We start from the raw sequence: 72089 nt of genomic DNA, 5'->3' as shown, positions 1-72089 counted from the left end.
GGTGTGGGGGAATCTGATGTACTGGTGTAGTTTGCTCAGCATGGCGTTGATAAATACATTGAAAAATCTGGAGAGGGTACTCTGTGAGACCCCTCCAGCTGCTGCTATGACCCCTTGATAGCTCCCTGAGGTGAGTAGGTGGAGGGAGCATAATACCCGCACATGAGTGGGTATGCTGTGAGTCCTTAGTGTTCTGCGCTGCAGTGTGGGTTGTAGCTCAGCTATCAGATCAAGTATCATGGCTGAGTTCAACCTATACCTCTGATATATTTCCTCCTCTGTCAGGTTAAAAAGTGTAATGCGCACTCTGAAAATGTGCTCCTGTCTCCTCCTCCCTCTCCTCAAATTGCCAAGATCCTCATCCTCCTCGCCATGACATAGAGTGCAGTCATTGTGGAAAAGAGTCTGAGGCATTCTGGGCCTCTTTATATAGGTTGCACCTGGTTACCACCTGGTTTCACTTAGTGGTATTTTGCATGTGCAAAATGCCATTCTGCGAAAAATCGCAATTTGTGATTTTTTGATGCATCTCTTTGCGACTTGGATTTTGCGACTCGCAATTTGCGCATCGCAATTTCCTACTGGAAATACCGAATCGCAAAATGCGATTCGCAAAACCAGGTCACAATGCAAAAAATCTCTATTTTTGCAATTTCTTATTTGTGGTCTGTGAATGCCTTTCATGCATCGCAGACCACGTTTTTGCACTCGCAAACGGCCGATTTTTGCAATTCACACCGTTTGTGAGTGCAAAAAAGTTTCATACACTTGGCCCATAGCCTTATAGCCCACTGCAGAGGTTATTGAAGGCCCTGAATCAGATTGTGAGGTCCTATAACGAGATAGAGGTACTATAGCAAACAGTATAGCCCAAAGCAGAAGGGCCAAAAGGCTATGGAAACATTCAACCCTCTGAAGGTAGAATGTTCTAAATTGAAAAGGAGAAGCAGAAAACAAACATTGGAATATTAGAGTAGAAGATTTATACTGGACATTATTTGCCCTGAGCCTCTTCTTTGTCTTCAATGGATCTACCAATATTCCAATGTCCTTATGCCAATTGCTGTTTCAGAGTCAGGCAATGAACGATGGAATTCAGCAAGATTACTCCCTCAAACAATCAAAAACATTATTGCCTCAGACTCTAGTTTGACACATTATGCGTCCATTGAAATATTGAACACAAGTGATATAACTAACAATGTCTTGGTTACAGACTTTACACTCCCTGATGTGAAATTTCCCTCAAATGAAACTTTATCATGGGACATTAAATGTGAGGAATTACCAAATACCCCAAATAGTAATCCAGTATGAGTAACGGGAACCTCAGCTACCTTTGGAAGTTAAACTCAGCTTTGCTGTTATTTAATGAAAATGTTTCCTTTAACCAATTGGGAGAAAAGCACAGCAATCTAAGCCTTTGTATGTTATTAACAGGGTTGTTAAGCCCATAGTTGGATCTGTTGTTGTCTTATGGGCGCCTGTATCACCGCAGATGGGTCTTACGATTCCCATTTACAAAAAAACAGAGCCGGGCTGCAATGTGAACTTGAGGTGGGTTCCCATAAAACAGAGATTGGAGTCCAATGTGAGGATTCAACCACCCTTATCATCTAGGTCTTAACAAAATTCAATAAAATGTTTTAAAGATAATTCAGAAAGTTGACAGGAGGTACTAGCTATTCTTTAAAAATATCTGAGAACAAACCAAATACGTTTGGAAGGGCTGATATTCACCCAGTGTTGTTTTGAAGGAGAATATCCAATAAATCTGAGATAAGTTTATATTTAATAAAAATATGTAGATGGACAAAATCATAAAATTCAATTGCACTGCATCATTAAGAGTCACAGACTTATCTAAATGTTCACCTAAATGGCCATGAAGGAAAGTGTAAGTAATTTGGTTACTAGTTGAGGGGGATACATGGGAGGTTCTACATCAAGGAAGCACTGCACAGCATCGGTTCTGAATAGCTGCAGGGTCTTCCATTAGGGATGCATCACAGAGGAGCAGTTTTGATGCCATACTGAGAGGTGAAACATCACACTGCTTACGTTCTGCTTCAGGCCCACTTTCAAGGGTTCAGGACTGTGTGGCGCCACTTGGGGGAGTCAAGACTCACAGCAGACAGAGTCCAGGAGCTGTGTTCAATGGCATTGGAGCCTTTTCTGTCCCTGAGGCTCTAATCAGGAGGCCAGCCAACTAGCCCTTGGAGTCATTATGGTGGCCCTGGGTTCAGCAGGGCAACAGTTGAGCAATCCAAGTTTTTAAATGAACTCCATTATACCCTATCAACTATTAAGGTTGTATGCTAGGAGTAACTTAAATGTATTAAAAAGGAAGATTTAGGCCTGGCAAAAGGTTTATTTTGTCAGTTTGAAGTTGCAGTTTAAACTGCACACATAGGCCACAATGGCAGGACTGAGACATGTTTAAAAGCTACTTAAGTGGGTGGCACTATCAGTGATGCAGGTCCACTAGTAACATTTTCTCTACAGGCCCAGACTACATGTAGTACCATTTTACTATGGATTTACACATAAATTCAATGGGCCAAATGAGTGTAAGACAATTTCACCATGTTTTAAAGGTGAGAGCACACACACTTTAGCACTGGTTAGCAGCTAAAAAATCCAGAGAGCCCTAAGGTCAACGAAAAACAAGGTATATGAAATGGAACAGTAAGGCAAAATGTTTTGTGGAGGATCACACTAAGGCTGACAGATCTAACAGCACCAAAGGTAATACAAAGGTTTCTTTGCCTTTCTAGATATTTTTGAAGGTGGTCCTAGATTGTAAAGCCAGGCACAAAGAGGGTTGTAGGTTTTGCAGTCATCAGAGGTGAGTATCTCAGTTCTGGAGCATTCTTTTTCTGGAGGCTCCATGTCATCCATTCGTCGACAGCCTGGGGGCAATTGAAACATTTTGATACGTGTCATCATAATATTCATATGCAATTATTTTATTTATAAAAAAATTTCAAGCAATTGAATGACATGTTTAATTTTAAAACTATATTTTTACATTTTTGTTTTTTACACTTTTGCCATTAAAAAATAAATAATAATAATAATAATCTTGGCAAGGCCAGTCATACTGGCTTTGCCAATGCTTGTTATTGGAGGATTGTGAGAACTTTCTAAGTCTGACTAGACACTGCATTATATATTTTTACAGTGGCCTAGGGTACACATATTTGATGATGCACATCTACTATTAATAAAAAAAACGGCTTCAAACTATGTTTTGCTTTGTGTGTTGTGTTCTGTGGTGCAAATAATTAATTTCACTGAAAGGCCAAGGAATTTGCAAATATATAGTGGCACTGCAGAGCAGACAAACACTGATTCTGAAAAGTATCTCAACTCCCCAAGTTAAGAACAGTCTCTGACAACAGCGTAAACATTTCTAGCTATTTTCATTTTGAAGATGATGTATGGTGTAAAGTCATTGTATGGTTGTTGTAATATTAAACACTTACTGATAGCGTCATCCAGTTTTACCGCTGTGGACCTTGTTTAAATTATATATTATTTGAGCTATGAGTTTAAACATATACATGTGGTTTACAAAGTACCAATCTCTAAATGACAACTCAGGGATATTACTTTCTGAAAGGAATATCTGCTTTACGTCTCTGTAGTAAATCCTAGTTTGTTTTAATGGGATACAGGAGTTAGCTTAGCCTTTGGCTTGCAGACTCGTGCCCCCGTCGCCTAGTGACTTTTACCCTACTTAGCTTGCTCTGTTTCAGTGCATTTATTTAATTAAATCTTTTAAGATGGCAGCCTTGTTTTTAGTTAGGCCCGTGTTTTAGTTTGCGTTATTAATGCCACCGCACTAAGGTGTCGATATCAAGCGACAAAGATAAACAAACTGTAAGTGTTCACATTAGGTACTTTCCCTCTTCATGCTTTTGAGGAAATTGTTTATTTAAATTACCATCCCAAGCATGTCTTGTAGTCTATTGTTTGGGAACAGACCTACTTCAGGGGTCCAAGCAGATCTGTATAAATACTCCTCACTTAAACAGATAGTCAGAGGGATTCTGACCAGATGCCATAGCTGACATTGATGCTGCATGTCGCCTTGATGCTGACCCAGTTTTCGTGTCCTTACGGATTCCGAGCTAGAGACCTCATTCCAAGGTATTGAGGGGTGGAGGGCTCGTCTCATGGACATGGCATTGGCAGATTGGGTTTATCATACCTAGCTCTCTTTTAGGTTAGAGGTTAGGTTCATTATGCTAGGGTACTAGGACACATTTCACATCTCATGTCACTACATGTTATTGCAAGATGGTGGGGTTCTTTGTATTAATGTCTCTTGTCTTTACCATTATGCAACTTATCGCAGATTGCAGTTTTGCTAAAATAAAACCTATTGAAACTTTACTGCATGTTCTTCATTGCCTGTGTTTGAGTTCATGTGACAAAGGGGTAACTACAACACTCCCTGTGATGTCACACTCTTGAGTCCATGCATAAAGGCTGCCACAAATCACCTTTTACTGTTTGCGTTTTTGGTGAGGTGCTGCTTGTGAGCCGTGAGGGTTGAGGACGACAGTCACGATTTGTTGTAGGATTGGCATAGTCGCCTACAAACATAAGTACTGTCATACTTAAAGCAGCAGTCTTGCCTAGAGCAAGAGTCAAACTACAACATCTTTAGACAAATATGTGGATTTCAAATTGAATGTATTGTAGAATCCCAGAGGTGTGCATAACTATATATTGATTACTGACAAGGGTGTTTAACACTCCTCAGTTGTGTGGGATTTTGGGTAATACATAAAAGAAATAGCAGAAGAGGTTTCTTGTTTTCTTCAGCGTGCCCAATTTTCATTTTTATTTGGTGAGTTAACAATCATATGTATTTCCATTTGCAGTGTGCACTGTAAAATAAATGTGTTTGCTAATATTAAAGAAATGTTCAGCTCCTAATGGACACTGCCGGTTAGGTTTTCTATTGCTATCCTGACACTTTGCTCCTAATGCAATTAGCACTATGTGGTATAAGTAGGATATTCTTTCTTGTACATCTGGGCAAACAGGTACACCTGGGCCTCCTTCTCCGGACTGAAGACTGCCAACACCTACCATCCCAAATCAGTCACCAGCAACATCACCTTTTAATTATTAGGGCAACTGAGCCGCGGCATGAAAATGGCACACTTCGTTAAACAGTAGCATGATCATGCAACCACCATGATGTAAATGTATGTGGTCCATCTAACGGCACTCAATGACAGCTTGGAGGAACACAGGGTTGACAGCAACCCCAAGGGCCTCCTGCCTCTTTTGATTCACCTCCCCTTCCCCCTACACAGCAGTGCATCGTACATTGCAGTTAGAGTTTTATTTCAAGAATTTCCTTGCGCAGGTGACATTTGTAAAACCTAAAATTTGCCCTTCACCAAAGTGAAACAGTGCTCCCAGACAAAGCAGTGACTTAAGGGGATCTCTTGATGCTAGAAACGAAAATCAAAATACCTAGGAATCTCCTTTTGGTGGATTGTGCTTTTAAAACGTAGGTAGGCTAATCAAAGAGATTACAGAGGTGTCACTGGATGAAAGCATGATATAACCCCTGTTTTAACTTCTGGGATACAGGGACTTCATATGTTTTTTCAACCTGGCATTGCAGAAGCAAGTGAGCAGTAAGGAAACTATAGGGACTCACAGAGGAGTCGGCAGAGGATCACGGAAGATAAGAGCTTTTGGGATGCAAGGCTATCCCACCACCACCCTGCCTCACCAAATGTCCTTTTTGGAATGTGGTTGTGAGCACTGCCCTCCTAATCTAACATGATGGGAATTTGGTGAGCAGCTACCGAGTACAGGGAGTCTTGACAACCAAAGATCGAAATCATCACCTGTGCCACAGTCTTGTAACTGATGGCTTGAAGGCAGATACAGGGCCTGTGTTTGAGGGAGGATTTCGCCCCTTTTCCAAAGTCTCATTCAAGCTTATTGGGTCATGGAAGATGGCAGGGCCTTTACTTTTTCCGTTCCATATACTAATAGCACTCCCTTTATGTAATACACTTGTTTTGTACGGTGCCCAGTATTGTTTATTCACAGCATTTTCTATTTTTATATTAAATACCTTATTGATAAAAATATACTATTTAACTGGGCTCTAACATTGTAATTAATGTGGTCACTTTGTCTGCCCTCCTTCTTTCAGCTTACACTGTATAGAAAGTTCCACAAAACTCGGTCAAACTAGACATAAAAAATAATTGCATCCTTCTCTTCCCATCCAACATTCACTCTCTCCATATCTCTTTCACTACCCTATTTTCTTCCTCACATCTCTTTCTGTACTGTTCTACAGCTACATCTCCCCTCAAATCCCTCTATACTTTTTCCTTTCACCACTTTACCCCTCTTTTTCGAACTTGCCTTCTCCTCTCTCTTTCTCTCTCTCTCTCTATTCCACACAGTCATGCACACATGGTCTTGCTCAGTCCCATTGCACTGCGTCTCACTTCCCTCTTATCCAGGCATACCCAGGAATGTTGGAGTTCACACTCTGCTCCAAGGAATGTGGAACAGTGGAAAGGGAAAGCAAGGCAAACAAAATAAGGAAAATAACTATCATATGGAATAGAATTATTCCTCTGAGTGTTTTGATTTTCACTTTTGCAGCAAGAGTGCCAGAAAGGAGACAAGCTCATTTAGGATTGCAAACCTCTAGGAAGTATACCACAACTTCAACCCTCTATTAATATGCTTCATTCTAATCTTCTGTGTCTCTTCATTAAATGTCTACTAAGTCACCCTTACCAAGTCTTTCCAGGAAAGAAAGATGAAAATGCTTTTTAGGCCATGTATTCCAAGTAAAGCGATGTCACAACAAAAATAGATTAAAACATGGAGGTGGGCAACTAATCAAAACATTAGCTATTCAATTAATAAACACCATCAACAATGACTAGCTTGTTGGGGAGGTTATAACTACCTATCAGACTTAAACTCCCTGCATAGACTATTGGTACTGGGAGGTATTATTTTCCATCCAGATGTCTCTACAAGTGATTATCATGTAACATAACATTTTACCTCACACATTTCTACGTCTAATCACCAAAGCAATTCGTTTGACAGTTTTTATCTCTGAGGTTCTCTTTTAGGTGCAGAGAGACCAGAAGCCTCTTTTGTGGCCTGAGATGAGGTTTTTGTCTATGAAGAGCTTTCATGGAAATACATGAATATAGATTACGGATCAAGTGGTTATAATTGTTAAAAAGGGGATAGATTTTGCCCTTTGATGAGTTCAAGAAACACTTACCCATCTCTCACCGAATTGCTAACTGACCACTTCCATAGCTGTTCCCTTAAATTTAGGAAGCGGTTTCTATAAATACTCTCCATGAGTGGTCATTGAGGCATGAAGAGAGACAGTGAGTGAGTAGGCCAGTGAATGCTCCTCCACCATGGTACAGAGCGTTGAACCACCCACAACAGCAGCTGCAAGACTTGAAAAATAAAACAGGAAAACATTATGTTTATTATCATTTTATTTTTCAGAAGGGTAGGGCCATGGGTGATGACAGGCAAGAGGGGGAGTGGTGTACACTGTTGTCTGTGCACATTTGGGTTTGGCCAGCTATCTCAGGACGGTCAAACCGACATGCACCCTGAGCTTCCTCCAACCTGAGCTGCGATGCCTGGTTGGAGGAAGCAGGTACAGGCTCCCAGTCTGACTGGGAGCACTAATCGAGGGCACTCAGACCAATCCTGGTGCTGCTCTCATGAGAGCAGCATTAGGATTGGCTGCAGGGCAGTCAGGGAGCCTGTGCCTGCAGTGAGTGGAGCCAAAAGAGTGGCAATGCAGCGGACGACATGTAAGTTTGCTTTTTTTTGTATTTGCATTTTGGTGATGTTTTTGTTTTGTGACTCTCCTGCCCCACCACTTTGCCCCAACACTAGCTGTGACTGGAGCACAAATCATAGACAATCGTATGCATCCACATGTCTGAGCTGTATCTTAGGGGGATGGGAGAGGATGTTCATTATATTCATTACAAGGCATCTTTACTGCTATTATGATTACCATTCTGCAATCCGAAGTACTTACAGAAATTAACTGTGACTCATCTGACATGAAGCTGTTCATGTAAGACTAAAGGGCACAGCTGTAATGGCAGTCAAAGTTTTCTGCACATGCCATATCTCCCCACACCTCCAAGCTACCTTTGAAGGGCACTTTTCTTTCCTTCTAGAGTACTTCAAGGTTGTCTGCAATACTTTTGTTGGCTCGATCCTGAAATATATCTGTGTAAAGGTGTGAAATACCCATAAATATCAGGGTGGAGGGGGGGGGAGGGGAGAGAGAGAGAGAGAGAGAGAACTTTACAGGTAACCAGACTGCTTCTCTCCAGTGCTTAGTTAAAGCCAGTGTTGCAGGTGGGCCCCACCAGCATTCATTTTGGGGGCTGTTACTTACTTTCCCTCAATAAATGTTGATCCACAGTAAGAGTGAGAAAAGCACAGAAAACGGGAAAGAAGGAGAAAGAACTAGGTGGGACAAATGAAAAAAGGAAAAAGAAGGAATGAAAAAGAATCTATAAGAGTGTGCTAAAAGGACAAGGAATATCTGTTTGTGTATTTAAGTGGTATGAGGTGGGATCGATTACGCAGCCTCAGTATTCAAAACCCCGACCTTTGACAGCTCGGGACACCTGCTTCTGAGCAAAACTTCGGCCAAGCACTTATTCTTTTACAAATTAAGCACTGCTTCCATCTGATCATTAGGGAGTAACTGTCTACTCCAAAATTGCAGGTGAGAAAAGTCATTTTTTAGCGTGGAAAAATAGACATCCCTTTACAATGAAAGTACTCTACATGGGCCACATGGTGAATTCATTGACAGAACTCTCCTTTTGTTTGGTCAGAAAGGATAAACATTAGCTGTTTATCTCAGCAGAATCAGGAAGAGTCATTAAAATGATCAAAGCAGTACTTTACAAAATGTTAAGGCCTTATCTGTTAATGAATTGAAACATCACAGTTCATACTAATGCTGCATATTACACACTTTTTGCAAGGTTTTTCTCTTTATTGTAAAGTCCTCCGCAGCCTGGGCACCAGCCAATGACTACCCCACACATGGAGCGTAGAAATGCACACCTATATTGCTGTAACTGGGAACTCAACATTCTAAACTTACCTACATTGCATTCTCCTCTAATACTTTCGCCACAGCTCCATTGAGCCTATCAGGAGCCAAAAAGGTTCTGTTATTTTCACCTTGCCAGACACTACATCTACCCTTCTGTTATATGAAAACTTACATTTCTTTTATTTTACAAAATATTAAAAAATACTTTATTAGATTGATTTCAACAATCATAAAAGAAAAGAATACATACTAATGACATTTATCAACGATCAAAGAGAATAAAGGAAACACAGAATAAATGAAGCCATACAAAAAGAGAAAAATAAAAGCCATATAGCAGATTACATAGAAAAAATCTAACGAATTCTCGTAAGAAGCAGTAAAATCATTAAAACAGTGTGTTTAAAACAGAAGCTATACTTCTAAAACTTAAAAGACCTCACTGGTTTATCTAATAGTGTGATCTGGCCTTGATCACTGCACATAAATATAAAGCTAATCCATTACAGATCATAATTGATGGAAGGGATAAGAGATAAGTAAAAGCTGGGCGACATTGTTTAAAGTGTATTGATTTTAAAAATGGGATCACAAACACTTTCCTCAGATCTGAATAAAACTTACAAAAAAAAAGTGTGTGCATTGTACTCTGATCAGGCACTGAATCACAGGGACATTTTTCCAGGGCTAAAGTCCAGACATTAATTAGTGGAAAGCTAACAAGATGAGGAAAAATCTCTAGTCTTAGACGCGTAAGGACGAACCGATGTCTTGGGTTCAATACATTTCTTAAATATGGTTCCATGCCATCAACAGGTTCCTCCTTACGCTAGATTTCTTTACCTCAATAACCCATCTCAGGTCAGCCAAATAAGTAAGGCAGAGGTTTTTCAAGTCTTTCCTAGAAATTGTTTCCATTTTGTCTGGAGTAAAATATAGCTCAGAATGGCCCAGTCTGTAAGAAAGTACTTTATGTAATTCAGCCATGGGATTTTCAATGAGTGAGTTAATCCTAATGCATCTTCTCTAATGGCCCTGTTCAGCCTACAGAGTCAGAAGTCCATATTTTATGCCATAATAAGATTGGTTGAATGCAAATTAAGTCTGTTAGGTATATTACCCCCATTTCTGTATGGCATACCAATGTTGAGGTAGATTTTGAAACACTCAAAATAGCCTTTAGGAAGTCGTTTTCAGCTAACTGTAAAATATTACAATTTCCATATCCCCAGAGTCCTGCCCCATTCAATGGAACAGAAACACATTTTGCGTTATACAATGTTATCATGTCCTTAGGGGTCGCTCTACCAACCTTTTTGGAAAAATTCTTTATAGCCATGATAGTTTTTGTAAATAACAGTTTCCTCGATTTTATGGCTTGTGACTATGTTCCTTTATTATCAAACACGATGCCTAAGTATGAGAAGGTTCTTGTCTCATCTAGTTTCGCACCTTTTAACATGATCTGGGGTTTCTTTGTAATATTTCTGCCACATGTCATGAAGAAGGTTTTAGAATGATTAATTCTAAGGCCTAAGGCTTCCATATAGTTATCAAAGGTTGTTAGTAACCGCTGCAAAGCTGCTGGAGTGCGAGCCATCAGAACAGCGTTGTCCGCGTACAGAAGAGCTGGAATCTTTTGGGAACCAACTTGTGGGAGGTCATTGCAGACATCAGATAAGACCCCCTCTAGTTTGTTAATGTATAAAGCAAACAGTAAGGGAGCTAGAATGCAGCCTTGATGTACCCCCCACTCGATAGGAAAGGCTGAGGTACATTCCCCCTAAGGCCCATAACGCACCCTGGCATTAGCTCCGGCATATAGTTTCCTAATAAAGTGAACTATGGTTGTATCTACCCCCATGTCCAATAAGATAGGCCACAATTTGCTGTGAACCACACAGTTAAATGCTGAAGTCAAGTCGACAAACACGAGGTATAAGGCCCCTGCCCTGGCCTTCGTATATTCACCAAGTATAATGTCTAAATTCAGAGCCTGCTCCATGGTCCCTATCCCATCCCTAAAGCCATATTGCAAGTCCGAAAGAATGTTATTATCTTCCTTCCAATCTCGTAGCCTATTTAAGACAATGCGTCCAGCAATCTTAGCAATAGTATCGAGCAGAGAAATTGGACGATAGCATGCAGGGTTTTGACGATCTCCCTTTTTAAAGATTGGAACAATAATGGACTCAGCCCAGGTCGGGATAAAAGCTGTGGCACAACAGGCGCCAAAAACCTGTGTCAATAATGGGCCCCATAGTGAAACATTGGACTTATAAATATCAATTGGGACTCTGTCTGGGCCTGGTGCTTTCCTACTTTTACTACCGTTTATAGCATCAATGACCTAATTTTAGCTAAATGGTGGAGTAATGGGATAAAAGTCTAGTCTAGGGGAATTTGATTCCAAGGCCAGTTTTTTTGAGGAGTATATGATGGAAAAATAAGAAACCCAATCCTCTTCCGTGATGGCTATTTCAATTGTAGGTGACGTTCCATCACATAAGAGAGGAAAATTCACAATTTTCCAGAATTTGACATTGTCATTCAGGAGACTTGCGTCATGGAGGGAATGCCATGCCTCGTTTTTTGAATTCTGTTTCCTTTTTTTTATAGCTTTTTTATACTCCTTCCTTCGTAGACTTATTCCATGTTTGTCAGGATTTTGTCTCTGTAAATACTGTTTTAGATTCTTATGGGCCTGTGTACATTCGCTGTTAAACCATCCTTTATCTACCTGTGATCTAGGTTTGCCAAAACTAACTGTTAGAGACTGTTTTAATATATATACATTGACATTAAGGGCCTCGTTACAAGTTTGGCAAAATTCGCGGGGAGGATGTCACCACCATGCCCCCCAAGTACATTACAAAGTTCCTGCTGGGATGACCGGCTGGTACATTGTATTGCGCTGTTCCCGATGGACTGACCGGCCAGAACAGTGCTGTGGTATTGGTCTCGGCTCCCTTACCGTAGCACACCAGCACCTTAGGAGTGTGCACTGTCTGCAAAGCAGACAGAGCACATTCCAATGGTGCTTGGAAGGCGGGTCTCGGCACTGCTGATGCGATAGGCATGAACTGTGCATGAGCCCCAATGGGTCATTAGGACTGTCTTTTCACCAGCCTTTCCTTAGTGGGGTGACCACAAAGGAAAGGCTGGTGGAAAGTTGAGTTGTAATCAGCATGACAGCACTGTATTCAGTGCTGCCGTGGCTGAGTACAATTCATTCCACTGTCAGCCTGTCAGAAACTATGTTCCTGGCAGTGACAGCAGTCCCCCTGGGTTGTAATGTGGCAGTCAGACCGCCTGAAGTGCGGCGGTACGACGGTCACCGCGAGTGTGGCCGTTCTCAGACAGCCACTCTCGTAATGGGACATAATTTCTCTTGAATCAATCTTTTTTGCTCTTTCACCCCTTTGTTGCCAGGCCTTTCCCCCCTCAGGTGCCGAGCCTTTTTTGGCTATTTGGGGTAGTTCAGTCTTAAGCCCTCATAACCTTTTGTCCACATAAGCTCCCCATGCCAAATTTGCATCCATTTTTTCCAATATCCTAGGGATTCTAGCGGCACCCAGTGATTGTGGGTTCCCCTGGAGGAGACCAAGAAATTAGCAAAATACAGCTATTTTTTTTTTTTTTTTTAAATGGGAAAAAAGTTCTGCAGAAGAAAGCATGTGTTTTTTCCTTGAAAATGACGTCAACAAAGGGTTTGCGGTGCTAAAATCACAATTTTCCCAGCTTTCAGGAACAGGCAGACTTGAATCACAAAACTATATTTTTCAACACAATTATGTAATTTTACTGGGACGTACCCCATTTTTTCTATTTTGTGTGCTTTCAGCCTCCTTCTAGTTAGTGATAGAAATGAGTGTAAAACCAATGATGGATCCCAGACAGCTAAACATTTGTGAAATGTAGACAAAATTCTGAATTCAGCAAGGGGTCGTTTGTGTAGATCCTTCAAGGTTTTCCTACAGAAAGCAACAGTTGAAATAAAACAATATTGAAATTGAAGTAAAAAAAGAGCCATTTCTGTCCATGCTTTCTTCTATAACTTTTTTCACCTATAGAAGATTTTTTAAAGCAATATACGGTTACATCTGCTGGACTCTTCTGGTTGCGGGAATATATAGGGCTTGTAGGTTTATCAAGAACCCTAGGTATCCAGAGCCAATAAATGAGCTGCACCTTGCAATGGGTTTTCATTGCACAGCGGGTATGCAGCAATTCATTTGGTGAAATATAAAGACTGAAAAATATGTATCAAAGAAACCTTTGTATTTCCAAAAAGGGCACGAGATAAGGTATTGAGAAGCAGTGGTTATTTGCACATCTCTATATTCTGGGGTCCCCATACTAGCATGTGAATTACAGGGCATTTTTTAAATAGACTTCTTTTTTACACACAGTCTTACTTTACGATAATGTAGAGAAAGACAAGGGACAATAACACTTGTTCTTCTATTCTGTGTTGCCCCACAGTGCATAGTGACCGCAACAGGAAACGCAACAGGACAGGAAATGCAACATAGACAAATCACAATTTTCCAAAGAAAACTGACCTGTTTTTTGCAAAGTGCCTAGCTGTGGATTTTGGCCTCTAGCTCAGCCGGCACCTGGGGAAACCTAGCAAACATATACATTTGTGAAAACTAGACACCTAGGATGATTCAGAATAGGGTGACTTGTGAGGCTCTCACCAGCTTCTGCTACCCAGAATCCTTTGCAAACCTAAAAATCAGGCAAAAAAACACTTTTTCCTCACATTTCGGTGATAGAAAGTTCTGCAGTCTGAGAGGAGCCACACATTTCCTTCCAACCAGCATTTCCCCAAGTCTCCCAATAAAAATAGTATCTTACTTATGTTGGTAGGCCTAGTCCCCGCTACGGAAACACCCCAAACAGCAACATGGACACATCAAATTGTTACATTAAAAACTGACATGTGTTTTGGAAAGTGCCTAGCTGTGGATTTTTGTCTCTAGCTCAGCCTGCACCTAGGAAAACCTACCAAAACTGTGCAACTGTGCATTTTTGAAAACTAGACACCTAGGGGAACTAAGGATGGGGTAACTTGTGGTCCTCTCACCAGGTTCTGTTACCCACAATCATTTCAAACCTCAAAATTGAGCAAAAAAAACACTTTTTCCTCTTATTTCGGTGATAGAAAGTTCTGGAATCTGAGAGGAGCCACAAATTTCCTTCCAACCAGCATTCTCCCAAGTCTCCCGATAAATTTAGTACCTCACTTGTGTGGGTAGGCTTAGTGCCCGTGGCAGGAAATACCCCAAAACACAACATGGACACATCAAATATTTCTAATGAAAACTTGCTTGTTTTTTGCAAAGGGCCTTGCTGTGGATTTTGGCCTCTAGCTCATCCGGCACCTAGGAAAACCAAGCAAACCTGGACATTTCTGAAAACTAGACACCTAGGGCAACTCAGGATGGGGTAATCTGTGGCACTCTCGCCAGGTTCTGTTACCCAGAATCCTTAGCAAACCTAAAAATTTGGCAAGAAAACACTTTTTTTCTCAAATTTCGGTGCTGCTAAATTCTGTAATCTGATGGGATCCACAAACGTCCTTCTACCCAGCATTCTCCCTTATCTCCCTATAAAAATGGTACCTCACTTGTGTGGGTTGGCCTGGTGTCTGCGACATGAAATGCCCTAAAACACTATGTGGACACATCAAAATTATCAATTACAAAACAACCATTGTTTGCAGGGAGGGCCTTTGGTCCTAGAATCAGCAGCCATTTATGGAAACCTACCAAACCCAGACATTTCTGAAAACTAGACACCCGTGGGAGTCTAGGGAGGTGTGACTTGCATGGGTCCCCCAGTGTTTTCTCACCCAGAATCCTCAGCAAACCCCAAATTTAGCAAACATAAATCTCATTTTGCACACGTTCATGTGTGTGATCACCGCCCCGGCACAAATTTCCTACCACCCAATGTTCCCCTCTGTCTCCAGATAAAAATGATACCTCACTTGTGTAGGTGGGCCAAGTGTCTGTGACAGGGAAGAGCCAAAAACAAGTTGAAATTGAGGGAAACCAAAACGAGTCAAAGATGGCAGTTAGAAAAAAACATTTTTAGGCTGACAAGTGGGACAGAATTTTTATCTGTATAGATGCAGCAATACTGGGTGGTAGGAATTTTGTGGAGTCCTGCAGATTCCAGAAGGTTCCATCACAAAAATGTGTGATTTCGAGCAAAGTTGGAGGTTCTCAGGGCGTAGTGGGTCAGAAAATGGTGAGGAGTGCATATGAAGCACACCACCCTTGACTCACCTAGATGTGTCTAGGTCTCGTAGATTTTTCTACATGGCAGCATCCCAAAGTCCAAAAAGTGCAGCCTTCATCATTCCAAGTAGGACCATTTTGAGAGTTGGCCAAACTCTCATGTCCCAAATGTATAACCAAAACCCAAAATAATAAAATATACTCTTGCTTGCCATTGGGATAAGATCCACCCAACAATTATTTTTATTTAATTCCCTGGCATCTAGTAGGCTTTCCGTAGTAGGGTAATTGCCCTATCTGCACACCGGTGGGCAGAACAACTTTGTCCCCATTTATTTGGGGTGTGGGTATGGCCATACCCCCACACTCTTTTTTCGAAAAACATCTTCCCTTGTGTCTAGCAGGTTTACAAAAATAGGCCAATCTGACCCCAAAAGGGGCACAAAATGGCCTACAGTAATGTGCCCACATGGGGAGCGACCCTTGCCCATGGGGCTGACCCCCTCAAACAAAACACACACACACTCCAATCCCTGGTACCTAAGTGGTTTCTGCCCCCGTTGGGGTCAGATTGGCCTAATAAAAGTAGGGCGATCTGCCCCCAAGGTGGGCAGAAATGGCCTAAAATAAAATTGCCCCCAGGAGAATGGCCCTTGCCCAAGGGGTTGCTCTACTTACTTGAAATTGGCGCAAACAAAATCACTGGTGTCTAGTGGTTTAGATTGGCCTAAGAAAAATAGGGCGATCTGTTCACAAGGTGGGAAGAAATGGCCTAAAATAAAATTGCTCCCCAGGGGAGCGACCCTTGCCTAAGGGGTTGCTCCCCATCTGTAAAACATTACAAAAAAAATAAAAACCTGGGTGCCTAGTGGTTTCTGCCCCCCTTGGGGAGAGATCGGCCTAATTAAAATATGCCGATCTGCCCCCAAGTGGGGCAGAAATTGCCTAAATAAAATTTTCTCCCAGGGGGAGCAACTGTTGCCTAAGGGGTCGCTCCCCTTGCGTGAAATTGTCACGAAAAAAAAATCATCTGATGTCACTGGGTGGGGTTGGGGGAAGTCGGGGGAAGTCAGGGGTGTGAGGGGAAGCAATTCCCCTTCCATCCCTGCCCAGTGGAGGGGGGTGGGAGGCCCACGGGGAGCGCTAGCACTCCCTCCGTGGGCTGGGTCGACGACGTACCAGTTACGTCATCGGCAACCGAGCGGTGTAGCCGAGGAAGTAACCGTTATGTCCTCAGCACCCAAGAGGTTAATTGTTGGACCTGATCTAGCTACCGGAAACTAGAAACTCACCACCAATGCCCAGGATCTGCATCAAAGGTGTAGGGGCAACAGCAGTCATGGAGGTTTCAGAATCACTCTCTCCTTCAAAAGTTGAATTGGGTGAATGATGACTTATATACCAGAAGTGAGAAGAGTCTCTAGTAATAGACATCCCAGGGCGTTGGAAAGTCACCAGAGTTCCTTTAGTAGACACTTCTTGAAAGCATTCAGCATCAAAGTGAGCATCAGATTTTATTCTCCACATCTGTTTTGCAAGCACTCAATCTCCTCTCTTATAGACATTATTCTTGGCATTTTGTATTTTGTCAGTGTAGGCTTTCATCTTTTGTTTTTGAACCAAGTCTTTCTCATGAGTTGTGTTATCATTTTTTGCTTTCTGATTGGTCCATTGAGGTAACTTGTTCTCCTTGCTCTCCTGAAAATCAATGTCACAGTACTTTCACCTGTGGCGAGTGAGGTGTTTACCGATAAGCTCATAGTGTTGAATATGACACAACTTTCTACTTCAGCTTCTCAAGAGTAGCAGATTGTACTGCTTTCTTTAGCGTACTCATAAAACGATCAACCAGGCCATTAGCTTGCAGCAAATGAGTTGTGCTTCTCTGATACTTTATGTTCAGAAACTCTATGAAATCTTTGAATTCTTAACTGCTAAAAGGTGGTTCATTGTCAGACTTTACTATGGCAGGAATGCCCCATACCGCAAAGGTGCAGTCTAGTCTTTCAATGACTCGTACTTGAGTCATAAAAGAGACATCTCCAGTCAGTGGGAATCTTGAGTATTCATCCACAATCACCAATAGGTGTTTTCCAGTGCCAAGGGTACCATAAAAATCAATGTGTATTCTCTCCCAATCATGCTTCTGGAGCTCAGACATATTCAAAGAGTGTTGTGTAAACTTCATAGAAAGATAGTTGCAGAGATGAAAGGCTTTATGAAACCTCAAATGATGTCTTGGAGAAGCTCAGCAGCCGATGACACCAAAACTCAGTCTTTTGTATTGAAACCGATCAACATATGTAGAGAAGGTTGTAATGTACCTACAATTGTCTTCAAATTTCAATTGATGATAACCATAATTTAAATCAGACGAGAGAAGATCTTTGAACTATTTAGCTGTGTTATCATGTCAACAATGTGTGGACCTGAATGTCGTTCTCGTTAAATTGCCTTGTTTGCCTGACATATGTCAATGCATATGCAATGCAGCTCCTTCACTGTCCTTTTTGGGTACTATGACTATGGGAGACAACTATGGTGTGTCGACCAGTTGAACGCTCAATAACATCATGCTTAAACAGCGATTCAAGTTCCTTTTAAATAGCTTCTTGTAAATGAAAAGCAATTTGTCTGTGTTTCTGAGCAACAGGATGGACATCCTCAATCTTTACTTTCATAGTCCTTAGCTTTCCGAAACCATGAAACAACTGAGAAAATTGACTTACTATGCTGTGATAAGTAATCATGTTGTAATTCACTGTAATGAGTCCCATGTCAGCAGCAGTGCTGAAACGGAGTAGATAGACCATGTGCCTTGAAGCACATGGATGTGTGCTTACACCTTCATTTTCTTGTGTTTCATTGTCACAACAAATGAACCTCTACTTTTTATGGACATCGATGCAGCCCATGTGTACACTTTGGTTTTTGATGGCGTAAGTCGTGGTAAGGGTGATAGTTCATTTTATTTCTTCTTAGGCATAATGTTTATCGATGCACCGTTGTCGCTAATTAAAGGTATTGAACAACCATTTATTTTCAGTACAATCTCTGGACAATGTTTGAATGATTTTAGTGCTTTATCAGATCAACTTTTCTTTGACTGATATTTCACTTGACATGCGGCCAAACCAACAAGTGCATGTTTTTCTGAGATAAACATCGACATGGCAGAATCATCTTTCTCACTTTCAGTTGATATCAATGCATTGATGATGATTTACATGAAGATCAACTTAGTTCAGTGTCAATTTGCCTCAACTGATGTCGCTGCTTGGACTTGTGGGTACGTGTCAAACATTGTTTCTGGAACATTCTGGTGGCTAATTTGTCTTTGCGCTGTCCAATGGCGGGACATTTACTTTCGTATGGGAACAAAACAATCCATATCTAAAACACAACTTCTCTTTGCTTGTAGACATCACTTTTTGTTCTTCAGTCTTGGAGTTTGGTTTACTTTTCACACTCATGACGGATTAAGTATGGGCACCTCCAGCCTCTATGTCAGCAGCTTGTCTTTCAGCATGATGTTCAGCTCTGGCAGCCAGTAACACCTGCGGCAGACTAAGAGTTTCTCTCAGCGTGCCCACTCCAGTCGGCGCAGCATTAAGGAAAGTGTTGGACTGTGGAGGGGTAAAATGTACTATTCCCATTCCAGTCAGTACAACAGTAGGGAAAGGTTTAGACTCAGGAGCTGTAACATTTATTATTCCCACTCCTGTTGGTGTAAAAGTAGGGAAAGTGTTGGACTCAGGAGGGGTAAATTTTAATATTCCCACTCCAGTCGGTGCAAGATTAAGGAAAGTGTTAGACTGCGGAGGGGTAAAATTTACTATTCCCACTCTAGGTGGTGCAACAGTAAAGTAATTGTTGGACTCAGGAGGGGGAAAATGTACAATTACCACTCCAGTCTGTGCAACAGTAGGGAAAGTACTTCAGTTCAAGCACATACCTTATTTTGATAAAAGTATTATTTTCAAAAAATTATAAAACTATTAACATAAAATGAAATGTATACATTAAAAAACAATTAGACAAATAATTATCATTTTTTAATAATATAAGAAAAATGTGATTTAATATTTATTTCATTAAATTCCCACACTATAGTACCACCTTAAACATATATCTACATTTAAAACATATTATAGTTACATGATTTACATAATTATTTAACAATTAATTAATTATAAATAAATAATGTATAATTAATCAATTATTACTTAATTAACTTCTTATCCTATACCTCTATAAACCAGCACCTAAAATGCAAATCAAAACATTACAATAATTACACAATTTACATAATTACTTAAGAGTAGATTAATCAACAATTTATAAATAATTAAGAATTTGTTATTTATCATTTAACTTCCCACACTACACACCTACAAGCCCAACAGCCCACACCTAAAATATAACCTAAACAATATTATTTGCACAAGTTGCATACTTAATAATCAAATAAATAATTGATATTATTTAAGAACATATAAATTAATTACACTCAATTAACTTCCCACGCTATACCTCTAGAAACCTCACAACCCACTATGACTATTAGCTACTATTTTACAATTAAATTAAAATATAAATAAATAAAAATTATAAGCAATGTTTAAAAACATTAACAACAATTGTACAAACAATATGAAACAAAGACAGATTTAAACATTAAGGGGCATATTTATACTCTGTTTGCGCCGAATGTGCATCAAAAAGTTTGACACACAATTGGCCCAAACCGTGCACCATTTTTAAACTTTGACACCCGAGGCCGCGTACGCCAAAATTCCGCCGTGTGCGTCATTTTCTGGATGCGGGAAACCGCCTTGCATTAATGACATGCTAGGTAAGTCCAAAAAATGACTTAAACTCCTGTGCGCCTTATTTATGCTACCACGCAAAAATGACGCACGGCAGGGAGGCAGAGTAGGAAAAAGACACACAGATTTGCTTAAAAATATAACACCTGGGTCAGGGCAGGCATTAAAATGGGGCAAACACACCTGTACTTAATTAAAACACACAGAAGCAACAGCAGAGCACCAAAAGGAACACCTGGAGGTGCTTTTCATCCAGCATGCACGCCGACGCAGAGCACAGGACCAACAACAGCAGCTTCCACAACACCAGCAGGAACCCCAAAGGCAACGCAGAAGGCAGGAGAGGATATTCTGCACCAGGACAACCCTTCTGGGACTCCGCCAACAAGACATCATTCAAAGGTACAGGCTCAGCTGGCAAGCCATTCAGCAGCTGCTGCGTAACATTGAGCCACAGTTGGCACCCAGCTTGCAGACACCCCACACCATTTACCAGAAACCAAGCTGCTAGCTGTACTACACATGTTGGCAAGTGGCTCCTTTCAAACCACTGGTGCCCTGGTTGCCGGGATCTGACAGCCATCATTCTCCGCCTTCCTACCGAAGGTACTGGATGCTATCATCTCCCTCACACCCCGGCACATCAGCTTCCCCAACACACAGCAGAAGCAGCAAGAGACTAAATAGGGGTTTTACCAAATTAACGGCTTTCCACACGCCCTTGGTGCCATTGACTGCACACCTAGGGACAAATGACAGTTCCAAATAACAACTGATGCCACTCCAGAGCAACAAGGGGAACATTTAAAACAACACATTGACAAAGACATGGCCCCAACTGGCAGCACAATTTGGAAGATTAATCTTTCAATATCATATCAATAACACTCAATCAAACACCATTCCAAACAATACGTACTGTGAAAGGGGTGTGTAATGTGTTTTGCTGCGGGTTAAACACCGTGACACACATAGCATGATGATGACTACAATGAAGGTCACATGCAATCATTGAGGATGTACCAATGTCTCACATCACTCCTGCTCTCACATTGCCCACTACCAATGAGCAAGTGGACTGTGCGAAGAACACATCTTCATGGGACAATATTGAAAGTGCACATTCCTACACATACGCATTGCGACAAATTAACACACACAGAACAGATGTACAGGCATACGGACCATCTGAAACTCAAAATGACAACCTCACAACCAAGTTAGCCATCTGAACAAGAACATGTTCAGTAGTATAGGTACACGTTAGAACCTGAGTTGACTTGGCAAGGCCAGAGAAATAGGTCTGCAGTGAACTTGTCACACATGTGAAAACAGTGCATAGTCAATTGTTAACACGCCAGTGCTGACAACGTACGGAGATGTGTTGCACATTGTCACCTTGCCAAATCTAAGGGTCTCACTGATGGTTAAATAATTCTATTGCATATGTGTAGGAAAGTACCATCTTGCCTGGCATGTTACCCCCATTTTTCACTGTATAAATGTTGTTTTAGTTGTATGTGTTACTGGGACCCTGCAAGCCACATAAGTGTGCCCTGAATGTGTTACCTGTGTTATGACTAACTGTCTCACTGAGGCTCTGCTATCCAGAACCTCAGTGGTTATGCTCTCTCATTTCTTTCAAATTGTCACTAACAGGCTAGTGACCAATTCCACCAATTTACATTGGCATACTGGAACACCCTTATAATTCCCTAGTAAATGGTACTGAGGTACCCAGGGTATTGGGGTTCCAGGAGATCCCTATGGGCTGCAGCATTTCTTTTGCCACCCTTAGGGAGCTCTGACAATTCTTACACAGGCCTGCCACTGCAGCCTGAGTGAAATAACGTCCATGTTATTTCACAGCCATTTACCACTGCACTTAAGTAACTTATAAGTCACCTATATGTCTAACCTTTACCTGGTAAAGGTTAGGTGCAAAGTTACTTAGTGTGTGGGCACCCTGGCACTAGCCAAGGTGCCCCCACATTGTTCAGGGCAAATTCCCCAGACTTTGTGAGTGCGGGGACACCATTACACGCCTGCACTACACATAGGTCAATACCTATGTGTAGCTTCACAATGATAACTCCGAATATGGCCATGTAACATGTCTATGATCATGGAATTGCCCCCTCTATGCCATCCTGGCATTGTTGGCACAATCCCATGATCCCACGGGTCTGTAGCTCAGACCTGGGTACTGCCAAACTACCTTTCCCGGGGTTTCACTGCAGCTGCTGCTGCTGCCAACCCCTCAGACAGGTTTCTGCCCTCCTGGGGTCCAGCCAGGCTTGACCCAGGATGGCAGAACAAAGGACTTCCTCAGAGAGAGGGTGTTACACCCTCTCCCTTTGGAAAAAGGTGTCAGGGCTGGGGAGGAGTAGCCTCCCCCAGCCTCTGGAAATGCTTTCATGGGCACAGATGGTGCCCATTTCTGCATAAGCCAGTCTACACCGGTTCAGGGACCCCTCAGCCCTGCTCTGGCGCGAAACTGGACAAAGGAAAGGGGAGTGACCACTCCCCTGACCTGCACCTCCCCTGGGAGGTGCCCAGAGCTCCTCCAGTGTGCTCCAGACCTCTGCCATCTTGGAAACAGAGGTGCTGCTGGCACACTGGACTGCTCTGAGTGGCCAGGGCCAGCAGGTGACGTCAGAGACTCCTTCTGATAGGCTCCTTCAGGTGTTGCTAGCCTATCTTCTCTCCTAAGTAGCCAAACCCTCTTTTCTGGCTATTTAGGGTCTCTGCTGTGGGTATTTCCTTAGATAACAAATGCAAGAGCTCAACCGAGTTCCTCTGCATCTCTCTCTTCACCTTCTGCCAAGGAATCGACTGCTGACCACGCTGGAAGCCTGCAAAACTGCAACAAAGTAGCGAAGACAACTACTGCAACTCTGTAACGCTGATCCTGCCGCCTTCTCGACTGTTTTCCTGGTGGTGCATGCTGTGGGGGTAGTTTGCCTCCTCTCTGCACTAGAAGCTCCGAAGAAATCTCCCGTGGGTCGACGGAATCTTCCCCCTAATACCGCAGGCACCAAAGAACTGCATCACCGGTACCCTGGGTCTCCTCTCAGCACGACGAGCGAGGTCCCTTGAATCCAGCAACTCTGTCCAAGTGACTCCCACAGTCCAGTGATTCTTCAGTCCAAGTTTGGTGGAGGTAAGTCCTTGCCTCCCTACACCAGTCTGCATTGCTGGGAACCGCGACTTTTGCAGCTACTCCGGCCTCTGTGCACTTCTGGCGGAAATCCTTTGTGCACAGCCAAGCCTGGGTCCACGGCACTCCAACCTGCATTGCACGACTTTCTAAGTTGTCCTCCGGCGACGTGGGACTCCTTTGTGCGACTTCAGGTGAGCACTGTTTCACTCCTCTTTGTAGTGCCTGTTCTGGCACTTCTGTGGATGGTGCCTGCTTCTGAGAGGGCTCCTTGTCTTGCTGGGTGGCCCCTCTGTCCCCTGACACAATTGGCGACATCCTGGTCCCTCCAGGGCCCCAGCAGCATCCAAAAACACTAACTGCACAACTTGCCGCTAGCAAGGCTTGTTGGTGGTCTTTCTTCAGGAAAATTTCCACGGCGTGGGGGATCTATCCTCCAAAGGGGAAGTCTCTAGCCTTTGTCGTTCCTGCAGAATCCTAAGCTTCTACTGTCCAGTAGCAGCTTCTTTGCACCCACAGCTGGCATTTCCTGGGCATCTGCCCATCTCCGACTTGCTTGTGACTTTTGGACTTGGTCCCCTTGTTCCACAGGTACCCTTGACTGGAAATCCATCGTTGTTGCATTGCTGGTTTGTGTCTTTCCTGCAGAATTCCCCTATCACGACTTCTATGTCCTTTGGGGAACTTTAGTGCACTTTGCACTCACTTTTCAGGGTCTTGGGGTGGGCTATTTTTCTAACCCTAACTGTTTCCTTACAGTCCCAGCGACCCTCTACAAGGTCACATAGGTTTGGGGTCCATTCATGGTTCGCATTCCACTTTTGGAGTATATGGTTTGTGTTGCCCCTATCCCTATGTGCCCCCATTGCATCCTATTGTAACTATACATTGTTTGCACTGTTTTCTAATACTATACTGCATATTTTTGGCATTGTGTACATATATCTTGTGTATATTTGCTATCCTCATACTGAGGGTACTCACTGAGATACTTTTGGCATATTGTCATAAAAATAAAGTACCTTTATTTTTAGTATATCTGTGTATTGTGTTTTCTTATGATATTGTGCATATGACACTAGTGGTACTGTAGGAGCTTCACTCGTCTCCTAGTTCAGCCTAAGCTGCTCTGCTAAGCTACCATTATCTATCAGCCTAAGCTGCTAGACACCCTATACACTAATAAGGGATACCTTGGCCTGGTGCAAGGTGTAAGTGCTCCTTGGTACTCACTACAAGCCAGTCCAGCCTCCTACAATATGTAAAAATGGATGGGATATCCAGGGTATATAGATGCAACCGTGTTGCCACCATTGTGGAATTGATTCTGTGTATGGAAGTATCATGTCACCCCCAGTTAAGACACATGGACTCCTATTTCACATGACACATTCAAGGGAGTACACACTGTACTGCAACTCTACAAAAATACTGCTGATATCCGGTCAACAGCCAAACACCCGTTCAGATAAGGAAACAACCCAATGCTGATGGTATATCCTAGAAGCCTAGGATTCCACACAATAACACAAACACCGATGAGTCACAGACAACACAAGAGAACAACTGCCATGCAAAGTGATAATCATGTTGCAAGGTACATCAACATGTTCTCACTCATTTTCTCTTTCAGCTGATCAGGGGTATGGGATCCAGCTATGGATCATGACCCCATTTGCACACCCAAGCACTGCAGCAGAGCGTGCCTATAATGAGGCACATAGGAGGACATGCACCATAGTCGAAAGGACCTTTGGCATCCTGAAGTCAAGATTCAGGTGCCTCGACATCACCGGAGGCAGCCTCCTATACTCACCAGAAATGGTGTGCAAAATAATTTTGACTTGTGCCATCCTGCACAACATATGTGTAAGAAGGAACATTCCCCTATATGAACTCAACCCACAAATGCCTGAAGAGGAGGAAGAGAATACTGTCCATAAACATGAGGGGGACCATCCAAACACAGCTGCAGGATTGCGTCGAAGACAACATATTGTCCAAAATGTCTTTTAACTGTACTCATCCATCACCACTGTCTTACCATATGTCAATAAACACCTATACCTTTTACTATATCATGATCTGGGTAATCATTTTTGCATAACATTGGGGGTGATTATGACCTTGGCGGACGGCGGAGGCCGTCCGCCAAGATACCGCCGCCAAATGACCGCACCGCGGTCAAAAGACCGCGGCGGCCATTCAGACATTTCCTCTGGGCCGGCGGGCGCTCTCCAAAAGAGCGCCCGCCGGGCCAGAGGAAATGCCCCTGCAACGAGGACACCGGCTCAGAATTGAGCCGGCGTAGTTGCAGGGGTGCGACGGGTGCAGTTTGCACCCGTCGCGTATTTCAGTGTCTGCATTGCAGACACTGAAATACACAGTGGGGCCCTCTTACGGGGGCCCCGCGGCACCCCCTACCGCCATCCTGTTCCTGGCGGGAGACCCGCCAGGAACAGGATGGCGGTAGGGGGTGTCAGAATCCCCATGGCGGCGGAGCGCGCTCCGCCGCCATGGAGGATTCCCCCGAGCAGCGGGAAGTCGGCGGGAGACCGCCGACTTTCCGCTTCTGACCGCGGCTGAACCGCCGTGGTCAGAATGCTCGTGGGAGCACCGCCAGCCTGTTGGCGGTGCTCCCGTGGTCGGTGGCCCTGGCGGCCACCGGCCGCCAGGGTCAGAATGACCCCCATTATCTCTAACTATCAGAACCAGAGTGTAGCCTCGTGGAGCATTGCTGAAATACAGATTAGGACACAGAAAACTCCAAATTTATTTTGATGTGTATGAATGTACAGCCACATTCACACACACTGTAAATGACATATATCCTGTACATTTCACATTTGAAGGGCAATAGCAGAGGACCACACCTATTTCATACATACATGTTGGCAACATGGTTCATCGCAGCATATGGCACACAACTAAGACACAATCAGTCAATATGGGAAAAAAGTGCCTCATACATGAGGCAGTGGATGTGCTATTGCATTGGTGACAAGAAGGTATGACCAGACCTTTGACAGCAGTAAGTCTTACATCACCTAGCTTTGCAAGGACTATGTGTGACAAGATTTCCGTATAAGCAGCTAATAGATAGCACAAGTGCCCCAGGTATGACTAGCATTGCTCACATGACATCCCCTGCACACTGCAGCCCATGTCCTAAGTCCAGCCGCACCCATATTCCCTGTCTCAGCCTACCCTTCTTCAGAGGTCCCTGGAATGGCAATATGTGTCCCCAGATAATCCCTCCTCTACACACTCTCAGACTCACAATGTTAATCCAGTGTGCTTCCCTCTTTAGTATGGTATGCCATAGTCATTGTACTTCTGTCTGCATGGACGTCAGATTAAATAATGCACTGGCTTGTAGTCTGTAGGACCTGTAATCACCTGTACATTGCTTCCCACGTGAAAGGCACTGTTGGCCCTTTGAACTTGAATCTCACCTACAGGACTTGTGAGAGACTGATGCTGCACACACCTGTGAGCACCTCCATGGAGACCAGCCATTTGAACATGCACTGCCCTTGCAGCTGCCTGGAACAGCATAAAAGCTGCCATTTTATCTATAACACTGTTATACATTACCGTAAAAATCAGCTGTGAAGCACAGCCCTTGGGTTAATGTGTTACGTTGCAACACACAGGAGAAACACAGTTGTCAGTTTCCACAGCATTGTTCCACCTTTGACCAGTCTCAGTCTGACCACTGTGTATTTGGCTTGTCAAATCTTGGGATCCTGACAGACCCTGCATCCTGTTAGCTTGACTGGCTCCTGTCATTGTGTTACCCTAAAGGTTCCTTGTGGCTACATTTGTATCATAGTTGCTTTCCCAACCCTCACATTCCTACTGGGGTATTGTGTCAGGTGGGTCTACAATGCATACTCAAATACCTTGTATAGCATAATCAGTATATTTATTGTACCATGGAGGGGAACTTGTCTCCAAATAGCTGGATGATGGCCTATCCCTTGTCTGGGTTTCATGTATGCATGAGTGACAAATAGTGACAGTGTACCATGGCTGTATGCATGGATTGGGTATGGTGCCTCCAGCACAACAAACAAGGTCATAATGTGCATGAAATGTCTACACATGTTAGGACCCTGACAGTCCACACGCTGATTCACATTGCTCCCAAGATCTTGATGGGGCTTTTGTGGTGAATAGCTGTGAGATTAATCAGCACAGAGGCACTGATGTTCACAGATGCAGTGGGAATTTTAGAGGCCAACCTGTGTACAAATGTGAGGACACCTGCCGGTATAAGAATCCTGAGACAGTACCTTTGTCAGCACACCAAGGTTGCCCTGTTGACCGTCTCATAACACGTCTGCAGTGAAGGAGCTGTACCATCCCCATGTGTGTTCTCAATTCCTCATTGGCTTTCCTTCTATTGGTCTGCGAAGGATACTTTGTAAATACAAGAAATGGCTTCACAGACTCATGACTAGACCTGCACGTAACTGTGACAACATAGACCCCAATAATGATACAGGCTAAACATTGGCCCACACACATGAACCAGACACCTCTGTGCATTTTACCACTAGAAATATGTGAACACGTGATGCTTGGTCTGCTGGTCCTCCACTGCCACAGGAGAGACATGGCGCAGTTCTATGACTCCAAATGTGGCGTAATATTACAAATGTGTATTATATTTGTGTCACAAACACGGTACCCACATAGCATTATCCCATGCCTGACTCATGGTGGGTAAACAAACAAGTGCCTAGGAAGTAGTATCCAGCATTCCAGGACATGTGATGGCTACGTTTTGGAACCTTGCCATGAACAACCGTCTGCTATCTATCCTGTGCATGCTTTGTCATTGGTGGAGCTTATGTTCCAAAAAACCTACGAAGTGCACACAGCAGTTGTTGCTACGTGTATGACTAACACATGTCCTCTCTCATTTCCACACTGACTAGCATCTGAGGGTTGGACACATTGGGGGTCATTCCAACCCTGGCGGACGGTGGTAAAGCTGCGGGAAAACCGCCAACAGGCTGTCAGTAAAAAAAAATTAATTCTCACCCTGGTGGAAACCGCCAACAGAGACCGCCACTTCAACACACCTCCTGCCACGGCGGGACAAACAAAAAGTATCTGCGAAGGATACTTTGTAAATACAAGAAATGGCTTTACAGACTCATGACTAGACCTGCACGTAACTGTGACAACATAGACCCCAATAATGATACAGGCTAAACATTGGCCCACACACATGAACCAGACACCTCTGTGCATTTTACCACTAGAAATATGTGAACACGTGCTGCTTGGTCTGCTGGTCCTCCACTGCCACAGGAGAGACATGGCGCAGTTCTATGACTCCAAATGTGGCGTAACATTACAAATGTGTATTATATTTGTGTCACAAACACGGTACCCACATAGCATTATCCCATGCCTGACTCATGGTGGGTAAACAAACAAGTGCCTAGGAAGTAGTATCCAGCATTCCAGGACATGTGATGGCTACGTTTTGGAACCTTGCCATGAAAAACCGTCTGCTATCTATCCTGTGCATGCTTTGTCATTGGTGGAGCTTATGTTCCAAAAAACCTACGAAGTGCACACAGCAGTTGTTGCTACGTGTATGACTAACACATGTCCTCTCTCATTTCCACACTGACTAGCATCTGAGGGTTGGACACATTGGGGGTCATTCCAACCCTGGCGGTCGGTGGTAAAGCTGCGGGAAAACCGCCAACAGGCTGGCGGTAAAAAAAATGGAATTCTCACCCTGGCGGAAACCGCCAACAGAGACCGCCACTTCAACACACCGCCCGCCACGGCGGGACAAACAAACAGCGCGGCGGTCACCGCCAACAGACAGGTGGGAATCAATGTACCGCCCACCCTATCACAACCCACCAATCCGCCACCTTTTCCTGGGTGGTAGCCCCGCCGATAAAAACACGGCGGAAACAGCCATCCGAAAGGAAAACGCTCACCTCCATACACCCCATGAGGAATCTGGACAGCATGGAACCTGAACTCCACATCCTCCCAGCGATTGTCTTTCTGCTCCTCTACCAGGAGCACGAACGCCGGCGCAGAAGACTACGGTGAGTACTGCACCTACAACACAGGGGAGGGGGGAGGCAAAAAATTATGGGGACACACATACGCCACACACCCTCCCCCACCCTCACCCACTACAACACACACATCAATGCATAGCAATACATCACAGTTACCCCCCCAAACCCCCCGGAAGAATGCAAAGACAAAAGCAAATGATCATAAACAGTCGAATATATTGTATTACTTGCTTAAAAACATATCACACATCTAAAACTTTTATATACATAAATTCTCAAGTCCGATATTTGTAGCAGTCATTGTTAGTGGACCACTGGGCCCAAATCACATGGGCAAAGCCCACACAGGATATCTGACTCCAACGGAGAGAACACTGCAGGGGCATCAGATAGGAAAACTACAGGCACCTCAGGGGTAAGGGAAGGGGGGGCACCTCAGCCTGATGAGTCCACGACGCCAGATCCACGAGGGGGCTCCATGGCCACTGTTCCATCCTGGATAGTGCAAAGCCACAGTCTCTCAAGTCTCTACAGTGGGTGGGTTGCCCACTGTGCAATCCTGGGGAGTGCAAAGCCACAGTCTCTCAAGACCCTACAGTGGGTGGGTTGCCCACTGTTCCATCCTGGGGAGTGCAAAGCCACAGTCTCTCAAGTGGATAACAGTCTCCACTGGTTCTGGAGGGGGCCTGGTGCCCAGAGTGCTTCGTGCAGCCCTGCCCGACACAGATGCGGGCCTGCCCCTTCTGCCAATGGGCCAGAGGTGCTTGAGATGAAGGGCCCAGTGCAGCGGTGCTTGAGACAGCGGTGCCCAGTTCAGCGGTGCTTGAGATGAAGGGCCCAGTGCAGCGGTGCTTGAGACGGCGGTGCCCAGTTCAGCGGAGCTTGAGACGGCGGTGCCCAGTGCAGCGGTGCTTGAGACGGCGGTGCCCAGTGCAGCGGTGCTTGAGATGAAGGGCCCTGTTCAGCGGTGCTTGAGACGGCGGTGCCCAGTGCAGCAGTGCTTGAGACGGCGGTGCCCAGTGCAGCTGTGCTTGAGATGAAGGGCCCTGTTCAGCGGTGCTTGAGACGGCGGTGCCCAGTGCAGCGGTGCTTGAGACGGCGGTGCCCAGTTCAGCGGTGCTTGAGATGAAGGGCCCTGTTCAGCGGTGCTTGAGATGAAGGGCCCAGTGCAGTGGTGCTTGAGATGAAGGGCCCAGTGCAGCGGTGCTTGAGACGGCGGTGCCCAGTGCAGAAGTGCTTGAGATGAAGGGCCCTGTTCAGCGGTGCTTCGGATGAGTGTCCAGGTCAGCGGATCCGGCCATGGCATGGAGGTCATTCGCCACCTGACCTGTGGCTGGCGGTGCCTTCCTGCCCATCTGTTGTGTGGCTTGCGGGGCCCTCCTGGGCTGCAGTTACGGGCCTGTGGGTGTCCTCCCGCCCACCTGGGATGGGGCTGGCGTGGCCCTCCTGGCCAGCTGGCCTGCTGGCGGACTTGTTGGGCGTGCTGCCCTTCCCACCCTTCCCTGTTCTCCTGTGGCCCTTCCCCACCTTTGGCGGTGTGCCAGGTGGCACCACACTTCCTGCCGGAGCCATGGTAGGAATTTTGGTCCCTGGTGTCTTCGGCCTCTCGCGCCGGCCACTGGCAATCTTCGGATGCTTTACCGGGGGTGGGCTGGCCGTGCCTTGGCTCCTTCCTGAACTGGCTGCCCTTGAGGGTGGGGGCCTCCACAGTCCATGGCAAACTGTCTTTACAGGGCCCGGTTTTGTGGTGGCTGAGGTGCTGACTGGAGTCCTATGAGATGGACGGGGTGGGGGAGTTGTAGGAAAGAGGTCAAGTTTTGAAAGGAAAAGCAATTTAGGAAGAGAGGGATGGGTAGGTGTAGTGGGTATGGGAGTGGAGGATGAGGTTGTGGTTGTAGGAGTTTTCAGTCTGGTGTCTTTGGGTGCAGGTGCTTGGGCTGGATGCTGTCGTGAGGTGGATGGCTGTTGGGTGGGTGACTGCCTGCGTTTGTGTAGCTTGGAAGAGGGGGTCACAGACACAGTGGGAGAGGACACAGGGTATGTGCAAATGGTAGTTGGGATGGTGACTGCACGTGTGCGGGGTGTTCTGGTGGGTGTGCTGGTGATGGACGTAGTGGCTGAAGATGTTGTGCATGCAGGTGTGAGTGGAGACGTGACAGGGAGGGAGGAGGGAGACGAGGAGGAGGGGGACACAGTGGAGGCAGTGGGTGTTGGTATGTCTGTATGTGGATGTTGCTTGTGTGAATGCTTGTGTGATGTGTGATGTGTGGTGCTTATGTCTGGATGAGCTTCCCTTGGGTGTTGAGGTGTGTGCAGGCTGGTCTGATGGTGTGTCTGGGTTAGGCAGAGGTACAGGTGATAGGGTCTGGGTGGAGGAAGTTGGAGGGGGGAGGCTAGAGACAGGGACAATTGCTGCCATCAGTGCTGAGGCCAGAGTGTTGAACGATCGCTGATGGGCAGCCTGACCAGACTGAATGCCCTTCAGGTATGCATTACTCTGGTGCACTTCCCTTTCTACACCCTGGATGGCATTCAAAAGGGTAGACTGCCCAACAATGAGCGTCCTCAGGAGGTCAATGACCTCCTCACTGAGGGCAGCAGGGGTGACAGGGGCAGGGCCTGAGGTGCCTGGGGCGAAGGAGATGCCCACCTTCCTGGGTGAGCGGGCACGGGGCAAATGCTGAGGGGCTGCTGGGAGGGCGGTGCTGGTGCGCTGGGTGGCGGCCGTACCTGTTGTTGCGGGGGGCACGGATGTTGCCGCCACCACAAGGGAGCTCCTTTCAGAGGACGAGTCGCTGTCACTAATGTCTGCACGGGTCCCCGCTGTGGAGCTCCCCTCGCCCTCCGTCCCACTGGTGTATTCGGAGTCCGTTGCATGGCCCTCCAGGGCCATGTGGGATGCAGCTCCCTCGTGCTCCGATGCCACTTCTCCTCCGCCTGATGATGCTAATGCACACATGAACAGGAAGACCACAAAAAGGGGGGGGGGGAGAAATAAAGACATGTTGAGTGCATGCATTGGCAAAACCGTTGGCGGAGAGGACAGACACAGAAGCCCCCTGCACTAGGCCGCGCACTTGGGGTCCACTACTCAATCCGTGGGACATGGCCTACAAGCCTATGGACGACAACTGCACACATAGATGACACAGGGACATGAATAGCTGTACTTGGCACCCTAAAGAGGTGGGGGGCGGAGCACAGGGCCATGCCTTACGGAGGGGCCTAGCCTACAGAAAACGCCCTGGCCTAGGGATACCCACAGCCCTCCTCCCCCACCCAGACACCTCCACTGCGCGCAAAGTCAGCAGAAAGAGAATGTACTCACCCCCTTGTGTCTGCTGAGATGTCCTCACGCGCCCATCCAAATCGGAGTAGGCCACTGCCAGGATCCGGGACATCAGGGGGGTCAAAGTACGACTGGCACCCCTCCCACGTTGGGAGGCCATCCCCAGCTGAGCCTCCGCCGTCTTCCTGCTCCAGCGTCGGATGTCCTCCCATCTCTTCCGGCAGTGGGTGCCCCGTCTCTGGTGGACCCCCAGGGCCCGGACGTCCTTGGCGATGGCACGCCAAGGCCCGTATTTATACTTTTTTTGCGCCGCATTTGTGTCGTTTTTTTACGCAAAAACAGCGCAAGCTTGCAAAATGCCATTGTATTTTGTAGGTTTGCGCCGTTTTGCGTCAAAAAGCGGGGCAAATGCGGCACTAAAAAAAGTATAAATACGGGCCCAAATGTCTATCTTCTGGTGGGCGCTGACCTATGTGAAATGTGCAGGGGGAGAAAAATAGTCATCACCTTCTGCACCCTCAATGTGAGTGGCCCCCCTTTCCTACCCTTGCCATGTGGCACATCCTGTCATCCGTCGTCTGATGCATGCCTCATTCGCTCCCCTCCCCACCATCTTTCATCCACCCGACTCAACACAGGCATTGACCACAAAGCATGGTCCCAGTGTACTTACCTGTTGGTCTGGAGGACCGTAGAGTAGCGCATACTGGGGGAGGACCCCATCCACGAGTTTCTCCAATTCTTGAGATGTGAAGGTAGGGGCCCTTTCCCCAGTCGCATGAGCCATTGTCTCTTCCAGACTGAGGTCACAGCAGCACTTGCAGTGTAGTTCCTCTCCTGTGGAAGATCAGGTATCAAGTGATTAAGCAGATAGAAAATGGCGGTCACGCCTGCGGCGGTGCGTACCACGACCGCCGGCACTCATCGTCATTGGCTCCTGAGACCAATAGCGTTCAATGTTAACGAATGCTGCTTAGCGCCGCGGTCTTCGACCGCCTACTGCCACGGTGTGCCACGCCAGCGCATTTACCTCACATCCCATTGTCGCACTTCACAGGTCAGGCAGCCGCCATTTCAAGGGCCCACATGGCTTAATTTCTACTGCATCACACATACCTAGGCCTTGCATCGACACTCATACAAGCCATTCAATGCATTGGGAATCGTGTTATGTGCAAGCTGTGGGAACGTACCTGTGGGTTGATTGACTCTGTGCTCGCTGTTGTCCTTCATAGGCACCGTCCGCTGGGACATGCGAGGAGATGGAGGAATCTTCCCGTGTACAGACCGCTGGTGGACCTGTCGACAATGGAGGAAAGACATGTCATACTGACATACAGGCTTGACCGAGCCACTATACAGGAACTGTGTGCCCAGCTAGAGCCAGACCTGATGTCACCAATCCGCCAACCCACAGGGATCCCCCCTCTAGTGCAGGTCCTGTCAGTACTACATTTCCTAGCAAGTGGGTAATTTCAAACAACAGTGGCCATATCATCAGGGATGTCCCAGCCCATGTTTTCCAAGGTGTTGTCCAGAGTGTTGTCTGCCCTGCTGAAACACATGCGGAGTTACATCGTCTTCCCTGAGGTGAGGGAATTGGCTACAGTGAAGGGTGATTTCTATGCCCTTGGACATATCCCCAACATCATTGGTGCCATTGATGGGACACATGTTGCTTTGGTCCCCCCCAGCAGGAGTGAACAGGTGTACAGGAACAGGAAGAGTTATCATTCCATGAATGCCCAGATGGTGTGTTTGGCAGACCAGTACATCTCCCATGTTAATGCCAAGTTCCCTGGCTCAGTGCATGACGCGTACATCCTGCGGAATAGCAGCATCCCTTACGTGATGGGTCAACTCCAGAGGAACCGTGTGTGGCAAATTGGTGACTCTGGTTACCCCAACCTGTCATGGCTACTGACCCCAGTGAGGAATCCCAGGACAAGGGCAGAGGAACGCTACAGTGAGGCCCATGGGCGTACTAGGAGGGTGATGGAGCGGACCTTCGGCCTCCTGAAGGCCAGGTTTAGGTGCCTCCATATGACAGGTGGTTCCCTAATGTACTCACCAAAGAAGGTGTGCCAGATCATCGTGGCCTGCTGTATGCTTCACAACCTGGCTTTGCGACGCCAGGTGACTTTTCTGCAGGAGGATGGTCCAGATGGTGGTGTTGTAGCAGCTGTGGAGCCTGTGGAGAGTGAAGAGGAGGAAGGCGAAGAGGACGACATGGAGAACCGGAACACAGTAATACAGCAGTATTTCCAATGACACACAGGTAAGGATCGACACTGGCATATTACATTTACTTAAAGAGTACTACCTCTCTACTGTCTGACCTTTTCCCCCAGTGTATGGTAACTGAGTTGTGACTTTCCCTTCCGATTTCAGAGATGTGGGTCCCACTGCGTGACATCTGCTATGTTTCCCATGGACTACAGCTGTGTGACAGTGGTATGTTGTCATCACAATGTACATATACATTTTGGCACGGTCATGTCTAATACATTTGTATAAAATCACAGGCAGACTCCAGACTGTTTTGTGCAATAAGTGTGTTTATTAGAGTGTTCTAAATTGGTGGGTGGTTGCAAATCGGTGAGGGGTGATGGTGGAGGATTGTCCATGGCAGAGTCCAGACTATCAGTATCACAGGTGCATTGTCCAAATGCCTGTGGAAAGTGGAGCAGGGGCAGTTTAAGGGTGGACAGGGTGACAATGTGGGACAGTGGGATGACAATCAGGGAGGTATCCTTTGCTGGCGGGGGTCTTGGCATCTTACTCTGTCTTCTTCCTGGCTCTCAGGGCCCGCTTGCGGGGTGGTTCTCCTTCTGCAGGGGGTGGGGTTCTGGTGGCCTGTTGGTCTTGTGTCAGGGCCTCCTGTCCACTAGCGCCGGCGGAGGTGGTAGGCAGTTCTTGGTCAGTGCTAGTGACAGGGGCCCTTTGTGGTGCCACAGTGTCCTGCAATGTGGTGACTACCTGATTCAGAGCCACTACGATGGTGCCCATGGCGGAACTGATGTTTCTTAGTTCCTCCCGGAACACCATATACTGTTGCTCCTGCAGAAGCTGGATCTCCTGAAACTTGGCCAGGACGGTCGCCATCGTCTCCTGGGAGTGGTGGTAGGCTCCCATGATGGAGGAGAGGGCCTCGTGGAGAGTGGGTTAACTGGGCCTGTCCCCCCCCTGTCGCATAGCAGCCCTCCCAGTTCCACTGTTTCCCTGGGCCTCTGTCCCCTGGACCGTGTGCCCACTACCACTGCCCCCAGGTCCCTGTTGTTGTTGGGGTGGTGGGTTAACCTGGGTGCCCTGTAGTGGTGGACACACCGCTGATTGGCGTGTCCTGGGGACAGAGATATGGGCCCGCTGGGTGCGTGCTGTGCTGGTGTTCCTAAAGGGGGAAGGTCTGCTGTGGCCTGTGGCTGTCTGAGGGGAACCGACTGTCCCGAGGTCCCCGATGGGCCGGGCTGGTCATCTAGATCCAGGGAGACAGAGCTGCTGTCATCACTGTGGGCCTCTTCTGGGGGTGGAGTGGACATTTGTGGACCCTCCTGCGCGGTGACGTGGCGTTCGGGTCCTGCAGGGGTATAAAAGTATGGTTATTGCTTCTGTGTGTGCCATAGCGTGCAATGGGTGGGTGCCCGTGTACCCCTGTGCTTGCATTCCTGTGTGGGGGCTTTTGTGACGGTGGTTTGGGGGGGATGGTTATGTGCAGTGGGCATGCTTAGGTGATGGGTGTCCATGCTTTGTGGTCGCATGCAGGGCTTGGTGTTGGGATGGGTGGGTTGTGATGGAGACATTTGCAAGGATTGGCTGTGATGGGGGTGAGGGTGAGGGTGGGGGTATTAGTTGGCATGCTGGTGGGGGGGATGAAGTAGTGAAGATGAGACTTACCAGAGTCCATTCCTCCAGATACTCCTGCGAGGCCCTCAGGATGCAGGATCGCCAAGACCTGCTCCTCCCATGCTGTAAATTGTGGGGGAGGAGGTGGGGGTCCACCGCCAGTCCGCTGCACCGCGATGTTGTGCCTGGATACCATGGAACGCACCTTACCCCGTAGGTCGTTCCACCTCTTCCTGATGTCGTCCCGATTTCTTGGGTGCTGTCCCACAGCGTTGACCCTGTCCACTATTCTGCTCCATAGCTCCATCTTCCTGGCAATGGTGGTGTGCTGCACCTGTGTCCCGAAGAGCTGTGGCTCTACCCGTACAATTTCCTCCACCATGACCCTGAGTTCTTCGTTAGAAAACCTGGGGTGTCTTTGCGGTGCCATGGGGTGGTGTGGGTGATGTGTGGGGTGGATTGTGTGGTGCTAAGTGTGGTGATGTGTATTGGTGTGTAGTTTGAAGTGCGTGGTAATATTGCTGGGTGACAGTGAATTGCGCGTCTGTGTGCTCGTATCTCTTTTCTCTGTGCGTGTTCACGAATCTCTAGTAGTATGGGTTTGTGGGTGATGTGGGTGTGTGTTTTATATTGTATTGGGTGTGTGGGAGTGTTGTTTGTATGTGTATCAGGTGTGTGTATTTCAAATTGTCCAATTTGGTTGTGTTTTGTAAGTGTGTGTGTATTTTGAGCGCGGCGGTGTGTACCGCCAATGGAATACCGCGGTTGAAAGACCGCCGTGTGGATTCGTGGGTTGTAATGGCATGGGCGTATTTCTGTTGGCGTGACGGTGGAGGTTTGGTCATCACCAGTTTCTCGCTGCCCTTTGGTGTGGCGGACTATTGTGGATGTCTGTATTTTGCCGGTTTTCCTATTGTGGGTCAGAATGACCGTGGCGGTTTACCGTGGCCGCGGCGGTGTTATGGCAGTCTTCTGCACGGCGGTAAGTGCCTTTTACCGCCGAGGTTGAAATGACCGCCATTGACTCCACATGCATACAATCAGATTTGCAAAAATGCATCTTGTGATGGGACAACAACAATAGTAGTAGGCAAATCACACACATTGACCCATAGGCATTGAGTCACTGTATTGAGTTGTGTCGCCTTGCTATCCTCTCTTGACGCAAAACATGTCCAAACTGTGTAATACCTAATTGTATCCCACACGTTTGGCCATCTATTGCGTCAGTGAAGAGTGCAAATCCGGTACAACAACTAGAGGATCATGGTCTGCAGTTGTATGATCTGTCACATGTGCCCATACACAGTAATGCCCAATGTGGGTGCAATCAGCCTCACTCTGTATTGTCACAACTGTTATGTACTATTACAAATGAGAAATTACCCAAACCCAGTTAAAGACAGCAATTTTGACGCATATGCGTAAAAAAAGATGCACATGTGTCCAAAAATGACGCATATGCGTCGAACTATGACGCACATTGCCAGGAAACATCCATTGGCCCTGAGCGGTAATTCCACACTGTACCCCCTGTAATTGGTTAAGTATGAAACATATTTCAAATTATGGATGTGGGGTTATTTCTAAGCATGTGCTTCAAAAAAATGACGCACAGACTGTAAGCGTCATAAAATTTTGATGCATAACAATAAGAACACACTGCATTTGAGGCAGGAAGGATGCCCTGTTTACAGAATTGGTACAGTGGGTGTACCTTCACTTTCACTTTGCAGTCTGTGATATTTCCTGACTGTGTGGCTGTGTTTTGACTTGTCTCTCTGTGCATTTTGTGATTTTATCTCCAGTGTGGTCCTTTAATTGTCTTTATGTGTTTCATAACTGTCTGTGGTATCCTGTCTTAGTGTTTTTTTGGTCATTTGTAGTGTCAACATTTTTCTTTTTTGTGTTGGGAGTCTGTTGTGGGTAGTGGTAGTTGGGTATAGTTGGGCTGTGTTCTTAGTTATTTTTTCATTTCCCTGTCCTACTTTCCCTCTATTCTCCTCTGTGCCCCCTTTATTCCCTTTTTTTCTGCAAGCATGTTGGATAGGCCTCGTCTGGGCAGGATGGGAGAGAAGGAGCTGGGTGGGTCTATTTGGCTTGTGTGCCACTTCCTACCCTCAGTGATAGAGGCAGGTGATTGTGTGATACAAGGCTATCACACACAGGCAAGAAGGCTCCGGTGGGCAAAGGTGTTGTACCATCTCCAGAGAATATACAACACACCGCGCAATGACCACCAGCTGAAGCACCGCTGGGCTGACCTTGTTGCAAAGGAGCAAGACCTGCTGGACCACCTGGGGATTGTGATTGGTGGCCCTGTTGGTGAGTACAAATCAGAGTAATATGCACGTTCAAATGCTCTGTAGTGACAGTAGCTGATTTGTTCATATGCTGCAGGCAATGTTTTTGAACATGTGGGATGCTAGTTAAACATACAGGGCCATAGTTCTTCTTTGTTAGCACCGCAAATGCGACCTGTATTGAAGCAAGAGCGGCGCAAACTTACAAAATACAGTTGTATTTTGTAAGTTTGCGCCGCCTTTGTGTCAAAAAGCAGCACGAATGTATAAATATGGCAACAGTTGACTCTGAGGTATACAGAATTTCCCTACACATCACCGTCATTTGTAGACGCAACAGCTAGACTAACTTTCAAAACAGAACAGGAGCCTGTAAATTAGTGTTGGCTTCAAGTCAATTGCTGATGCCAATGTGGCTCTAACATATGTTTCATGTATGGTCTGTGAGTGTATCAGGAAACATATGTTTGAAATCAAGATTTTTTCAATAAATAATGTGTCCCTCAATTGTTTTCGGATACATTTCTGAACTGGATTCTGACACATACGTAACAAGTTATAGCTTACCTCAGGTAACATCTTAGACTGATATTTTGAGTTTGTAGTGCCACATTTACATTAGGGATGGATGGCAAAAGGTATTCACATGGGTTCATATCTCTATGGTTGGTGCAACTTACATAGCTGTGGCACATCAAATGAATAAAATGATACAAATAGAGGGCTAACAACTGTCCCTTGCCCTCTGTACATTGTACCTGTGGGTCTTAAATTGGTCTTAGTCACAATGTCTGCGTGACTGGTATTGCAGTCCTCACGGAAAGTGGCTTTGCATGTCTCTCATGGATCCACATGATGAGAGGAATACACACCATGAATTTGTCTGCTAACTAATGAAGGAGCATGTTTGCCACCAAATGATAGTCAGGCACACTGCATGTGTGCAGATATGTGTGTCTCACTCATTGGAGTCCCCGGGTCTGTACATGTTTGCAGTGGTATGTAGGATGCAGTATCATCATGTCTTAGAGGCTTGACTTTCTGAGTTAATATTACACATTGTATTTGTATTTGGAAGTGTTGTACAGTGCACAGACATTGAGCACATATCTCCCTTCCATGCCTTACAGGTGGACCTGCACCCTACACTATTGGAGAGGTGGCTTGATTTGCGGACCTAGACATCTCCAGTAAGTGTTGATATTTCTGTTCTGTGTTGTGTTTGCTGATGATGTGTAATGGACTCCTGTGTGTTGGACACATAGCAAGGTGTGATGCACTGGTCAGTGATCAGTTTTGTTCCTTGAGTGCAGTAACATTTTTTCCCCATCTTTGAGTTGGCCAATCATTAGCGTATTGTCATAATATGGGATCGAAGGTCAGTCCTGTAGGCAGGGCAATGTGAATAGGGATGAGTTATGTGGATAAAATTTGAAATCAGAAAATGTAGCAGTGGAACATATTAGTGATTTAGTCAGCAAGTCAGACCCTGATTCTCCCAGAATAGGGATCCCAAAGTCTTACCTACAGACTTCTGCTTCCCTATTCACTAATGAACATGTTTGACTGTATGTTTAACTTCCTAGCAGCATGTAGCTCCACATGTTGTGCTACGAGTATGAGGCACTTGAGTACAATGGCCTAGGTGTGCATGCAGCGCATGGCCAGAGGTGTGCTTGCATCTGTTTGTTGTAAGTCATGGGTTACTGGTAGGAAATGATGTTGACAATGGTCTGCATTTCCAAAGATAAGTGTTGGTGGGGTTATCCAAGGTTTGGGTGTATCCTAGTTGGACCTCCTCTTTGCCTGTGGTGTGTTGGCCAAACCCATGTACAGCTTTCCAAAGCTTCCTGGGTGTCCTTGTTGAAATTATTTGTTGCTTGCCCCCCACCCCCAGGCACAGGCGTAGGGATGTGAATAGTGTTCCTAGGACTGATGATCCAAGTTTAGTACACAGACATGTAAATCTGTAAATCACTTGTCCAAACCTAGGATACCCACTCATGATTAACAACTGCATTCTATACTGGCAATTCCATTTACAACTCACAGCTCTTGTGGCCCTAGATTGTCATCAAGAACATAGTAATTTGTTGGCCTGTCAGTGGTGGAGGATTTGCAGCATGATTTTTAGCTGACAAATAGCTGAACAATGATGTCAAAGTCATTCCAGTTGTTACCCATCTTTTAGGGTGTTGATGTGCTGTTTGATGATAGGACATGTGTAGGCTGGCTTGTCATGTACTGCCTCAGGGACAATCAGTGATCTGTATGATGATATGGGCTGTTTCAGGTACATTAGATGTATTGTCTGATTTACTTCTTGAGCCATTTCACACAATGAGGTACCTAATGTTTGGTTTTCTATTTGTCTTAACAGCTGCTAATATGACTCCCATCGAGATTCGAGAGTTTCAGCGCAAGGCAATGCGTTACTGCCACATTCTGGATGTTGAGTCTGGATTCCGCAACATGGCAAGGTGTTATCGCCATGAAAGAGCCTCAGGAGTGTGGAGGTCATTTGCCCAAGGGGGCCCTTTGGTGTCCACCACAGCCATCACCACCATCACCACCACTACCACCCAGGTGGCACCAACATTAGCAGGGACCTTTGCTGGACCATCATCATCCACAACTCCAGGACCTGTCACAGCACCACCTGCACCTCCTCCTACACACATGGCACCAACAAGGGCCCATACTTCCTCCGCTGGCACACAGACCACCCCTGCTGCAGTCATAGACCCTGCAGCTTTTAACCAGATGCAACAGAACTTAGACCGTGTGTTGAGTAAAATGACCAGGCTGCAGCAGGTGGTGGCACAAGTGAACCAGAGGGTGCGTGCTATCAAAAAGACCTTGCAGAGGGCCAACTTGTAGGCTTATACTCAGCCATGATTCCCTCCCCTCCCTCCTCTTTCCTGGTTCTTTAATTTAGTGGGTTTAGGCGGCTTAGTGTTAGGTTAGTATAGGCTGTTAGTTTAGTTAGTAGTAGTGGGTGGAGTTGGTGGTATCATACTTTTTACAACTGTTTTTATTATGTGTATGGGTGGTTGGGGTGTTAGTGTTTAAAAAAAAAAATAATAATACACAAAAAATATATTTGTTTAGTATAAGATAGTATGTGTTTCGGTTAGTATATGTTGTCCTCCATGTGTCCCGTCTTATAAGGGGGGTTGGGGGTTGATGTTTAAATTGTTTTGTTAAATGTGATAAGTAAGTTTAGCTTAGGTTAGTTAGGGACAGTAGTGGGTAATGTGTAGTTTAGGTTAGGTAAGGTGTTTCCCCTGGTTTTAGCTTCTGTTTTTACTATTTAAGAAATATCTAGGTTACCCTTTACAGTATGTGTCAAGTGCTTGTGGATCAGGGCCTTGGCATGAGTGAACAGTGTCTCTTTTGTCTTAGCTTTTGTGTTCCATGCTGCAACCATATCCCAACTGAGCTGTTACATTGGCAGCTACACCAAAGCTACTTAGCTAATATTCGGCCATCCATTGCACTCACCACTGACGGTTACTATGGATCCAAAAGTGTGGTTATTTTGTGATGTATGTTTTCAATATCACATACTTTGCTAACAGATTTGGTATTGAGGACACTGTGTTAAGTCTGCCTGCAGCCTGATGTCCAAGCGAATCCTTATAAGGTGAGTGGTAGTATGCTCTCATGTAGTATGGTATACATTACTCACACCTATCATTTGTTACAATGGTAAGCCCGGTGACTTATTTCTATGGAAACTCATACACATCTATTCATGCTGTATGGTGTGTGTTAGCTAATAATTGGGGCAAATGTCACATATGTAAGGCACTATTTTCTGGCTTAGACATCCCTTGAGGAAGCGTTTTTCTGTCCAACACAGCATTATGGTGTATAGTTTATATTTTCCTACGAAATGACCCTTAGGGAGGGCAGATGATGGTATAATCCAGACCACTGTGCATAGTTATCAACCTAGGTGTATTGGCAATCAATAATCATTGACCTGAGGTAAACATCACTGATGTGTCTCATTACACAGAGACAAAGTTGTTGTGTAAGCGCTATTTATTTGAAAGTGCGGTAGTGCTATATGTACATCGTATATGATTGTGAGTCCATTAGTGTGACATCTTCCATTGTGATCCTACACAAGTGCAAAAGGACATGTCATTGGACATGCTGGGGTGAAATGTCAGACAGTGAGGAGGGACAGGATTTGCCAATGAGGTAGTGAGAAACAATAGCAGGGCAGGGTGACAAGATAAACAGTGGGTTGAAGAACAGTGCTTGAGTACAGTTGTTGCAAGACTGGCATGCTACAAAGCACAGGACCTTGGTAATAGGTGGCCATGTGGCAGGGACTAGTGCAACTGGGTACTCTTACGGGTGAAGGTGATCTGTTCCACGTCTTCATCTTCTGATGTGTGTGTAGTCTCCTCTGCCCTTGGTGGTGGTGGTTGTGAAGGGGCAACACCCACCTCAGTGTTTGAAGACGTGGAGTCAGACATCCCGGTAGCTGCCAACTGTGGGGCTCTTAAGGGCAGTACTGCAGCAAGGAGGAGCTTCTGGTTCTTAAGAATAGCAGCCACATCACAGTGGTAGGCTGCCAGGTCGGCTCCAAGGGGTTCAATATTGCATTTGTACAGGCCTTGACAGGATTGTTGTTGTAGGTGTTGGGTCAACTCTATTACAGCTGTGCTGATTTTCTTCAACCTTTTTTCAAGTTTCTGCTAGGTTGTTGTTCACCCTTGCATAGCTGCTGCCTGTTCTTCAGTTGACATCATGCACGAATGCACCCTCTCTAGGCTGGCTGCCATATTTTGCATCCCCACCTGCAACTCCTTGGCCAGTTCTCGCTGTACTCCAACTACAGTTCGCTCAAAGCTGGTGCCAGGGTCGTCAGAGTCCTCAGCTGTGTTAGAGATGGCAGGTCGTACAATTGGGTTGGTGGTTGGGTCCTCTGTGATGGCAGCTAGTTTTGTGCCCCTCCTTGTGACTGAAGGTGGGCTCTGGAGGGTTCCAAGGACATCTTGGAGGGTCTGCTGGATGATGTTTGTCAGCTCGTCATCCATGTCATCAGGGTAGTCCTGGACAGGCATATCCTCAGGAGAGCCATTGTCCTCTGCAATGAGACATGGTACAATTATTTTGTCAGTGTTGTGGAATTTGTAATGAGACATGCCTGCCTTCCGATTATTTTCACATTGTGATCTTGGTTCCTGTTCATTGTTCCTGTATTTCATATTAACTTTCTCCCAGGCCTATGACCCACCTGCATGTCACATGTATTGTGGTCAGTTTGTGGACTTGTCAGCTTCACATCCTATAGGTGTTGGTTACGGTCAAATTGTGAATTTCCACCTTCTTGTCCTACTCAACCCTCCGTCTACTTCCATTCTCATGGTGAGGCCTTTCACTGGCTGTGGGTGTTCTGATGGCACTAGCACCACACTTAACAATCTAGAACTGCCCCAGTCTCTGATCTTTCACATCCACTTATATGTTGTTGAGACCTAGCATATACTATGTATCGCATTGTTATGTCACACTATGGATGTCAGCATTGGTAATGTGTACTGCTGATGTTGGGCAATGTGTGGTACATTGGATTGCAGTGATTGTCCTAGAAGTGTTCCATTTCCTCATCTTACTGTGTGGGTGTATTTCTGTAACCAGTTACATGTGTCTTCCCCCTCAATGCTGTTGTCTGAGCAGTATGACATTTGGGATGTTGCATGGTGTCATTGGATCTATTGTGACCCAGGCGCAGGGTGGACCCTGACATTTGCAGCATGGGTATGACATTAGTGCTGTGTACCTCCTAATGTTTATGATAATGGCTGATGTTTGTAGCAACTATGGACAATCACATTTGACAAGATTGGGACATTTGTATTGATTTCAGGGGATTGATAACGTTGTCATATTGAACCCTCTAATTTGGGTGTGTTTGATCCATGGGGACGTTACTGCCATTAGCTACTTGACATGCACACACAGCAGAGGTGGTAGTGGCAACTGTTGTCAATGTTAAATTCCACTTGCAGATATGGCCAGAGGTTGTTAATTGGGCCCTAGTTAATGTAGGGAGAATACTGGCTGACGTGGGACGGGCTGCCAGTATAACGTTGTACCCTGCCCTCCTGGCCTGGCTTTACCTTTGCAACATCCTTGGCATGGCAGCATACCGCCATGCAACGGTTGTTGGTGTAGTGTAGTAGTGTGCCCCAGGTTTCCTCTATACAGCCCATGCCCCCGTGCCATGCCCCTTTACCCATGCCACTCCCTGAATATCATGACTTACATGCATTGTGTAGTAGGTATGTCCACCTCCCCTGCTTACAGTTAACATTTGTGCATTTTAAATCCCCATGCGACTTACCCTGCATGTGTGTTGTCTCCTGGTAGTCTGCGCTGTCCTGTCCTTGAATCCCCGTGACGATCTCCTCAGGGATGACAGCTGCGACCATCTCCTCCATGTGGTCCAGGGCCTCCTGCGGTGCTGGACTCCCACCTCCAGTCTGCAGTGCCGCCTTCCTTGGTCCTGCGCTTGCAGTCATGCCAGCGTTTCTTGCACTCGATGACTGTTCTCCGTACTTCTGCCACACTGTTAATCTTGTCAACAATTTGTTGCCATATTGCCTCTCTCCTACTGATTGGCAACTTTGAGGTGACAAACAGTTGGTGGTAGTGTTCCGTCACCTCTTTCACCAGAATTTCCTGCTCCTCTGCACTGAAGCAACACTTCCTTTTCTTCTTCTCCCTGTCCTGGGCATTGTTTGGGTCCTCCTGTCTGGTTCCTGGTCTGTTGTCATCTTCCTGGGGTCTGTGCAAGCATCTGGGATCCATTTTGGCTCTCCTTAGCACATTTTGCAGTGTTTGCGCCGCTTTTTGATGCAATTGCGCAGTTTTGCATCAAAAAGTATAAATATGGCCCTAAGAAACTTAAAAAGCAATATTTTGTACCTTAAAACATCAATGATATATCTCATGATATTTCTGTGTCACAATATTTAAAACTTGAGATTTCTGCAGCTCAATATTTTAAAAACGATGTTTTGTCCAAACACTATTATTTTCCTTTGAAAAACCTTGAATGCTCTACATATTTGACTCCTTGGTGAATTCAGAATTTCATCTACTTTTCAGAAATCTTTAGCTTTTGTGGATCACTCAGGGGTTTCACATTGGTTTCTATCACAAACTAGAAGTTGGTTGGGAGCACAAAAAACAGGGGAATTAGGCTACCTTTTAGAAAAATGCCAAAACTGTTGTACAAAGTGAGGTTTTTGGATTCAGCTTGGCATGTTCCTGAAAGCTGGGAAGATGGTGACTTTATTACAGCAAACTGTTTGTGGGTGCTATTTTAAGGAAAAATACAGACACTTATCTGGAGCATGGTTCCCCTATTTTTTTCAAAACTCCAAATTGTGCTGTTTTGCCTATTTTTTCAGTCCCCTTCAATGAAAGCCACAAACCCTGTCTATCTTAAGAATGCCCAGGATGTTTGAAAAAAAGGATGTACATTTGTTGTGGATAGCTTCTGTGGACAAAAATGATGGTGCCCTAAGTGGCAACTACCCCAAATAGCCAAAAAAGTGCTAATCACTGAAAGGAGTGGGGGACTGAGGCCTAGCAGTGAAAGGTTTAAGAGAAACTATTTGAGGGATGTTTTTACCTTTGTTCATCTTCCCATGTCAGAGATATGCAAACACTCTAAGAATGCAATATTTAGCTATCTGTATCAGTAGTTGCACAAATATTGATTTAAATGGCACTTTTTTTAGTTGATCATTTTTATAGCCTACTCGTTTAAGTGTAGGGTGTCAGAGCTCCTTACATCTCACACACACAAGAAAATAAATCATACAAGCATTAAAATCAATGTAGAGGAAATTTTATTTAAGACAATGAGGGTTATAAGGTGTAGGACACATATATCATCCATACTTGCAGACATCAAGGGCCTCATTATGAGTTTGGCTGTCCCATGACTGCCATGTTGGTGGTGGCGGTCCTACTGCCAGTGGTCCGCTGGTGTATAGGAAGCATAAACAGGCTGGCAAAGATAGTGTTTCTGCCAGACGCATTACGAGGTTACACACCACCAATCCAACCACATGTACAAGCTGGAGGAAATGGACACCATAAAGAGAGACGCTCAACTGCTGGCAGCATACACATCCGGGGCCACCACAGAGCCATTCTCAAACATGATGCCACTGCTGCTGCTCCTCGAAAGACCACAACATCAAAGTTTATTCCATCAACCGTAAGTACACACACGTATCTCTATCATAAACCTTTATAAACAGCTTGTAGTGTTGGCAAACACATCATGGGGGTATGCCACGGGGAACCGGCATATGTCTCATACAATACACACTCACTGACATACATCAACAAGGACACGTACACACACACTACACATACACAATGGCCAGCACACTCACACTGCACTGTAACACTACACAAATACTCATGGCCACACAGCCCAGGAACAGGGACACTGAAGGCTACACAACATTGTCACACACAGCACAACAACACTCCTATAGCACATATACAATTACAACTCACACAACCGCATTCCACGCTTGCCAGGGACTGTCCAAAAATACAACATGCATACCTGTCAATGTGGCATGCAATTGTCAGCGAGACCGGATCCTCACGGTTTGCGCCTGTTCCCAATATGTCCACCTCTTGGCAGCTCCAAACTCTGCTAGCTATCAAAGCACAGAATTAAAGAATGGCCAAGTGGGGGGTGGGTTTTTGGTTGGGAACAGCGGGGAAGGAGACCTGTGGAAGCAAGAGTTAAGAACATAATAGCAAGGTTGTTCACATTAATCTTCATGAACTTTGTTTTTTAATTCTTTATGTTCTAACAACATGAGAGATCAAGAAATTTTCAATAATGTGACCTTTTTATATTCATATGCTCTGAACATTGAACTCACTCAAGTTAATTCTTAGCATAGCAATTACATCACAACAAGAATCAATGAGTACCTTTGTTCCCAAATATTTAACTGCTATAGGATTCATGAATAATACTGTAGCATATGCAAACTGACTAAACTTGTTTTGTCCAGAAAGATCACACTCTGTTTGTTCTAGATTTTAATATTCAATTCCCCAGAAGTTTTTGCGCACCTTATTGCCAGACTGCGCATCAAGATTCAAGTACCTGGAATGATCGCGAGGTCTGTCGATCTGAACTGCAAAGATTAATTGCCAAGAATGAATCGTGCACACTTGCCATTTCAACCATCAAGATTCAAAGGCCTTGAAATGATCATGCACTCTGCCGATCCGAACTGCAAGGGTTAATTGCCAAGAATGAATCGCGCACAGTGTTGCCGATTCAACCATCAAGATTCAAATGCCTTGAAATGATTGCGCACTCTGCCGATCCGAACTGCAAGGGTTAAATGCCAAGAACAAATCGCACACACTGTAAATCACAAAGCCAAAACTCAAATGCTTCAAGAAAACGGAGTCGAGGAAATTTCCCCGAACTCCGCCTTACCGCCCTGCTTGAAGATCAGCAAGATAATGAGGACAGGGCCAGGAAATGTCCAAGTAGGCCTCCGGAACCGTAGCCCAGGAAAATGTTGCTGCTCTGCACCAGGACCTCTGAATAGTGAGAACGTGGAGCTGGGCTGGGTTCCTTAACCCCCTCGGTGCCTTGGACGAGGTGGGCTCGTCCCAGCATACGGTTCCCGTGCGCATGGGACGAGACCACCTCGTCCTGCACCGGGCCCACGAGGGAAGCGCAAGCGCTCCCCTCTGGGCCCCCCACCCACACCCCCAAGTTGAGGATGGAAGGAGAATCCCTTCTCCTTCCACCCCTGACCCCCCCTCGGCAATCTGATGACGTTGGCGTGCTCACAGCACGCCGACGTCATGAGAAGCTGCTGAGGACGCACTGGAAGCCGTTTGCCTTCCAGCGCATCGCAGGAGAGGACTTCGCCGGTGAGTCTCTCTCCTTTGGGGGGTTTTGGGGGGGAAAACAGACACAGGGGGGAAAGGAAATTATTTTTCCTTCCCCCCTGCGCCTGTTTTCAGTGGATTCCTGATCATGGACCAGGAATCCCCACTAGGCACCAGGGATATTTTTTAATATTTATTTTTGGGAGCGATCCATTGGGGGGCTATTTTTTATCATATTTCGGCCCCCCCTGTGGGCAGACCGGCCGTTGTTTCGGCCGATCTGCCCCCAGGGGGGTCGAAAACCACTAGACACCAGGGATTTTTTTTTTTTATGATTTTTTAGGTAGCGACCCCTTGGGCAAAGGTCGCTCCCCTTGGGGGCCATAAATAATCTATTTCGGCCCCCCTGGGGGCAGATCGGCCGTTTTTTCAGCCGATCTGCCCCCAGGGGGGGTCAAAAGCCACTAGACTAGGGAGTTTATTTTTTTTATGATTTTTTGGGGAGCGACACCTTGGGCAAGGGTCTCTCCCCTTGGGGGCCATAAAAAATCCTATTTCGGCCCCCCCCAGGGGCAGATCAGCCATTTTTTTGGCTGATCTGCCCCTGGGGAGTCGAAAACCACAGGACCACCAGGGATTATGTTTACCTTATGTTTTTGGACAGCGACCACTTGGGCAAGGGTCGCTGCCCCGGGGGCAATAATTGTTTATATGTTTCAGCTCCCCTTGGGGCTAGATCAGCCATGTTTTTGGCCGATCTCGTCCCCGTCGAAACCCACTAGGCGCCAGGGATTGTGTGGTGTGTTTTGTGTGTTTGGGGGTACCCCTTGGGCAAGGGTCACCCCCCCAAAGGGGGGAAAATTAGTATTGGCCATTTCTGCCCCCCTTGGGGGCAGATGGGCCTATTTTCTTAGGCCCATCTGTCCCCAAGGAGGGCAGAAACCACCAATACGCCAGGGATTTTTTTTTTTTACCCCTTTTTGTTTTTGCTGGGGTGCCCCCTTTTGGCACGGGTCGCCCCCTAAAGGGGGTACAGAGCTGTCGGCCATTTCTGCCCCCCTTGGGGGCAGATTCGCCTATTTTCTTAGTCCCATCTGTCCCCAAGGGGGGCAGAATCCACTTAGGCACCAAGGATCTTGTGTGTGTGTGTGTGTTTTGTGTGGGTGAGGGTGCGGCCCCTTTGGCAATTGTTGCTCCCCAAAGGGGGGCACATTACTGATGACCATTTCTGCTCCCCTTGGGGGCAGATCGGGGTATTTTTTTAGGCCTATCTACCTCCAAGAGGGCAGAAGCCACCAAGACATGAGGGGAAGTTTTCTTTTTTTGCTCCCCTTAGTTTTGTTTGTGCTGGGGGCACCCCCATTTGCCCCCATTGGCAAGGGTCACCCCCCCCAAACAAGGTACAGAGCTGTTGGCCATTTCTGCCCCCTTAGGGGCAGATCGGCCTATTTTTTTTTGGCCCTTCTGCCCCCCAGGGGGGCAGAAGCCACTTAGGCACCAGGGACAATTTCTAAGTTCTTGGTGGCGGGATGTTTGTCAACTGGCAAAGTATTTTTATTTGTGATTATAACAGTTTATTTCTTCTTTTTGTTCTACTTCAAAGCTTTTGCTTCCTTTGCTGTGGATCCTTGCGGTTTTGGCAGTAGTTGTCCTGCGGTTTGCATAGTTGCATGTTTTAGGTAAGTGAAAGCAATTTCCTTCAAAGGATTATTGTTGACATGCATGAATGATATGTTTGTCGGTGGTGTACTAAATGTAGTATTGTGTGTGAAATTGTCCTTAGATTTGAGCACAATGATATTTGTGTTGTCATATGTCTAATTTGCTTTTTTCTTTTTTCTTTTTAGTGGGATATCATTGGTGATTGCTGTGTCTGTGCAGAGTAGTTGCTGGTGAGTAGCCTTTTCAGGCAAGTGAGTGGTATAGTTTTTTAGTACATAACTCTTTGTGTTAAAGCTACACTTTGTTTATTACTTATTTTAGTGCTGGTGGTTGTTAGCAATCCATTTGTTGTTAGTGAAGATCATGGCTAGCCGCAGAGTGACCGCTCAGCAGGTTGTTGGCATGCTCTTTGAGTCATCTTCAGACCATGATAATGAGACTGACTCTGCATCTAAGGCAGAGGAGAAAGTGAGAGATTCTGGCAGTGAGTTTTCTGTCTGAGAGGATTCTTCTGATGAGGACGCCACTCTTATTTCAGATGAAGGGACTGTTTTAGAGGAGGACATTGATGTGCCAAGAGTGCAGCAGCCTGGGCCTGAAGGGTTTCCCATTAGAAGACCTGACACCTGGATTGCCCCGAACATGGAGCAGCCACAGTTACCTGCATTTACTGGTCTCCCAGGATGTAGAGTCAATACGGAAAACTTTTTGCCTGTCAATTTCTTTCACTTGTTTATCGACAAAGTATTTTTGGAAGAGATTGTGGAGCGGACTAACGTGTATGCAGAGCAATATTTGAGGGACAACGCTGCCCGACTTAGGCCTCAGTCTAGAGCTACTCAGTGGGTTCCCACATATCTGGAAGAGATGAAAAAGTTTTGAGGTTTGACTTTTTTGATGGGGTTGATAAGGAAGCCGTCACTGGCTTCTTATTGGTCTACTAGTCCCTTGATGGCAATGGCTATATTTGCTGCAACTATGACACGTAATCGCTATTTGCTTCTTCTTCGCATGCTGCATTTTGTAGACAATGCTTTAGCCTTGCCACGAGATCACCCTGATAGTGACTGTCTTTTTAAGATTAGGCCTGTCCTTGATAAGTTTGTAGATCGGTTTTCAGAGGTCTATGTTCCAGGCAAAGAGATAAGTGTGGACGAGTCTTTCGTCCTTTTCAAAGGGCGTTTAGTTTTTAAGCAGTACATTCCCAGTAAGAGGGCACGGTGTGGGATTAAATTGTATATGCTGTCAGAAAGCAGTACAGGATACGTGTATAATTTACGGGTCTACACTGGTAGGGATTCCAGTATTGACCCTCCTGGTTGTCCGGCCACTTTTGAAGTTAGCGAAAAAATTGTGTGGGAACTTGGTAGACGACTGTTTAACAAAAGTCACCATTTGTACGTAGGTAATTTCTACACTGGAGTGTAGTTGTTCAAGGAGTTGTTTAGAGTGGACACTGTTGCTTGTGGCACAATCTGTTCTAACCGGAAAGGCTATCCAAGGGAGTTTGTCTGTAAAAAAAACTTGAGAGGGGACAGTGCAGTGCCTTGTGGAATAATGAGCTGCTAGCTCTGAAATTTTCAGCCAGGAGGGATGTGTACATGCTATCTACCATCCATGATGAGAGTACTTCCCCTGTGACTGTTTGGGGCCAGGTTGCCGAAGCGTGCAAACCTGCGTGCATTTTGGACTACAATAGGCACATGGGTGATGTTGATAGAGTAGATCAGAGGTTGGAACTTTACACTGCTCTGCGTTAGTTTTACGTGTGGTATAAAAAGTTGGCCCTACATTTATTTCATCTGGCAACTTTTAATGCCTTTATTGTGTTCAAGGATTGTTCACCTGAGTCAAGAATGACATTTGTTAAATTTCAGGAGTCGGTGATAGAGAGCCTTATTGTGGTGAAACAGGCAAGAGTTCCTAGAGTAGTAATGGTGAAGTGGCTAGATTGAAAGATCACCACTTTCCAGATCACATTCCTCCCACTCCCAAGAAAGACTTACCCACTAAGAAATGTAGAGTATGTGCCTGAAGAGGTATCCGGAGGGAGAGCCGGATGTACTGTCCCGATTGCCCTTCAAAGCCTTGGCTGTGTGTGCCCGGCTGTTTCAGAAATTACCACACAAAGAAATATTTGGGGGAAATACCATGAGCGTAAACTGCCTATTTTATATTTTAGTATGTTCAGTTTCACAGTTGGCATTACTGTCATGTATTTAGTTAGAGCTTTTGTGTTTGTAGTTTTGTACTTATTTTATAATTAGTTAGTGGTTTCTTTGTTGTTTATAAACGGAAAAAAGTGATGTTGGTGTGCGTGTGGTGGCGCTTGGCTGGCGGTGTGTATGGGGTGGCACTTGGCTGGCGGTGTGCTTGGGGTGGCACTTGGCTGGCAGTGTGTGTGGGGTGGGGCTTGGCTGGCGGTGTGCTTGTGGTGGCTCTTGGCTGGCGGTGTGTGTGGGGTGGTGCTTGGCTGGCAGTGTGTGTGGAGTGGCGCTTGGCTGGCGGTGTGCGTGGGGTAGCGCTTGGCTGGTGGTGCCAGACAAACATCAGTCCACATACTCCCATAAGCTAGTATGACTGCTGTATCAGGTATCTGGGCGTATGTAAGTGACGGGCCCTTGAGTGGCGCTGTCTGTCGATGCCAGTGTTGTAATGTGCTGGGCCCATGGCTGGCGACGTGAATGGTCTTGTGCATGTCATGTATGAAAGGTGTGTGAATGGACTTTAAAACAGTTGGTGCCTTGACACGGCTTTACAGCTCACGAGCTGTGAGTCATTGGTTCAGTTTTTTGGCCTTTCAGTTATTAACAGTGCATTTCACTTTTGTGAAATCTCTTGTTAATAAAATTTTATCTACTGAACCATCACTCACCCTCGTGCCAAATCCAACCAGTATGTGTGGTACAAATGACAAAACCAGCTCCGCTATAATCAGGCATCGCAGCACACTTGTCACATGCTAGGTGTCTCAGGTGGGACCCCGATGATGAAGCATGCCAACAAACGTGGTTGGTGGGGAGGGGTCTTTTTCACATAACCTAAGTGTGTTTCTTTTCACAATTTTAGTGTTTGGCACATCACAGATGTACGTGGACACATCAAAATGATACATTGCAAAACTACCTGTGTTTGGGGGGAGGGGGCACCTATGTTTATGGTCGTGGGTGCGGCCTTCATCTAGGGAAACTTACCAAACCCAGACATTTTTTAAAACTAGACACTCCAAGGAGTCCAGGGAGGTGTGGCTTGCGTGGATCCCCCAACATTTTCTTACCAAGGCTCCTCTGCAAACCTCAAAATTAAGCATATTTTCCTGACTTTTCGTAGTAGGATCACCACCCCAGCACAAAATTCCTACTCCCCAGCGTCCCCTCAGTCTCCCAAGTAAAATGACACCTCACTTGTGTGGGTCCCAAAAGCAGAGTCATCCTAAAGATGCATAAAAGAAGAATATGTCCTTATCAATTCGATGTGCTATCCCCTCTATCTCTACATGTTTTTGGCCTTATTCTGTTGCAGGCACCTGGACCACCCACACAAGTGAGGTACTATTTTTATTGGGAGACTGGGGGGAACGCTGGGTGTAAGGAAATCTGTGGCTCCTCTCAGATTCCAGAACTTTCTGTCACCGAAATGTGAGGAAAACTTTTTTTTTAGCCAAATCTTTAGGTTTGCAAAGGATTTTGGGTAACAGAACCTGGTGAGAGCCCCACAAGTCACCCTGTCTTGGATTCCCCTAGGTCTCTAGTTTTAAAAAATGTCAAGGATTGGTAGGTTTCCCTAGGTGCCGGCTGAGCTAGAGGCCAAAATCCACAGGTAGGCACTTTGCAAAAAACACCTCTGTTTTCTCTGAGAAAATGTGACGTGTCCACTTTGTGTTTTGGGGCATTTCTTGTCACGGGCACTAGGCCTACCCACACAAGTGAGGTACCATTTTTATCGGGAGACTTGGGGGGACCCTGGGTGGAAGGAAATTTGTGGCTCCTCTCAGATTCCAGAACTTTCTGTCACCGAAATGTGAGGAAAATGTGTTTTGTTAGCCAAATTTTGAGGTTTGCAAAGGATTCTGGGTAATGGAACCAGGTGAGAACCCAACAAGTCACCCTGTCTTGGATTCCCCTAGGTCTCTAGTTTTCAAAAATGCCCAGATTTGGTAGGTTTCCCTAGGTGCGACTGAGCTAGAGGCCAAAATCCACAGGTAGGCACTTTGCAAAAACACATCTGTTTTCTTTGAGAAAATGTGACGTGTCCACTTTGTGTTTTGGGGCATTTCCTGTAGCTAGCACTAGGCCTACCCACACAAGGGAGGTACCATTTGTATCGGGAGACTTGGGTGAATGCTGGGTGGAAAGAAATTTGTGGTTCCTCTCAGATTTCTGAACTTTCTGTCACCGAAATGTGAGGAAAAAGTGTTTTTTAGCCAAATGTTGACGTTTGCAAAGGATTCTGGGTAACAGAACCTGGTGAGAGCCCCACAAGTCACCCTATCTCGGATTTCCTCAGGTCTCTAGTTTTGAAAAATGCCCAGGTTTGGCAGGTTTCCCTAGGTGCCGACTGAGCTAGAGGCCAAAATCCACAGGTAGGCACTTTGCAAAAAACACCTCTGTTTTCTTTGAGAAAATGTGATGTGTCCACGTTGTGTTTTGGGGCATTTCCTGTCGCTGGCACTAGGCCTACCCACACAAGTGAGGTACCATTTTTATCGGGAGATGTGGAGGGACGCTGGGTGGAAGGAAATTTGTGGCTCCTCTCAGATTCCAGAACGTTCTGTCACCGAAATGTGAATAAAAAGTATTTTTTTTGCCAAATGTTGAGGTTTGCAAAGGATTCTGGGTAACAGAACCTGGTAAGAGCCCCACAAGTCACCCTGTCTTGGATTCCCCTAGGTTTCTAGTTTTTAAAAAATCCCAGGTTTGGTAGGTTTCCCTAGGTGCCGGCTAAGCTAGAGGCCAAAATCCACAGGTAGGCACTTTTAAAAAAGTACCTCTGTTTTCTTTGAGAAAATGTGATGTGTCCACTTTGTGTTTTGGGGCATTTCCTGTTGCGGGCACTAGGCCTACCCACACAAGTGAGGTACCATTTTTATCGGGAGACTTGGAGGGACGCTGGGTGGAAGGACATTTGTGGCTTCTCTCAGATTCCAGAACTTTTTGTCACTGAAATGTGAGGAAAAAGTGTTTTTTAGCCACATTATGAGGGTTGCAAAGGATTCTGGGTAACAGAACCTGGTGAGAGCCCCACAAGTCACACTGTTTTGGATTCCTCTAGGTCTCTAGTTTAAAAAAATGTACAGGTTTGGTAGGTTTACCTAGGTGCCGGCTGAGCTAGAGGCCAAAATCCACGGGGAGGCACTTTGCAAAAACACCTCTGTTTTCTTTGAGAAAATGTGACATGTCCACTTTGTGTTTTGGGGCATTTCCTGTCGCGGGCACTATGTCTAGCCACAAAAGTGAGGTTCCATTTTTATCGAGAGACTTAGGGGGAGGCTGGGTGGAAGGAAATTTCTGGCTCCACTCAGATTCCAGAACTTTCTGTCACTGAAATGTGAGGGAAAAGTTTTTTTGTTGGGCAAATTTTGAAGTTTGCAAAGGATTCTGGGTAACAGAACCTGGTGAGAGCCCCACATGTCACCCTGTCTTCGATTCCCCTAGGTCTCTAGTTTTAAAACATGCCCAGGTTTGGTAGGTTTCCCTAGGTGCTGGCTGAGCTAGAGGCCAAAATCCACAGGTAGGCACTTTGCAAAGAAACACCTCTGTTTTCTTTGAGAAAATGTGATGTGTCCACTTTGTGTTTTGGGGCATTTCCTGTTGCTGGCACTAGGCCTACCCACACAAGGGAAGTACCATTTTTATCCGGAGACTTGGGGGAAAGCTGGGTGGAAGGACATTTGTGGCTTCTCTCAGATTCCAGAACTTTCTGTCACCGAAATGTGAGGAAAAAGTGTTTTTTTGCCAAATGTTGAGGTTTGCAAAGGATTCTGTGTAACAGAACCTGGTGAGAGCCCCACAAGTCACCCTGTCTTGGATTCCCCTAGGTCTCTAGTTTTCAAAAATGCCCAGGTTTGATAGGTTTCCATAGGTGCCGGGTGAGCTAGAGGCCAAAATCCACAGGTAGGCACTTTGCAAAAAACACCTCTGTTTTCTTTGAGAAAATGTGATGTGTCCACTTTGTGTTTTGGGGCATTTCCTGTCGCTGGCACTAGGCCTACCCACACAAGCGAGGTACCATTTTTATCGGGAGACTTGGGGGAATGCTGGGTGGAAGGAAATTTGTGTCTCCTCTCAGATTCCAGAATTTTCTGTCACCGAAATGTGAAGAAAAAGTGTTTTTTTAGCAAAGTTTTCAGGTTTATAAAGGAATCTGGGTAACGGAACCTGGTGAGAGCCCCACAAGTCACCCCGTCTTGGGTTCCCCTTTGTCTCTAGTTTTAAAAAATGCACAGATTTGGTAGGTTTCCCTAGGTGCCGGCAGAGCTAGAGGCCAAAATCCACAGATAGGCACTTTGCAAAAAACACCTCTGTTTTCTTTGAGAAAATGTGATGTGTCCACTTTGTGTTTTGGGGCATTTCCTGTCGCTGGCACTAGGCCTACCCACACAAGTGAGGTACCATTTTTATCGGGAGACTTAGGGGAACGCTGGGTGGAAGGAAATTTGTGGCTCATCTCAGATTCCAGAACATTCTGTCACCGAAATGTGGGGAAAAAGTGTTTTTTTGCCAAATGTTCAGGTTTGCAAAGGATTCTGGGTAACAGAACTTGGTGAGACTCCCTACAAGTCACCCCGTCTTAGGTTCCCCTTTGTCTCTAGTTTTAAAAAATGCACAGGTTTGGTAGGTTACCCTAGGTGCTGGCTGAGCTAGAGGCCAAAATCCACAGGTAGGCACTTTGCAAAAAACACCTCTGTTTTCTGAGGAAAAATGTGATGTGTCCACGTTGTGTTTTGGGGCATTTCCTGTCGCAGGCACTAGGCCTACCCACACAAGTGAGCTACCATTTTTTATCGGGAGACTTGGGGGAACACAGAATAGCAAAACAACTGTTATTGCCCCTTGTCTTTCTCTACATTTTTTCCTTCCAAATATAAGACCGTGTATAAAAAAGACATCTATTTGAGAAATGCCCTGTAATTCACATGCTAGTATGGGCACCCCAGCATTCAGAGATGTGCAAATAACCACTGCTCCTCAACACCTTATCTTGTGCCCATTGTGGAAATACAAAGGTTTCCTTGATACCTGTTTTTGACTCTTTATATTTCAGCAAATGTATTGCTGTATACCCGGTATAGAATGAAAACCCACTGCAGGGTGCAGCTCATTTATTGGCACTGGGTACCTAGGGTTCTTGATGAACCTACAAGCCCTATATATTCCCGCAACCAGAAGAGTCCAGCAGAAGTAACAGTATATTGCTTTAAAAAATCTGACTTCGCAGGAAAAAGGAGGGCCTAAGCGCGCCCTACCCCAAATAGCCAAAAAATGGCCTGGCACCTGAGGGGGAAAAGGCCTGGCAGAGAAGGGGTTAAATAGACCCATGCCCCGCCCACATGCCACACTCAGCCAGGTTACATGAAAGGCTTGAAAATGAACAAGCCTATAAATGAACAATAAATTACACACAGCATTAATGACAGTTCAAGATAAATACCTGCAATGCAAAAAGTTAATATGCAACATCAGCACACAATGCATTAATTATTACATTGCATAAGGTTTGTCATTTTGCATTATGTTGCCCGTAGAGCGCTCAGTGTCCTGGTGTTGACAGCAATACAAACATCACCAATAAACAGCCCTACAATGGACACACACATCACAGCACAATAAAAGCACAGTTGTGTGCATAAAACGTAGAGAGACAAATACACCAAGAACAACATAACAACTATACCTACACAATTGGGATGAGGCCATTTGGGACACACAGGGAAGGAGACTGCACTTGGGACATATAACACTTTGAACAGGACCCTCAAACAACATTTCCACAGGAAATGGCACTACGTGGGTCTCAGGGACAAACAATACCAAAAGCAATAGTCATGCACATCTACAAATGGGGAAGGGAAAGTCAACAAAGCACATACAGCCCTTACTGCATGGGGCATACCTCTTCAGGAACCATTTGCAAGGGACTCACACCTAAATGGACACTTGCACAGGCAAATGCAAACAAAGGTAGCACAGTTCAACACACTCCATGTCTTCACATACAAATCTCAATATGACACACATCTCATGAATACATAAGCTAGATCAGGGGGACAAAGCTCATGCCATATATGCTCACATTGGACATCACAATAAGAAATACTTACCATACCAAACAGTTCATAACGCCATGACACCACCATTGCATTCACACACACAGACACATACATATACAGACAACATATACCCTTCTCCTGGGGATCAACAGCACTACATATAAACTCACATACTGCTAACAACAGTTACTGGAGCAGCAAAGCAGGCTCAAACATACACATATGCAGCCACACAACCAAAGTCACTCAGGGAAAACAAAGGCTAGAAAAGAAATTGCAGGAAAAAGTTGTACCCAAAACAAAACAACAGTTTGGTTTATTTATATGAGCAAGTAAGATTGTCCAAAGGTCACTGTCCATGTCCATGAGTTTTTGCCAATAATGGCACACTGTTGTGCCCTAACTTGACTCCTGACTACCATGTAACCTCTATAGGAAGGAGCATCAAGGGGAAGATCAGATTTGGGAGGAGTGTTTGAGCTGGGCAGGGGTAGACTTCTTCTTGGGAGGGGTGGGCTCTTTTTTGGAGGGGTAGTCTTCTTCGGGGGTTGAATGGCTACTTGCTGGGGGGTCAGAGGAAGCCTTGGAAGTAGAAGGGATAGACTGGGAGCTTGGTATGATCCTGCTGGGTGTGGTTTCGTGGGGGAAAGCACGGGTAAGGCCAAGGTCTCACAGAAACAGTTTTTTGGAAACACAGGGATGGTCACCAGAAGGGGGATGGGATTTGGAGGTTGAGAGAATGGTTGTAGGTAGGGTAGGCGTGGATGTCTTGGGTGTGTGCTTATGTGAGGTATGCTTGTGTGGGTGTCTGTTAGGTTGGTGAGTGAGGGTGTTTTTTGTGTCTTGGGATTAGGGGTGGAGGTGCCGGGGGATGCAGTGGTGGGTGGGTTGGTGTCTGTTGGGGTGGTGACTGCAGGTAAGGTGGATATGATGGATGTAGGTGTGTCAGTAGTTATGGTGTCTGCAGGTGTGGTGCTTGTGGTTGATGTCTGAGGGTCTGGTGGGGGTGTGTCTGTGGGTAGAGTGGGTGTGGTTGCTGTGTCAGTGACTGCTGCAGTGGTGTCCATAAGTAGGCTTCATGTCATCTGTGTGATGCTGGGGGTGATGGGGGTGTCAGGGGCAATAGTGAGTGTTGCTATGTCTGTGGATGGATGTTGTTTGTGTGTGTGCTGCTGTATCTTGTGGTGTTTGTGTTTGTGTGCACTACATTTGCCTGTAGAGGTAGATGCATGAGGATCTGTTTGAATGCTTTGGATATGAAGGGGAAGGTGGGATTTGGATTGGGAAGAGGAAGGTGAAGGGGAGACAAAAGCTGGGGCAGTAACTGGCTGCCATCAATGTGGAGGCCAGAGCCTGAAAAGATCTCTGTAGGCCAGACATTGTACCATGAATGACTTCTAGGAATGCATTAGTCTGTTGTAGCTGATTTGCTAATCCCTTGATGGCATTCACAATGGCAGTGTAACCCACAGACATTGTTCTCAGGAGGTCAATAGCCTCCTCACTGAGGGCAGCAGGGGTAATAGGAGGTGGGGCAGAGGTGCCTGCAGCAAAGGAGATGTCCACCTACTTGGGTGAGTAGGCATGTCCAACTGGGTGCAGAGCTATAGGGAGGGCAGTGATAGAATGGGGGGTGGCAGGCAAGGATGGTACTGGGGGCTCACTGATGGGTCCACCATGCACTAGGGAGTGGCCACTGAAGGACAAATCCATTGATGAGGATGTAGATCCCATCTCCCTATGGCAGTCCCCTCATCCTCCAGGCCAAAAGCGGAAACTCACGACGGAGCCGATGGAGCCATGCTGTTGGATAGAGGAACGCTTTCTGTGTCCGTGTTCGGACCCAAGTTGCAAGGGGGCCGCAGAGCGGCCCGCGGAGGGGACAGTAGAGACGAGATAAGGCAAGAGGCCTGAGGGGCTGAAGGGCAGTGGGAAGTGGGGGGTGTAGTGGTGTATGGGGGCAGGGGCTGGAGAGGTGTCAGGCCGGGTTGCACTGTGTAGTCACAGGGGGTGTCTGTGGCCTCAGGACAGGCAGGACTGACCAGGCAGGGGAGCTTTGTTGGCTTACTTACTCACTCACCCACCCACCTGGCTTGCTGTCCTGCATTTGCATTGGCTTTGGCATCTTTGCCCTGCCTCCCTCCTTGCTCCCCCGGCTTCTCCAGCTCAGCTCCGTCCACTCTGCCCCCCTGTCTTCTCTCACCCAGCACATACCCCCATCCTGCCTCTCGATCCCTGGGGCTCCGAGCCCCAGAGCTTCTCAGATCCTGGGCTCCTGATCCTTCAGAGCCTCCCTGCTCCGGCTAGCCAGGTGGTGCCACAAGTAGTAGGGGCAGGCTGAGGGGAGAGAGCGGCAAGGGGGGATGGTCAGGGCAAGTCACAGAGCAAGAGACCGCTGGTCCTGCTTAGCCCTTGACCACTCCACCCTTGTCTCTGCCCCCCGGTGCTCCTGCAGCCCACCAGGCCTCTAGGTCCCTAGCATTGGACTCTCTGGCACCAGGCTAGATGCTGCAACCCGGAGGCAAACCTAATCTGCCTACAGCTTTTGGGGACAATTCTTGGAGCAGCTATATCTATTCTTTGGCTTACAGATGAGCAGGCACCAGCTGTTAGGCGAGTGCGGCGACTGTACTCAGCCACCGCTAAGAGTGTGCCCCAGCGGGGGCGGAGCTTGCTGAGCCGCAAGATGGCTACACTGTAGTGAAGCTCTGCCAGCTACCACTCGATCCGTTCAAAATCCTACGGGCCGCAGGTTTTTCTTAGTGGCACCCGCTGCATGAAAGATTGGAGAAAAGTTTACAGCCGTCGGGCACCTTAAACGGTGTCCGAGGTAGTTGTCGGGCTGAGAGCACCGGAGGTGCGAAACGAAGCCGGGCAGGAGCAGACTGGGCGGAGCGCGGCTGTGCTGGGACGCACTTGCGCGCATACCGCAGGTGAGATCTGACGGCGGCTGTAGAAGCAATCAACCATACCTGAGACCAGCAGTGAGGTGCAGGCGGAGATATCAGAGGGGCCGGGCTGCGAGGCCGCGACGGCCTCCGAGATAGGCCGCCTGTGCGAGTCGGCACGCTGCAGAGAGGTCGGCTGTGCGAGGAGGCGTGGGGAGGCCACGTCGGAGACCTCGAGGTGAGGCGCTGGCGGGGTCGGACTGAGAGCAGTGGCCCTGCGCTCTGCTGGTACGAAGATAGGCTGGCCTGGCCTGCTGGGTCACACATGAGCCTTGACCGGGCGAGAGGCTGCAGAGGTTGCTGATGTGTCACGGGAGGCACAATTGAATTGGACGGGGACGGGGCCTTGTGTGTGTGAGCCTGGGTCCTCCGGCTGATTCCCGGCCACGGGGCGGACATTGAGCACCCAGGAGATGGTGAGGGAGAGCTTGTTGAGTCAGGGCTCGCCTCACTGAGGCAGAGCCTGATCTGGACCCCCTGGTTGGCGTTGGGGGCCCCGCAGAGTCACCCTCATCTGCCAATAGATTGCCATACTTACAGCACTGATATAACTCTACTATAAAGTTGCAGTGGGCAGTGAACTTGCCACGCTGGGGTGAGACAGGCGGGCAGTGCCATGGGGAAGTCAGATAAAGCCCAGGCTAAGTTGCATTTTGAGCAACGCAAAACGAATAACCCGTCTGGGGATTGCACAGAGACTGAGCCAGAGAAGACTTCAGAGGTCCCTGCTTCTGAAGAGCAAGACTTGTGGCAGATTTTAGCAGCTATGCAACTCAGCTTAACTCAAATTGACGGTAAAATCGACTCCCTCTTGTGTCGAATGAACAGAATTTCGGAGCACCTGGATAAGCAGGTGAAGGGTTTGGACCAAACGGAGAGGAGAGTATCAACCGTGGAAGATGGAGAGACAACACTAGCCACTGGACAACTAAAGTTTAACACAGAACTGGGCACTCTCTGACACAAGATGGATGACTTAGAATCGTGCTTCCAAAGGAACAACCTCCGCATCGCGGGAATAGCTGAGTCCACATCAATTGCAAATATGGAAAGCTTCATTGAAAACCTGCTGGTGCAGTTGCTGGGTTGTGACACCTTTTTGACAATCTTCATGGTGGAACGTGCTCACAGACCACCTGGAGCCCCACCTCGTCCAGTGATAGCGAGACTGCTGAACTATAGGGACCGAGATGCTGCGCTGCGGCGAGCCCAAGAGCTAAAAACTCTGCAATATAAGGGGATGACCCTCTCACTGTACCCGGACTTCACACTGCAGGTACAGGCGGCGAGAAAGCAATTCCTAGCAGGGAAAAAGCAACTGAGGTCACTGCGACTAGACTACAGAATGTTATATCCAGCCAAATTGAGAGTGGACGTGGATGGAAGTACAATATTTTTCACTGACCACAAAAAACTGGAACAGTTTGTAAATCGTAAACGTGCGAATAAGAGAAATGTACCAGCAGCTGATCCGGCTGATGATTACTCAATATTGTAGGGTTGATTAAATAATTATTGCTGTTGAGATTTGATCAGAACACTAACTCGGCGAATGGTGGGTTGGCCACAGACATAGACCTATTGCACTGAGATCTTAACCATTATAATAGTTTTGATGTTATTTAGTGGCTGCGGTCAGCCACATATGCTCTACTTTCTAGATGTTTCATTCTCCGCGACATTGGAGTGGGCTGATGGTAGTATGTACAGGTAGCCGGCACAACAGAATCATTTGACAAGGCGTAGCAACATCCGCCTTCATGTGTGATCCACTTATAGTTCTATTGGGGTTTGTTTTTACTGGGGTAGGTGGCGGGGAGAGTTCGGGGAAAATAACTAGATGGGCAGGTTGGGGAATGGCCTATTGTGGGAGGGGGGTGGGGGTTTGGGAAGTTGTTGTAACAGTAATGTTTGAAATTGTATATATGGTGAAGCAGACAGAGTGCAGACGAGTACTGAGCATAGACGGATCCAGAAAAGTAGCTAGTGGTATTAGATGACTCCAGTACATTCAACTACAGGATTCGCAAAACTGTCCCCATAAGCTTAGATTGGTTACTTGGAATGTGAGGGGTCTTAACGATGCGCGTAAGACCCGCAAGGTAGTTGCATATTTGCTTAGACACAAGGTGGATATCGCTGTTTTGCAGGAGACACACTTAACCCCGAATAGCCCTATGCTCATTCCAGGCAGAATGCAAGGACAGTTCTTGGCTGCAGGTTATACCACTCACTCTAGGGGGGTCCTATTGTGGGCCTCTCATGCATCTTCCATTGACTTTAGGGGTGTGGACATTGACCCTGGGCGACGATATGTGGCGGCTCAGTGTAATGGGAGAGCTTTAACCTTTTTACTAATAGGAATAGATGGTCCGAATTATGATGACCCTCAGTTCTATAAAGATTTGGCGGCCCGGGCGGTGCGTTGGGGGGACCCTCCGCAGCTCTGGTGCAGGGATTTTAACTGCATGCTGGCTCCCGCGCTCAACAGATCGGGTGGTAGGACCAGGGGCCCGGCTGCTGCCGCTAGCACAATACTGGACATATCGGTTAATATGGGGTTGGTGGATGTATGGAGAGATAGACACCCATAGAGAGGAGGCTATTCTCATTTTTTAGCAGCTCATGACTTGTACAAACGTGTAGATTTATGGTTGGTCTCCCATAGCCTGTTACACAGACTGATAACCGAAGCTCCTTGGCCTCGAACCTATTCAGACCATTCTCCGGTTCCAATTCTACTGACAGTAGGTCCTATTCCGCGTCCACCATTTTCGTGGAGGTTCCATCCGTAGTCGCTGACATACACTGTATTCAGGGAGGAATTGGCCAATGCCATCAGTGATTTTTTCCTGCTCAATAAGGGTCAGTCGCCCAGGTGGGTACAGTCTGGGAAACATTTAGGGGCATATTTATACTTTTTGACGCAAAACTGCGCTAACGCAGTTTTGCGTCAAAAAAAATAGCGCCGGCTAACGCCATTCTGAAGCGCCATGCGGGTGCCGTATTTAATCAATGACGTTAGCCGGCGTTAGCCGCCGGCGCTGCCTGGTGTGCGTGGAAAAAAACGACGTACACCAGGCAGCGCCGGCGTAGGGGGATATGGAGCTTGGGCGCCAAAAAATGGGGCAAGTCAGGCTGAGGCAAATTTTTCGCCTCAACCCGATTTGCGCCATTTTTTTCGACTCCCAACCCTCATAGAAATGACTCCTGTCTTAGCAAAGACAGGAGTCATGCCCCCTTGCCCAATGGCCATGCCCAGGGGACTTCTGTCCCCTGGGCATGGTCATTGGGCATAGTGGCATGTAGGGGGGCACAAATCAGGCCCTCCTATGCCACAAAAAAAAAAAAAAAAACACTTACCTGAACTTACCTTAATGTCCCTGGGATGGGTCCCTCCAGCCTTGGGTGTCCTCCTGGGGTGGGCAAGGGTGACAGGGGGTGTCCCTGGGGGCATGGGAGGGTACCTCTGGGCACCTTCCGAGCCCACAGGTCCCTTAACGCCTGCCTTGTCCAGGCGCTAAAAAATGGCGCAAAAGCGGCCGTACGTCATTTTTTTTGACCCGCCCACTCCCGGGCGTGAATTTTGCCCGGGAGTGTAAATACGGCGCACATGCCTCGGAGTCAATTTTTTAGACGGGAACGCCTACCTTGCATATCATTAACGCAAAGTAGGTGTCCACGCTAAAAAATTACGCAAACTCCATGGACTTTGGCGCTAGACGCGTCTAACGCCAAAGTATAAATATGGAGTTAGTTTTGCGTCAGAATTGCGTAAAAAAAAACGACGCAATTCCGGCGCAAACAGAGTATAAATATGCCCCTTAAGGTATACATAAGAGGGATCACTATGTCTAAGCATGCGGGGGTACTTAGGTCGATACGAAGGTGACTACACCTACTGGAAGGAGAGCTATCCCAATTAGAGCAGGAACACCGTGACACTGCGAACGTACATATTTTGGGTCATCTCCGTGCAAAGTTGCAGGAATTTCAAGAGACTGCCCTCTCCGAGATTCGACACATGGGGAAATATGCTACCGCCTGAATATATGGGGAGGGCGACAGACCTGGCAGAGTACTAGCGAATTTGATCCGTCCCAGTCGAAGTGCCAATTTGATTGGCGCCACGGTGGCTGCTGATGGTAGCATGATCGGTGAACCTGAAATGGTAGCTACTAGATTCCTTGAATATTATCAAGCCTTATACACTACCAAGGGTGATCCTGATCCAAATTCTATATGGGACTATCTCACCCACATTATGCTACTGAGGTTGTCGGAGGTCGATAGAGAGGCTCTGGGTGCACCGATTACACTAGGCGAAATAGCAAAGGCGCTGGGAGGAATGGCTGAGGGTAAGGCCCCTGGTCCTGATGGCCTGACTGTGTATTTCTACAAAGCATTTCAAACTTTGATACTCCCACATCTACAAGAGGTGTTTGAGGAAATGGTAGTGGACGGGTGCATGCCTCCATCAATGCGGGAAGCCATGATAATCACGCTACTTAAACCAGGGAAACCACCTGAACAATGCTCCTCCTATAGACCGCTATCTCTGTTGAACGTAGATGTCAAAATATATGCTAAAATTTTAGCGGACAGACTGGCTAAGGTGTTGCCTCTTCTGATCAAACCAGAGCAAGCAGGATTTGTCCCCAGCCGTAATTTAACTATGAACCTACACACCTTATTTGGCACTATACAAAACATCAACCCCGAAATACAGGCCGTGGCAGTCTTTTTAGATGTAGAAAAAGCATTTGACTCGGTACAATGGGGCTTTTTGTGGGCTGCGCTGTGGCGGTTCGGTGTGGGGGACACATTTTTGCACCTGAGAGCCACTTTGCATAGGGACCCCCGGGCCAGAGTCCGTGTTAACGGCACAGTAACAGAGGCGTTTGACATCACCAGGGGTACCAGACAGGGATGGCCGCTTTCCCTCCTATTATACGCACTGGCGGAGGAGCCTCTGGCTTGCGCCTTGAGGGAATATCATGGGCACTGTGTTCTTAATTTTCAAAATTAGACGCTTGTGATCTCTGCATACGCTGACAACACTTTATTGTATATCAAAGACCTGAGGCACAACGCGGCCCCGATGCTCAAAGAAATAGTGCGATATGGAGCTCTGTCCGGTCTTAAAGTCAACTGGGGGAAGTCTATGATGTCCCCGCTGTCCCCTGTCACAAGACAAACAGAAGTGGGTTTCCCACTTAGATGGGAGACTGAGTCGGTTAAGTATCTTGGAACTAAAGTACATACTGATCCTAAGATTGTAGTAGCTGACAATTATGACGCAGCGATGGCGAGATTGGTGACTGAGGTGGAGACATGGATCAGGCTCCCTTTATCCTTGCTCGGTCGAGTAGCTTTGCTGTTGAGCAAACCCCCCTGCATCAATTTCAATATTATAGGGTACGACACGTGCTGACGCAGCTCTTAGGTGAAGACATGCAGGAGCCCCCCGAGGTCATGTCGCTCTCTCTAGTTTTGCAGAGGAGTTGTTTGCGGCGCTTTGTTTCCCGCCTCTATGCACAGATTCAGGAGACGCATGCCCACGAGCTGTCGAAAGACCGATTAGAGTGGCAGAGGGATCTGAGTGTTTCCTTAAGTTTGTGGAGGGAAGGCCAAAGACAGGCACCTCCATTTTGTGTTCCTCTGTGCATCTCTCCTGTGTCCTGATACAGCCCAGTGTTCAAGGATTGCAAAGAGACCTAGGTAAGGAGCCCAAAGATATTTTCTAGTCAAATAGTATTAATTGTTCAAAAAGTGTTTGTTTTACTGTGGACTCTCTGTGTTTTCAGGCAGCCTAGCCTCTTTTAAAGTGGTGTTTGTTTCAAAATCGTTTTTGCTGTGACTGTGTGAATTCCCTTGCTAGTTTGTGGCTCCCCCACCCCCTTTCCCCCCCCCCCCCTCTGCCCCCCTTTTTTCACCCCTATTCTTAGTAAAAAGACTACATAGATCTTTCAGAGTGTGGTTTTAGGAGACTGTTTTTAATCTGTTTGTGTGATTTAAATTGTGCTTAAAAGCTGTCTGCCCCCCTGTATTTTTTGCCTTAAAAAAGCCCGATTTTAGAGTGTACGCCCAGAACTATTGCAGTGTTTGTCTCTTAAACAATCTCCCCCTTACCTGAAAAGTAGACTCTGCTAGCTTGGAAGTGTGGATTCAGCCTGTCTGTATCCAAGGAGATACTGAATAGAGCAGCAGTAGCCTCCCCCCAGGCCGCAGGGACTGGACTTAGCTGATTGGCTCCCTGAGTCTCTGCTGCACCTGAGACCCGCCCCCCCCACCTGCTCTGGCTCCTTAAGTTTGTGGAGGGAAGGCCAAAGACAGGCACCTCCATTTTGTGTTCCTCTGTGCATCTCTCCTGTGTCCTGATACAGCCCAGTGTTCAAGGATTGCAAAGAGACCTAGGTAAGGAGCCCAAAGATATTTTCTAGTCAAATAGTATTAATTGTTCAAAAAGTGTTTGTTTTACTGTGGACTCTCTAAGTTTTCAGGCAGCCTAGCCTCTTTTAAAGTGGTGTTTGTTTCAAAATCGTTTTTGCTGTGACTGTGTGAATTCCCTTGCTAGTTTGTGGCTCCCCACACCCTTTTTTCCCCCCCTCTGCCCCGCTTTTTTCACCCCTATTCTTAGTAAAAAGACTACATAGATCTTTCAGAGTGTGGTTTTAGGAGACTGTTTTTATTCTGTTTGTGTGATTTAAATTGTGCTTAAAAGCTGTCTGCCCCCCTGTATTTTTTGCCTTAAAAAAGCCCGATTTTAGAGTGTGCGCCCAGAACTATTGCAGTGTTTGTCTCTTAAACAATCTCCCCCTTACCTGAAAAGTAGAATCTGCTAGCTTGGAAGTGTGGATTCAGCCTGTCTGTATCCAAGGAGATACTGAATAGAGCAGCAGTAGCCTCCCCCCAGGCCCCAGGGACTGGACTTAGCTGATTGGCTCCCTGAGTCTCTGCTGCACCTGAGACCCGCCCCCCCCCACCTGCTCTGGCTCCTTAAGTTTGTGGAGGGAAGGCCAAAGACAGGCACCTCCATTTTGTGTTCCTCTGTGCATCTCTCCTGTGTCCTGATACAGCCCAGTGTTCAAGGATTGCAAAGAGACCTAGGTAAGGAGCCCAAAGATATTTTCTAGTCAAATAGTAATAATTGTTCAAAAAGTGTTTGTTTTACTGTGGACTCTCTGTGTTTTTCAGGCAGCCTAGCCTCTTTTAAAGTGGTGTTTGTTTCAAAATCGTTTTTGCTGTGACTGTGTGAATTCCCTTGCTAGTTTGTGGCTCCCCCCCCCCCTTTTTGTCCCCCCCTCTGCCCCCCTTTTTTTCAACACTATTCTTAGTAAAAAGACTACATAGATCTTTCAGAGTGTGGTTTTAGGAGACTGTTTTTAATCTGTTTGTGTGATTTAAATTGTGCTTAAAAGCTGTCTGCCCCCCTGTATTTTTTGCCTTAAAAAAGCCAGATTTTAGAGTGTGCGCCCAGAACTATTGCAGTGTTTGTCTCTTAAACAATCTCCCCCTTACCTGAAAAGTAGACTCTGCTAGCTTGGAAATGTGGATTCAGCCTGTCTGTATCCAAGGAGATGCTGAATAGAGCAGCAGTAGCCTCCCCCCAGGCCACAGGGACTGGACTTAGCTGATTGGCTCCCTGAGTCTCTGCTGCACCTGAGACCCGCCCCCCCCACCTGCTCTGGCTCCTTAAGTTTGTGGAGGGAAGGCCAAAGAAAGGCACCTCCATTTTGTGTTCCTCTGTGCATCTCTCCTGTGTCCTGATGCAGCCCAGTGTTCAAGGATTGCAAAGAGACCTAGGTAAGGAGCCCAAAGATATTTTCTAGTCAAATAGTATTAATTGTTACAAAAAGTGTTTATTTTACTGTGGAGTCTCTGTGTTTTCAGGCAGCCTAGCCTCTTTTAAAGTGGTGTTTGTTTCAAAATCGTTTTTGCTGTGACTGTGTGAATTCCCTTGCTAGTTTGTGGCTCCCCCCCCCTTGTCCCCCCCCCCTCTGCCACCCTTTTTTCACCCCTATTCTTAGTAAAAAGACTACATAGATCTTTCAGAGTGTGGTTTTAGGAGACTGTTTTTAATCTGTTTGTGTGATTTAAATTGTGCTTAAAAGCTGTCTGCCCCCCTGTATTTTTTGCTTTACAAAAGCCCGATTTTAGAGTGTGCGCCCAGAACTATTGCAGTGTTTGTCTCTTAAACAATCTCCCCCTTACCTGAAAGTAGACTCTGCTAGCTTGGAAGTGTGGATTCAGCCTGTCTGTATCCAAGGAGATACTGAATAGAGCAGCAGTAGCCTCCCCCCAGGCCCCAGGGACTGGACTTAGCTGATTGGCTCCCTGAGTCTCTGCTGCACATGAGACCCGCCCCGCCCACCTGCTCTGGCTCCTTAAGTTTGTGGAGGGAAGGCCAAAGACAGGCACCTCCATTTTGTGCTCCTCTGTGCATCTCTCCTGTGTCCTGATACAGCCCAGTGTTCAAGGATTGCAAAGAGACCTAGGTAAGGAGCCCAAAGATATTTTCTAGTCAAATAGTATTAATTGTTCAAAAAGTGTTTGTTTTACTGTGGACTCTCTGTGTTTTTCAGGCAGCCTAGCCTCTTTTAAAGTGGTGTTTGTTTCAAAATTGTTTTTGCTGTGACTGTGTGAATTCCCTTGCTAGTTTGTGGCTCCCCCCCCCTCGTCCCCCCCCCCTCTGCCACCCTTTTTTCACCCCTATTCTTAGTAAAAAGACTACATAGATCTTTCAGAGTGTGGTTTTAGGAGACTGTTTTTAATCTGTTTGTGTGATTTAAATTGTGCTTAAAAGCTGTCTGCCCCCCTGTATTTTTTGCCTTACAAAAGCCCGATTTTAGAGTGTGCGCCCAGAACTATTGCAGTGTTTGTCTCTTAAACAATCTCCCCCTTACCTGAAAGTAGACTCTGCTAGCTTGGAAGTGTGGATTCAGCCTGTCTGTATCCAAGGAGATACTGAATAGAGCAGCAGTAGCCTCCCCCCAGGCCCCAGGGACTGGACTTAGCTGATTGGCTCCCTGAGTCTCTGCTGCACATGAGACCCGCCCCGCCCACCTGCTCTGGCTCCTTAAGTTTGTGGAGGGAAGGCCAAAGACAGGCACCTCCATTTTGTGCTCCTCTGTGCATCTCTCCTGTGTCCTGATACAGCCCAGTGTTCAAGGATTGCAAAGAGACCTAGGTAAGGAGCCCAAAGATATTTTCTAGTCAAATAGTATTAATTGTTACAAAAAGTGTTTGTTTTACTGTGGAGTCTCTGTGTTTTCAGGCAGCCTAGCCTCTTTTAAAGTGGTGTTTGTTTCAAAATCGTTTTTGCTGTGACTGTGTGAATTCCCTTGCTAGTTTGTGGCTCCCCCCCCCTTGTCCCCCCCCCCTCTGCCACCCTTTTTTCACCCCTATTCTTAGTAAAAAGACTACATAGATCTTTCAGAGTGTGGTTTTAGGAGACTGTTTTTAATCTGTTTGTGTGATTTAAATTGTGCTTAAAAGCTGTCTGCCCCCCTGTATTTTTTGCCTTACAAAAGCCCGATTTTAGAGTGTGCGCCCAGAACTATTGCAGTGTTTGTCTCTTAAACAATCTCCCCCTTACCTGAAAGTAGACTCTGCTAGCTTGGAAGTGTGGATTCAGCCTGTCTGTATCCAAGGAGATACTGAATAGAGCAGCAGTAGCCTCCCCCCAGGCCCCAGGGACTGGACTTAGCTGATTGGCTCCCTGAGTCTCTGCTGCACATGAGACCCGCCCCGCCCACCTGCTCTGGCTCCTTAAGTTTGTGGAGGGAAGGCCAAAGACAGGCACCTCCATTTTGTGCTCCTCTGTGCATCTCTCCTGTGTCCTGATACAGCCCAGTGTTCAAGGATTGCAAAGAGACCTAGGTAAGGAGCCCAAAGATATTTTCTAGTCAAATAGTATTAATTGTTCAAAAAGTGTTTGTTTTACTGTGGACTCTCTGTGTTTTTCAGGCAGCCTAGCCTCTTTTAAAGTGGTGTTTGTTTCAAAATTGTTTTTGCTGTGACTGTGTGAATTCCCTTGCTAGTTTGTGGCTCCCCCCCCCCCCCTTTTTTCCCCCCCCTCTGCCCCCCTTTTTTCACCCCTATTCTTAGTAAAAAGACTACATAGATCTTTCAGAGTGTGGTTTTAGGAGACTGTTTTTAATCTGTTTGTGTGATTTAAATTGTGCTTAAAAGCTGTCTGCCCCCCTGTATTTTTGCCTTAAAAAAGCCCGATTTTAGAGTGTGCGCCCAGAACTATTGCAGTGTTTGTCTCTTAAACAATCTCCCCCTTACCTGAAAGTAGACTCTGCTAGCTTGGAAGTGTGGATTCAGCCTGTCTGTATCCAAGGAGATACTGAATAGAGCGGCAGTAGCCTCCCCCAGGCCCCAGGGACTGGACTTAGCTGATTGGCT

This window comes from Pleurodeles waltl, chromosome 7, assembly GCF_031143425.1.
Source record: "Pleurodeles waltl isolate 20211129_DDA chromosome 7, aPleWal1.hap1.20221129, whole genome shotgun sequence".
NCBI classification, from domain to species: Eukaryota; Metazoa; Chordata; class Amphibia; order Caudata; family Salamandridae; genus Pleurodeles; species Pleurodeles waltl.
This window is presented reverse-complemented; position numbering follows the sequence as displayed.